The 72,089-nt window shown below is 49.2% G+C and overlaps 2 protein-coding genes across 2 annotated transcripts; both read left to right on the top strand.

Moving 5' to 3' along the window:
• Positions 1 to 32,431: 32,431 nt before the first annotated feature.
• On the top strand, positions 32,432 to 49,139 carry LOC129693740 (uncharacterized). The gene is made up of 9 exons (XM_055630512.1): positions 32,432 to 32,495; positions 35,076 to 35,099; positions 36,977 to 37,000; positions 39,820 to 39,852; positions 40,244 to 40,282; positions 41,159 to 41,241; positions 45,165 to 45,336; positions 46,481 to 46,597; positions 48,856 to 49,139. Exons 1-9 carry the CDS (start codon positions 32,465 to 32,467, stop codon positions 49,137 to 49,139), a joined length of 807 nt encoding a protein of 268 aa, XP_055486487.1. The 5' UTR covers positions 32,432 to 32,464.
• A 735-nt stretch (positions 49,140 to 49,874) lies between these two features.
• On the top strand, positions 49,875 to 59,972 carry LOC129693741 (putative adhesion G protein-coupled receptor E4P). Its single transcript, XM_055630513.1, has 5 exons — positions 49,875 to 50,025; positions 52,319 to 52,513; positions 53,909 to 54,144; positions 54,815 to 54,881; positions 59,709 to 59,972. Exons 1-5 carry the CDS (start codon positions 49,912 to 49,914, stop codon positions 59,856 to 59,858), a joined length of 762 nt encoding a protein of 253 aa, XP_055486488.1. The 5' UTR covers positions 49,875 to 49,911; the 3' UTR covers positions 59,859 to 59,972.
• Positions 59,973 to 72,089: the final 12,117 nt, after the last annotated feature.

Raw genomic sequence — 72,089 nt, 5'->3', positions numbered from 1 at the left:
AGGTGGATAGTAGCTCAGGACTCTAGTTGGCGGTTGGATGGTTCAATTGCCTGATAACAGCTGGGAAGAAACGGTCCCTGAATCTGGAGGTGTGCGTTTTCACACTTCTGTACCCAGACTCAATGGGGAACTGGTCCTGGAGTCTGGATGAGTTGATGGTAGTCGGGGGAGAGGCGAGGATCGGCGGAGTCAATGGTCGTGGCCCGTGGGCAGCGGTGTTGGCGGGCACGGTGTGGAAGTGGCCGGGGAGGCGGTGAGGGCCGGCGGCGGTGTCACGAACCGGGGCGGTGTAGGTAGCCGGTAGATCAGTCTGCTATAACCAAAACCCGTTATATAGAAGGCGGTTACAATGAGGGCTTATAACCATATAACCATATAACAATTACAGCACGGAAACAGGCCATCTCGGCTCTACAAGGCCGTGCCGAACTACTTTTTTTCCCTTAGTCCCACCTGCCTGCACTCATACCATAACCCTCCATTCCCTTCTCATCCATATGCCTATCCAATTTATTTTTAAATGATACCAACGAACCTGCCGACACCACTTCCACTGGAAGCTCATTCCACACCGCTACCACTCTCTGAGTAAAGAAGTTCCCCCTCATGTTACCCCTAAACTTCTGTCCATTAATTCTGAAGTCATGTCCTCTTGTTTGAATCTTCCCTATTCTCAAAGGGAAAAGCTTGTCCACATCAACTCTGTCTATCCCTCTCATAATTTTAAAGACCTCTATCAAGTCCCCCCTTAACCATCTGCGCTCCAGAGAATAAAGACCAAACTTATTCAACCTTTCTCTGTAACTTAGTTGTTGAAACCCAGGCAACATTCTAGTAAATCTCCTCTGTACTCTCTCTCTATTTTGTTGACATCCTTCCTATAATTGGGCGACCAAAATTGTACACCATACTCCAGATTTGGTCTCACCAATGCCTTGTACAATTTTTAACATTACATCCCAGCTTCTATACTCAATGCTCTGATTTATAAAGGCTAGCATACCAAAAGCTTTATTTACCACCCTATCTATATGAGATTCCACCTTCAAGGAACTATGCACGGTTATACCCAGATCCCTCTGTTCAACTGTATTCTTCAATTCCCTACCATTTACCATGTACGTCCTATTTTGATTTGTCCTGCCAAGGTGTAGCACCTCACATTTATCAGCATTAAACTCCATCTGCCATCTTTCAGCCCATTTTTCCAAATGGCCTAAATCACTCTGTAGACTTTGGAAATCCTCTTCATTATCCACAACACCCCCTATCTAGTATAGTGGTTGGGCTGGCATAGTGACAGTGGTAGGGGTGGATCAGTGGTAGGGGTGGCGCAGTGATCCAGTGGCAGGGTGGGCGTGACTGCCAGTGTTCGGAACCAGCTGTGCCACAGTGCTGCCCCTAAAGTTTGAAATTCCGGTGTTAGACCAACCTCCCTTTGGATATCAGGATCGAGCGCGGCACGGTGGCGCAGCGCTAGAGTTGCTGCCTCACAGCACCAGAGACCCGGGTTCCATCCAGACTACATGTGCTGTCTGTACGGAGTTTGCACATTCTCCATGTGACCAGCGTGGGTTTTCTCCGGGAGCTCTGGTTTCCTCCCACACTCCAAAGACGTGCAGGTATGTGGGTTAATTGGCTTGGTATAATTGTAAATTGTCGCTAGTGTGTGTAGGATAGTGTTAGTGTGCGGGGATAGCTGGTCGGCGCAATGTAGCTGTGGTAAAATTGGTGTAGGATTGTGCTAGTGTATGAGTGATTGCTGGTCAGTGGGGACTCGATGGGCTGAAGGGCCCGTTTCCATGCTGTATCTCCACACCCTGGTGGTTGGGAGGGGGGGGGGGGGGGTGGGGAGCACAGTAGTAGCCGGGGCACATTTGTCCCGGAGGTTACGCATCATACTCACCAGGAGGGGATACGGCTGTGAGGTTTAGATTTGTTTCAAGAGGGTCTGCATGGACAGTTAACATAGTGCGGCAACAGTATATTCCCTCGTCCTTCTTCTCCAGGTCCTTTATGGTCAGGGACACATCGCCATTCCGTAAATCTCCACGCAGTTCATATTTGGAGCTTAATTCAGGAGGGATCGTGCTTGTCGCCTCAAATTGGAAAAGCTCGTTGGAACAGTTTCGCGCGTTGGAGCATTTCCCTCGAATCCAGCAGGTTGTGTACAGTTGACGACTCTTGTACGTGCAGGGGAGAGTGACTGTAGACCCCAGTACTCTCCTGATCTGTAACTGCTCTGTAAAACAGAAGCGACAGACGTTCCATTCAGTTCAGTTAGAATCACAGGGTCATTACATTACATTGACTTCTCCAATTTCAGGTAGTCCTTGTTTTCTCCCTCCTTCCCCTCCCCTTCCCAGCTCTCCCACAGCCCACTGTCTCTGCCTCCCTGCCTCCCTGCCTCCCTGCCCCCCACCACATCAGTCTGAAGAAGGGTCTCGACCCAAAACGTCACCTATTCCTTCGCTCCACAGATGCTGCCTCACCCGCTGAGTTTCTCCAGCATTTTTGTCTACATTACATTAAGTGGTTTTCACAGCAATCGAGGTTGTGGGGTGCCATCTGCATTGTGTAGTTTTACTCAAGGGCAAGCTGGGTGGATGAGCAGGTCCTCTCCCAGCAAGAAAGAAAGAACACAATACACAATAGAAATTAAACATAACACACAGAACATCCACCACAGTGAGACCAGCACTTCCTGCTGTGATGGAAGGCACAAACATTCAGTCAGTCAGTCTTCCTTATTCTGTGGACCCGTGGTCGGGGCCCTGAACCCTCCGCAGTCACCACTACGCACGGCCCAATGTACAGGCCCTCTCGCTGGGACGATGGAAACTCCGACGTTGGGACGGATCGGGAACACCCCGCAGCTCGGAATTCCCGAATCGGCCGTATCCCACCGGAGACGGCGGCTTCTCGATGCCACGTCCACAGGCCCAGCGATCGGGGCACCTCTTCAGGTGATCCTCGGCGAAGGCCGCAGGCAGCTCCACGATGGTAAAGTCCGTGCCGAGATGGCTCAGGTATGATGTGAAGATAATTGAGATGTGTTTTTCATCAATTTATCTAATGTACAGTAAACCCTTGTTATAATGAACCATGTTTGATTGTCCGCTATTGCCGCTTGTCCGCTATAACAGAGTAAGGGATTACAGAGTGTAGGAAGGAACTGCAGGCGCTGGTTTAAACCGAAGACAGACAAAAAAAGCTGGAGTAACTCAGCGGGACAGGCAGCATCTCTGGAGAGAAGGAATGGGTGACGTTTCGGGTCGAGACCCTTCTTCAGATTACTATAAGTAGTAGCAACAAACCACTGCCATTGCTGGTTAATGCACTAAATGACACAAAGTACTGGAGCAACTCAGCGGGTCAGGCAGCATTACTGGAGAAGATGGATAGGTGTCATTTCGGGTCGAGATACTTCTCAGTTTAGTCTAGTTTATTGTCACGTGTACCGAGGTACAGTGAAAAGATTTAGTTGCGTGCTAACCAGTCAGCGGGAAGACCATGCATGATAACAATCGAGCCATTTACAGTGTACAGATACATGATAAGGGAATAACATTTAGTGCAGGGTAAAGCCAGTAAAGGCTAATCAGAACCAGGGGCCACAGTTTAAGAAAAAGGGGTTGGCCATTTAAAACAGAGATGAGGAAAAACATTTTCCACCCAGAGAGTTGTGAATCTGTGGAATTCTCTGCCGTGGAGACCAATTCTCTGGATGCTTTTAAGATAGAGTTAGTTGGACTCTTAAGGATAGCTGAGTCAGGGATATGGTGAGAGGGCAGGTACGGGGTACTGAAAGTGGATGATCAGCCATGATCACAATGAATGACGCTGCTGGCTCGAAGGGCCGAATGGCCTACTCCTGCACCTATTGTCTATTGTCAAAGATAGTCGGAGGGACACCAATGAGGTGGATAGTAGCTCAGGACTCTAGTTGGCGGTTAGATGGTTCAATTGCCTGATAACAGCTGGGAAGAAACGGTCCCTGAATCTGGAGGTGTGCGTTTTCACACTTCTGTACCCAGACTCAATGGGGAACTGGTCCTGGAGTCTGGATGAGTTGATGGTAGTCGGGGGAGAGGCGAGGATCGGCGGAGTCGATGGTCGTGGCCCGTGGGCAGCGGTGTTGGCGGGCACGGTGTGGAAGTGGCCGGGGAGGCGGTGAGGGCCGGCGGCGGTGTCACGAACCGGGGCGGTGTAGGTAGCCGGTAGATCAGTCTGCTGTAACCAAAACCCGTTATATAGAAGGCGGTTACAATGAGGGCTTGCTGTATTTGTGAGGAAGGACTGTTATGTTAAAATGATTTAATACAATCCCAGAATGTTCACCATAGTTTGGCATCGAGGAAGGTTAGCACAGATGTTGGAACAATCATTCAACTCACCAGATTGAAGAATGTGTTCAATCCAAATGATCAAATAGAAAATAGCTGGAAAAATAAATTGATAGTTTAGATTCAACCTGAACGGTTCACAAACGATAGATTTAAATTATTTTTATATTAAATCTAACAATAGAAGACACACAAGGGCGGCCCAATGGCGCAGCGGTAGAGTTGCTGCCTTACAGCGCCAGAGACCCTGGTTCGATCCTGACTATGGGTGCTGTCTGTACGGAGTTTGTACATTCTCACTGTGACTGCACGTGTTTTCTCCAAGATCTTCGGTTTCCTCCCACTGTTTGGTATAAATGTAAAATTGTCCCTAGTGTGTGTAAGATAGTGCTTGTATACGGGGATCGCTGGTCGGTGTGGACTCGGTGGGCCGAAGAGCCTTTTTCCACACTCTATCTCTAAACTAAACTAACAGCCTAACCAACAAGATCTAGGCCAAAGATTCAGTCATTTTAGACTTTGGAGGCACAGCACGGAAACAGGCCCTTCGGCCCACCGCCAACCAGCGATCCTCACATACTAGCACTATCCGACATATACTAGGAACAATTATAATTTTTTACCAAAGCCAATTAACCTACAAACCCGCACATCTTTCGAGTGTGGGAGGAAACCGGAGCACCCGGGGAAAACCCACACAGTCACAGGGAGGAAGGTGCAAACTTCGAACAGACAGCACCCATAGTCAGGATGGAACCCGGGTCTCTGGCGCTGTGAGGCAGCAACTCTACCGCTGTGCCACCGTGCTGCTTGTAGTTGGTGAGCAATAAGGTAGAGGTAGATAGAGAGATACAGCACTGAAACAGGCCCTTCTGTACACTGAATCCATGCTGACTGACCCAAAGGAGCGTCCTTTAATTCTGAGGCTGTGACCTCTAGTCCTAGACTCTCCCTCTAGTGGAAACATCCTCTCCACATCCACTCTATCCAGGCCTTTCACTATTTGGTACATTTCAACGAGGTCTCCCGTCACCCTTCGAAACTCCAGTGATCCTCCTAAACTAAGTTCCTTCCTATCCGTCCTAAAGAGGTGCGTTAAAACGAGGATTCACTGCGTTTTCTCACTGAGGCTATTTCGCAACCGTCACCATGTTTCCATCTCACAACACTTCAAAGATTGCATCAAAGGAGGAGATCAACACAGCGCTTGTTGCAACATTATCGTGTGAACAAGACACTGAGCAAAATGAGCTGTCCAGTCATGCTTGCTCGATGCACCACAAAGCCTATCTATCATACCTTGCCTTTGCAGAATGATTCTCTTCACGAGAGAAAATATTTTTGAGGAAACAATGCTCAAATTAGATTAGTGTATTGTGTAAGTTGTTACTGCAATGAAATTCATCAGAATGTTACAACACATAGAACATAGCAATTATGTGCAGGAGTAGGCCATGCGGCACTTCAATGTGATCATGGCTGATCATCCAAAATCAGTACCCCGTTCCTGCCTTTCCCCCCATATTCCTTGATTCCGAGAGCTCTCTCATGAAAACATCCAATGAATTAGCCTCCACTGCCTTCTGTGGCAGAGAATTCCACAGATTCACAACTGTCTGGGTGAAAAAGTTTATCCTCATCTCAGTCCTAAATGGCCGACCTCTTATTCTTAAACTGTGTGGCCCCTGGTTCTGGACTCCCCCAACATGGGGAACATTTCTCCTGTATCTAGCCCATCCAATCCTTAAGAATTTTAAATGTTTCTATAAGATTCCCTCTCATCCTAAATTCCAGTGAATACAAGCCCAGTTATCTACCTCACTGGTGACCCTCGGACTATCTTTGATCGGACTTTGCTGGCTTTACCTTGCACTAAACGTTGTTCCCTTATCATGTATCTGTGCACTGTAAATGGCTCGATTGTAATCATGTTTTGTCTTTCTGCTGAATGGTTAGCACGCAACAAAATGCTTTTCACTTCACCTCGGGACACGTTACAATAAACTAGTGAACACTGGAAAGGCCCTTCGGCCCACAATGTGTGTGCTGAACATAGCTTCAGAACCAACTCTTATCTAACTGCACCTGATCCACATCCCTTGATTCCCTGTACATCCATAGTCTTTTAATCACCTTATCATATCTGTCCACACCACCCCTCCTCCCCCCCCCAACACCTCCCACATTGAGCAGGTTTCAGGCGGCAGTAGAGTTGCTACCTCACAGCACCCAGAGACCCGGGTTCCATCCTGACCGTGGGTGCTGTCTGTACGGAGTCTGCACGTTCTCCCCGTGACCTGCGTGGGATTTTTCTGGGAGCTCCGGTTTCCTCCCACATTCCAAAGACGTGCGGGTTTCTAGATGAATAGGCTTCTGTAAATCGTAAGTTGGCGCTAGTGTGTGTGGGGTAGCGCTAGTGTGTGTGGGGTAGCACTAGTGTGTGTGGGGTAGCGCTGGTGTACGGGGCGATCGCTGGGAGTGGGTGTGGGTGGCGGTGGGATGGAGGTGGAGGTGGGGGGGGGTGGGGAGTGGGGGGTGGAGGTGTGTAGGTGGGCCAAGAGTGGTGATAACAGGCTTCGGGAAACCTGGAGAACTGTTTCTCCGGGACTATTTTGCGATGGGGCAGGGATATGCGGATGGTACCGTGCATTGAGGGGTGGGTGGGGAAGCAGCTGACTCACCGTGAAGCAGGCGTCCACTGTCCCTCCGCATCCTCCCCGGCGGCTCTGGCTCCGGCTCTGGATCACCGCGGACCTGCTGGTGGTTGAGAAGAATTTCAGCAAATCCCATCCCACGGCGATGCCCAGCGCCGACACAGCAAAGGTCACGGGATGGGGGGGGGGCGGCGTGGATGGTGACCGGTAAATTCCACCACGTGACTCGATTGTTAAATTTTCATCTGGGACAGTCTTGTTGGCGGAAGATACGTGCACTTGGTGAGAGGATGAGATACAACACCGATGAAAGTTTTCAGCTTAAAATTAAGTGTTTTTTGCGCTTTAGCATTTTTTACCAATTGAAGACGTTGTCAATGTATTTGAAGATTTGTCTGACGGATGAAGACATCAATTCTGAGTTTATCACTTATTTTGAGACTACGTACATTGGGATTGTAAGGGGAGACTCAACAACAACAAAAAAGACCTATCAAATAATTGATGCACGACTGAAGAAGCTAGTTCAAGATTATCAAAATGAAAACCTTCTGCAATTTTTAAGAAGTATTGCATGCAATTTGTCTTAAGAGAATTTTCTTTAAATAAATTGAACTTTTTTTTTCAGAACTGCTTTTTTAATGTACTCGCTGTTATTTTTTATCCTAATGTCAGAATAAAATGTGAGCTAAAATTTATTATTTTTCTTGCTTTATCCCAAATTATATTATATTAAAACTTTTGCGGTGGGAGTTCCTTTTTTTAATTTACCTGGTGGAATTCACCGTGGTGGAATTCACCGTGGTGGAATTTACCGTGATGGAATTCACCGTGGTGGAATTCACCGTGGTGGAATTTACCTAGAATCCATCCCAAAGACGTGGTTCTAGTTAAATAGCCGCTGTGCCACCGTGCCGTGCAGTCACGGGAGAGCCACCACAGTGTAGCCTGGCCACATTGAAGGCCGTGTCCACGCCGGTTCTAGGTAAAGAACCGGCGTGGACACTGGCCACAGACCCGGGTTCAGTCCCCACCTCAGGTGACCGCGTGGGCTTTCTCCGGTTTCCTCCCACATCCCAAAGACGTACAAGTAAACTGTACCCTCGTGTGTCGGGGATGGATGAGAAAGTGGGATTATATGGATTTAGTGTGAACGGGTGATCGATGGTCGGCGCGGACTCGGTGGTGTATCTTTCCGTGCTGTATCACTAAACTAAACTAAGCTATCTTTCTACCTCAACCCCATTCTCCTGCCTTCTCCCCATAACCTTTGATACCTGTACTAATCAACAACCTATCAATCTCCACTTTAAAAATACCCAATGTCTTGGCCTCCACAGCCGTCTGTGGCAAAGAATTCCACATATTCACCACCGTCTGACTAAAGAAATTCCTCCTCATCTCTTTCCTAAAGGAACGTCCTTTAATTCTGAGGCTGAGACCTCTAGTCCTAGAATCTCCCACTAGTGGAAACATCCTCTCACACATCCACTCTATCCAGGCCTTTCATTATTCGGTAAGTTTCAAGCGGTCCACCCTCGTCCTTCTAATGTCTTGACCGGCGCTATGTAAATGCAAGTTCAGTATCAGTGAATCTCTATCAGAATCGTATGTTGTGCTTTCACCCAAAGCCTGCAGTGCAAACTGACACACACAGGGATGTAATGCTGAGGCTCTATAAGGTGTTGGCAAGGTTGCATTTGGAGTATTGGGAGCAATTGTGAGACCCATATCTGAGGAAGGATATGCTGGCTCTGGAGAGGGCCCAGAGGAGGTTTACAAGAATGATCCCAGGAATGAGTAGGTTAACCTATGATGAGCATCTGACGCCACTGGGCCTGTACTCGCTGGAGTTTAGAAGAATGTGGGGGGGACCTCATTGAAACCGAATAGTGAAAGGCTTAGATAGTGTGGATGTGGAGAGGATGTTTCCACTAGTGGGAGAGTCTAGGACTAGAGGTCACAGCCTCAGAATTAAAGGACGTTCCTTTAGGAAGGAGATGAGGAGGAATTTCTTTAGTCAAAGGTTTCAAAGGTCGTTTATTGTCACGTGTACCAATAAAAGTACATTGATATGCAAATTACCATACAGCCATATGGGGAAAAAAAGCACCAAGACACACAACTACATAAAAGTTAACATAAACATCCACCACAGCAGATACCACACATTCCCCACTGTGATGGAAGGCAATAAAATGTCATCTTCTTTCTCATTATTCTTCTGACCTGTCCCGTTGAGTTACTCCAGCATTTTTCTCAATTTCCACTCCAACAATCCAGCATTCAGGACATTCTTTTGGTAATGAGATGAGGAGGAATTTCTTTAGTCAGAGGGTGGTGAATCTGTGGAATTAATTGCCATAAAAGGCTGTGGAGGCCAAGAGTGGTTATGTTTAAGGCAGAGATAGATAGATTCTTGATCAGTATGGGTTTCAGAGGTTATGGAGAGAAGGCAGGAGAATGGGGTTGGGAGGGAGAGATAGATCAGCCATTGTTGAATGGCGGAGTAGACTTGATGGGCCGAATGGCCTAATTCTGCCCTCCAGCCCTTGTCATTTCCACCCTGGGGAGAAAGCTTTTCCGTACTCTATCTCTAAACTAAACTAACAGCGTAACCAACAAGATCCAGGCCAAAGATTAAATAATTTTAGACTTTGGAGGCACAGCACGGAAACAGGCCATTCGGCCCACCGAGTCTGTGCCGACCAGCGATCCTCACATACTAGCACTATCCGACATATACTAGGAACATTTATAATTTTTTACCAAAGCCAATTAACCTACAAACCCGCACATCTTTGGAGTGTAGGAGGAAACCGGAGCACCCGGGGAAAACCCACACAGTCACAGGGAGGAAGGTGCAAACTTCGAACAGACAGCACCCATAGTCAGGATGGAACCCGGGTCTCTGGCGCTGTGAGGCAGCAACTCTACTGCTGCGCCACCGTGCTGCTCGTAGTTGGTGAGCAATAATAGATAGAGAGATACAGCACTGAAACAGGCCCTTCGGTACACTGAGTCCATGCTGACTGACCTAAAGGCGCGTCCTTTAATTCTGAGGCTGTGACCTCTAGTCCTAGACTCTCCCACTGGTGGAAACATCCTCTCCACATCCACTCTATCCAAGCCTTTCACTATTTGGTACATTTCAACGAGGTCTCCCCTCACCCTTTGAAACTCCAGTGATCCTCCTAAACTAAGTTCCTTCCTCTCCGTCCTAAAGAGGTGCGTTAAAACGAGGATGTACTGCGTTTTCTCACGGAGGCTATTTCGCAACCGTCACCATGTTTCCATCTGAGAACACTTCAAAGATTGCGTCAAAGGAGGAGATCAACACAGCGCTTGTTGCAACATTATCGTGTGAACAACACACTGAGCAAAATGAGCTGACCAGTCACGATCGCTCGATGCAACACAAAGCCTATCTATCATACCTCAGGTGACCGTGTGGGCTTTCTCCGGTTTCCTCCCACATCCCAAAGACGTACAAGTAAACTGTATCCTCGTGTGTCGGGGGTGGATGAGAAAGTGGGATTATATGGAATTAGTATGAGCGGGTGATCGATGGTCGGCGCGGACTCGGTGGTGTATCTTTCCGTGCTGTATCTCTAAACTAAACTAAACTATCTTTCTACCTCAACCCCATTCTCCTCCCTTCTCCCCATAACCTTTGATACCTGTACCAATCAACAACCTATCAATCTCCAGTTTAAAAATAACCAATGTAAAAATAACTGTTTTAGGACTGGACGAGGGTTGGTCAAGATTATAAATAATGATCTCCTTTTCTTTTTAATTTTATTTTCTTTTCTCTATTTTCTCTCTCAACTTTCTTCATTTACTCGTTATCTTTCTTCACACACTATATATTTCACATCTTTCTATCCTTTACTATCTAACTTCTTTTTCTTATTCGAATCTTTTTTCAATGTAACAAAAAAAAAAAAAGTTGTACATAAAATGTATTATGAAAATATATATTAGGCACTTTGGTGCCATATGACTGTACTTACTTCTAATAAAATAAAATATTTAAAACAAATAAAAATACCCAATGTCTTGGCCTCCACAGTCGTCTGTGGCAAAGAATTCCACAGATTCGCCACCCTCTGACTAAAGAAATTCCTCCTCATCTCCTTCCTAAAGGAACGTCCTTTAATTCTGAGGCTGTGACCTCTAGTCCTAGACTCTCCCACTAGTGGAAACATCCTCTCCACATCCACTCTATCCAGGCCTTTCATTATTCGGTAAGTTTCAAGCGGTCCACCCTCGTCCTTCTAAAGTCTTGACCGGCGCTATGTTAATGCAAGTTCAGTATCAGTGAATCTCTATCAGAATCATAAGTGGTGCTTTCACCCAAAGCCTGCAGTGCAAACTGACACACACAGGGATGTAATGCTGAGGCTCTATAAGGTGCTTGCAAGGCGGCGTTTGGAGTATTGGGAGCAATTGTGAGACCCATATCTGAGGAAGGATGTGCTGGCTCTGGAGAGGGCCCAGAGGAGGTTTACAAGAATGATCCCAGGAATGAGTAGGTTACCCTATGATGAGCATTTGACGCCACTGGAGTTTAGAAGAATGTGGGGAGGACCTCATTGAAACCGAATAGTGAAAGGCTTAGATAGTGTGGATGTGGAGAGGATGTTTCCACTAGTGGGAGAGTCTAGGACTAGCGGTCACAGCCTCAGAATTAAAGGACGTTCCTTTAGGAAGGAGATGAGGAGGAATTTCTTTAGTCAGAGGTTTCAAAGGTCGTTTATTGTCACATGTACCAATTAAGGTACAGTGATATGCAAATGACCATACAGCCATATGGGGAAAAAAGCAACAAGACACACAACTACATAAAAGTTAACATAAACATCCACCACAGCAGATACCACACATTCCCCACTGTGATGGAAGGCAATAAAATTTAATCTTCTTTCTCTTTATTCTCCTGACCTGTCCCATTGAGTTACTCCAGCATTTTTCTCAGTTTCCACTCCAGCAATCCAGCATTCAGGACATTCTTTTGGTAATGAGATGAGAAGACATTTCTTTAGTCAGAGGGTGGTGAATCTGTGGAATTCATTGCCATAAAAGGCTGTGGAGGCCAAGTCAGTGGATATGTTTAAGGCAGAGATAGATAGATTCTTGATTAGTACGGGTTTCAGAGGTTATGGGGAGAAGGCAGGAGAATGGGGTTGGGAGGGAGAGATAGATCAGCCATGATTGAATGGCAGAGTAGACTTGATGGGCCGAATGGCCTAATTCTGCTCCTATCATTTATGACATTATGGGACAATTTTCACATCTCTAAACTGTGCCCCTCTCATCGTAAAGCTCTGCCCTCCAACCCTTGTCATTTCCACCTTGGGGAGAAAGGTTCTGACTGTCTACCCTATCTATGTGTAGGAAGGAACTGCAGATGCTGGTTTAAATTGAAGTTAGACACATACACTGCACATACGGTCGCCAACTTTCTCACTCGCAAACAAGGGACAAAAGGTCAAAATATGGGACAAATTCCCGACGGCCATTCGTTGACCGACTCGGCCGTGGCTGGGTGAATGATGAGTTGGCCCCGGGTGCTGGACTGTACACAAAGCCCAGCCGGTGGGTCAGCTGAGGAGTTTTGGCCCGGGCTGTGCAAAGTCCGGCGCCCCGTCCAACTCATGAACCGATGATCGGCCGTGAGAAGGTGGTGGTGTCGGTGGTAAGCGAAGGTCCGATGGTCGGACAGCTGGCCGGGCTGCCGACCGACGGGGCCACGGGCGAGGTGCTGCTGCTGCACTCCATGGGCTGCACTACGTCGGGACGGGTGAGGCGGGGCCGGACGCAACGCTCCGACCCGACAGTCCCCTCGACCCGAGTAGTAGCGGTCAAATACGGGACAAGGGCGGTCTCATACGGGACAAACCAATTTAGTCCAATATACGGGATGTCCCGGCTAATACGGGACAGTTAGCAACACGAACACTATCCTACATACTCGGGACAATTTACAATGATACCAAGCCATTTTAACCTACAAACCTGTACATTTTTGGGGTGGACTGAAGTTGTTGATATAATTATGACTTTCACAAGACATTTAGACAGATATACTTATAGTTCAACACAAAGAAACATATTCTGATCCTATTTTAATAGACTAAAGTGACCTGCTGAGTTACTCCAGCACTTTGTGTCTATCTAAACCAAACTATATTACAGTATCTATGTTTCCAGTTCTGCAAAACTGGATTGTGTCACTGCATTCCGTCATTATGTGGGAAATAAGAATGGCCCAGGTCGGCAACAGTTAACAAAGCAAGTTTGCTGGATGTAGAAACCCCCAACATCAGTCTGAAGAAGTGTCTCGACCCGAAACGTCACCCATTCCTTCTCTCCAGAGATGCTGCCTCACCGCTGAATTACTCCGGCAATTTTGTCTACCTTCGATTTTTCCAGCATCTGCAGTTCTTTCTTAAACAAGGAACTGAAAATACTGGTTTATACCAAAGATAGACACAAAGTGCTGGAGTAGCTCATCGGGTCAGGCAGCATCTCTGGAGAACGTGGGTAGGTGACGTTTCGGGTCTTCAGACTGATCCCAATAATTCAAACCAAAACATTTACTTGTCAGTCTCACCCCATCAAAGATATTCCCTTCATTCCTCTCACCCCTCTGCCCGATTTCTTGGCGACTAACTTAGTTTCCGCCACTCCCCAGCCCTGAAACTTGAAGTGTGTAGGAAGGAACTGCAGATGCTGGTTTACACCAATGATAGGTACAAAATGCTGGAGTAACTCAGCGGGACAGGCAGAATTTCTGGAGAAAAGGAACGGGTGATGTTTCTGGTCGAGACCCACCTTCAGACCCTGAGGCATGATCTTTGTTTCTCTCTGCATGGAGTCTGCCTGAGCTGCTGTGTGTTTTCACCATGTCATAGAGTCATAGTGATACATCGTGGAAACAGGCCCTTCGGCCCAACTTGCCCGTACTGACCAACATGCCCCATCTACGCTAGTCCCACTTGCATGCGCTTGGTCCATATCCCTCCAAACCCGTCTTATCCATGTACCTGTCTAAATGTTTCTTATACTTCCAGTGAAGGTGGTGGAGGCAGGTTCGTTTTTATCATTTAAAAATAAATTGGATAGTTATATGGACGGGAAGGGAATGGAAGGTTATGGGCTGAGCGCAGGTATATGGGACTAGGGGAGAATATGTGTTCGGCACGGACTAGAAGGGTCGAGATGGCCTGTTTCCGTGCTGTAATTGTTATATGGTTATATGGTTATACATTATGATAGTCCCAGCCTCAACTACTTCCTCTGGCAGCTTGTACACACACCACCCTTTGTGTGAAAAAGTTAACCCCTCAGGTTCCTATTAAATCTTTTCCCCCCTCACCTTGAACCCATGTCCTCTGGTCCTCGATTCCCCTACTCTGGGCAAGAGACTCTGTGCATCTACCCAATCTATTCCTCTCATGATTTTATACACCTCTGTAAGATCACCCCTCATCCTCCTGCGCTCCAAGGAATAGAGTCCCAGCCTGCTCAACCTCTCCCTATAGCTCACACCCTCTAGTCCTGGCAACATCCTCGTTTAATCTTCTCTGCACCATTTCCAGCTTGACAGCATCGTTCCTGTAACACGGTGCCCAGAACTGAACACAGCATTCTAAATGCGGCCTCACCAATGTCTTGTACAACTGCAACACGACCTCCCAACTTCCATGCTCAATGCCCTGATGGACAAAGGCCATTGAACCAAAAGGCTTTTTGACCACCCTATTTATTGTGACGCCACTTTCAAGGAACTATGTACCAGTAGCACGCCTGTCAAACAGTCTGAAGACGGGTCTCGACCTGAAACGTCACCCATCCGTCTCTCGAGATGCTGTCTGTCCCGCTGAGTTACTCCAGCATTTTGTGTCTACCTGTACTACCAGTCCCCCCTGCTCGACACCCTCCCCAGAGCCCTACCGTTCACTGTGCAGCTTCTGCCCATGTTAGTGCTCTGGGTTTATGCTGGAATTTAGTTTTTAACTGTGGTCAGATCAAGAACTTCAACATCACCGGTCGAACAAAACATTGTCACTTATTGAGCGAGTTACCTCAGTGATAACAACTTGAAGCTTTATGGATGGGACACACTCCAACGAAAGAGGCGACGGGTGCTTTCAGCTTCCAGAAGCTTCCGACGACGACGTCTTCTCGTTACTTCTGCGGTGGGGTGGGAGTGCAGCTTCTAGATGCTTCTAGAATGATCGAGAAGCGGCACATAGTGTGATGGGACGATATCTCTAGAGCAAGGCTGCTCTGCTGTGGAATGGTTGGAGATTCGTTCAGGTCTTGCTAGCAAAGCAGAAGTGGGCGAGAACGTTAATCTGACTAATGCATCAAGCGATAAAGGAAATGGTGATGCTCTACAAACAACACTCCAATAGGTAGGAGCTGACATACAGGTTTGTTGAACTGGAAAGCAGAAATCATGTGCTTCAAGTCTCATGTCAGCCTTGAGCCACCTCTACATCTGCAGAACTGGAGTGGAATAGAGTTATTTTAGTTTTGTTTAGTTACATTCAGAGATACAGAGTGGAAACAGGCCCTTCGGCCCACTGAGTCCATGCTGACCAGCGATCCCCGCATACTAGTTTAGTTTGCAGATACAGCGTGGAAACAGACCCTTCGGCCCATCTAGTCCACACCGACCATCGACCAACTTGTGCACTAATTCTATCCTACACGCTTGGGTAATTTACAGAAGTCAATTAACCTACAACCCTGAACGTCTTTAGAAACTGGAGCACATGGAGAAAACCTACGCGGTCATAGGGCGATCGTGCAAACTCCATACAGACAGCATCCTGAGTCAGGATCGAACCCAGGTCTCTGGCGCTGTGAGGTAGCAACTCTACGTTGAGCCACTGTGCCGCCAATATCTCCAATTATATCCAATCCCGAGGGAACATGAGAGCAACAGAGAGTCATGTTGCTCTCATGTAACTCAGCGGGTCCGGCAGCACCTCTGGAGAGAAGGAACAGGTGACGTTTCAGGACCGGAGCCCTCTTCAGACTGAAGTAGGGTTCCAGCTGATATGTGTCTACCTTCGGTATAAGCCAGCATCTGCAGTTCCTTCCCACACAAGGGGTAGAGTCGGTCTGGGTGGAGTCAAGGCATCAGGGGATGACGGACGTTGTTTGAGATGCCCTCGGGTCCCAAAACAGGGGAGCACAAGTCGTCAAGTCAAGTTTATTTGTCACATACACATACGAGATGTGCAGTGAAATGAAAGTGGCAATGCTCGCGGACTTTTGTGCAAAAGACAAACAACAAAACAACCAAACAAATTATAAACACAATCATAACACACATATTCTTTTACATAATAAATAATGGAAGGAAAAACGTTCAGTAGAGTTAGTCTCTGGTGAGATAAGCGTTTACAGTCCGAATTGCCTCTGGGAAGAAACTCCTTCTCAACCTCTCCGTTCTCACCGCATGGCAACGGAGGCGTTTGCCTGACCGTAGCAGCTGGAACAGTCCGTTGCAGGGGTGGAAGGGCTCCCATGATTTTATTTGCTCTGGAGTTGCACCTCCTGTTGTATAGTTCCTGCAGGGGGGTGAGTGAAGTTCAATACAGCAAGATTCTTACCCTGGCTCTAGTTGTGCAGGGGAAATGACCAGAGGATATTCAACACAGATAAGCTGAGCAGAAGTGTGATCCTAATCTGATTTACGAAGAAAAGAGAAGTGAGTCTGAAGAAGTGGCTTGGTCACATTAATGCTACCAATGCTGGAGCAACTCAGCGGGACAGGCAGCATCTCTGGTGAGAAGGAATGGGTAGCGTTTCTTCTTTGGACTCGACCCCAAAGATCACCCATTCCTTCTCTGCAGAGATGCTGCCTGTCCCGCTGAGTTACTCCAGCATTTTGTGTCTATCTTAGGTGTAAACCAGCATCTGGATACTGGATACTGGACTTTCTAACCAACAGACCCCAGTCTGTTAGGTTAGACAAGCACACCTCTTCAACCCTCACCCTGAACACCGGCGTTCCACAGGGCTGTGTGCTGAGCCCCCTCCTCTACTCCCTCTTCACCTATGACTGCACACCTGTACATGGTACTAACACCATCATCAAGTATGCAGATGATACAACGGTGATTGGCCTCATCAGCAACAACGATGAGCTGGCCTACAGGGAGGAGGTCCAGCACTTAGCAGCATGGTGCGCTGACAACAACCTGGCCCTTAACTCCAAGAAGACCAAGGAGCTCATTGTAGACTTCAGGAAGTCCAGAGGCGGCACGCACACCCCCATCCACATTAACGGGACGGAGGTGGAACGTGTTTCTAGCTTCAGGTTCCTGGGAGCCAACATCTCCGATGACCTCTCTTGGACCCACAATACCTCTACTTTGATCAAGAAGGCTCACCAGCGTCTCTTCTTCCTGAGGAGACTGAAGAAGGTCCATCTGTCTCCTCAGATCCTGGTGAACTTCTACCACTGCACCATCGAGAGCATCCTTACCAACTGCATCACAGTATGGTATGGCAACTGCTCTGTCTCCGACCGGAAGGCATTGCAGAGGGTGGTGAAAATTGCCCAACGCATCACCGGTTCCTCGCTCCCCTCCATTGAGTCTGTCCAAAGCAAGCGCTGTCTGCGGAGGGCGCTCAGCATCGCCAAGGACTGCTCTCACCCCAACCATGGACTGTTTACCCTCCTACCATCCGGGAGGCGCTACAGGTCTCTCCGTTGCCGAACCAGCAGGTCGAGGAACAGCTTCTTTCCAGCGGCTGTCACTCTACTCAACAACGTACCTCGGTGACTGCCAATCACCACCCCCCCCCCCCCGGACACTTATTATTATTTATTCAAATCGTTTGCTATGTCGCTCTTCCAGGGAGATGCTAAATGCATTTCGTTGTCTCTGTACTGTACACTGACAATGACAATTAAAATTGAATCTGAATCTGAATCTGCAGTTCCTTCCTCCACTGCCCCATGCTTGGCCCTGATGGACCTTCCTTCCTGTGAGGGCATCTGCATGGATTTCACTCTAGAATCCCACTGACACTGTAGACTCTGATGCAGTAATGGAACTATCAAGATAGTTCTAGTGTACGGGGACCACTGATCCATGCGGTTTTCTGAGCTAAACTAACTAAACTAAATTCCCATCACCTCTTGGTTTTGTCACCATGGTGATGAGATCAGAATCACCAATCCTTGTTCTCCAGAGATGCTGCCTGACCCATTGAGTTACTCCAGCACTTACAGTCTTTTTATTTGTACAACCAGTACCTGTAATTCCTTGTGTGGGAAGGAACTGCAGACGCTGGTTTACACTGAAGATAGACACAAAATGCTGGAGTAACTCGGCGGGACAGGCAGCATCTGTGGAGAGAAGGAATGGGTGACGTTTCTGGTCCTTCTACCTGTAGAGGGCCTGTCCCACTTGGGCGTCATTTGCGCATCATTTACGTCATCCTAAAAATTGGTTGGCGCGTGGTGATGCGCTCATGCCACGTGGTGATGTGCGCGTGGTGAGGCGTTAGTGGCGTATACAGTGACGCGCGGCGCCCCAGGATTTTGCAGTGCTCAAAATCCTCGCGCCCCACCTACATGACGTATCCCTTGCGCACGCTGACGTACTGATGACGTACGTGTAGCGCATGGCGACGCATGGTTACGCACGCTGACGCACAAACATTGCCTATGCTAATTTATTATGCTTCACCGTGCACCGTGACCATGCGCTGCCCGTATACTATCAGCGCTTCATTTGAGCGCCGTACCACGTGACCACCCGCGCCGAGTTTTGAAATTTTTTCACTTGGAAGATCCTTGCCACGGAGATCGGACTAAGTACGAACGACATCGCAAATGGCTCCCGAAAGAAGCAGGGCCCGCAAGAACACTTGGCGCCCGACTGTCGTACTGCTATTTTCATGCGACTGTCGTGTGTCAGTCACTCCCGGCCTGTCGCATAAATGACGCCTATGTGGGACAGGCCCTGAATTCCTTGCTTCGACCTCTGAACCTTTCCCAACCATGCAGGTGGGGGCGAACGGAATCAAGGGATTATGGGGAGAAGGCAGGCACGGGTTACTGATTGTGGATGATCAGCCATGATCACAATGAATGGCAGTGCTGGCTCAAAGGGCCGAATGGCCTCGCCCTGCATCTACTTTCTATATTTCTAAATGTTGTTACTGTATCTGCCTTAACCACTGTATCTCCTCTGGCAGTTTGTTCCACCCACTACACTTTAACTTGCTCAATTGTAATCACGTCTTGTCTTTCCACTGACTGGATAGCAACGTAACAAAAGCTTTTCACTGTACCTCGGTACACGTGACACTAAACTAAACTGAAACTGGGAACGTGTAGTAAGGAACTGCAGATGCTGGTGTAAACCGAAGATAGACACAAAACGTTGGAGTCAACCAGTGGGACAGGCAGTGTCTCTGCAATAATGGCTTGTTTCCTTTATCATGGTTACTTTTTTGGCAAATCTTTCATTCATTTGATCAATATCTCTCTACATCACCGTCTATATCTCTCGTTTCCCTCTCCCCTGCCTCTCGGTCTGAAGAAGGGTCTTCACCTGATCCCATCCCCTCATGATTTTATACACCTCTATAAGATCACCGCTCATCCTCCTGCGCTCCAAGGAATAGATTCCCAGCCTGCTCAACCTCTCCACGTAGCTCAGACCCTCGAGTCCTGGCAACTGAGCTATAGGGAGAGGTTGAGTAGACTGGGTCTCTATTCCTTGGAGCACAGGAAGATCTTATAGAGGTGAATAAAATCATGAGAGGAATAGATCGGGTAGATGCACAGTCTCTTGCCCAGAGTAGGGGAATCAGGGACCAGAGGACATGGGTTTAAGGTGAAGGGGAAAAGAATTAATAGGAATCTGAGGGGTAACTTTTTCACACAGAGGGTGGTGGGTGTATGGAACGAGCTGACAGAGGAGGTAGTTGAGGCTGGGACTATCCCAGTGTTTAAGAAACAGTTAGACAGGTACATGGATAGGACAGGTTTGGAGGGATATGGACCAAGCGCGAGCAGGTGGGACAAGTGTGGGTGGGACATGTTGGCCGGTGTGGGCAAGTTGGGCCAAAGGGCCTGTTTCCACACTGTATCACTCTATGACTCGGTGACATCCTCGTAAATCTTCTCGGCTCTCTTTTCACCCTAAAGCAAGTTTAGTCCATCGATCTCCGTCCTGTACTCTGACTCAGGGAATTACCTGCAATTTGTCCATCAATAGTGGTGTCGTCAGCGAATTTAAAGATGACGTTGGAACTGAGTCCGGCTGCAAGGTCTTGGGTAAAGAGTGAATAGAGCAGGGGCGTGTAGGAAGGAACTGGAGATCCCGGTTTACACTGAAGATAGACCGAAAATCATAGGATCATTAGTGAAGGTTTCGATCAGCCCTGACCCAGGGTCAGTTCGCCCGGCGCGGGGGAGCTGAGATTCCCCCCCGATGTGGGAGTTTGATCGCCCCGACAAGGTGGGCCTGACCGCCGGCTACGAGAGCCAAGATCGTCCCGTCAGCGTAAGGCTCGAGGCTCCCGACCGCGGGAGAACAAAGAAGGGAAGAGATTGAAATTTTTTTCGCCTTCCATCACAGTGAGGAATGTGGAGGGGTCACTGTGGTGGATGTTTATGTTAAAATGTATTTTGTGTGTTCTGTTGCTTTTTATTGATATGACTGTATGGCAAATGAAATTCCTCGTATGTTGCAAAACATACTTGGCTAATAAAGTATGAATATGATAGGAGCAGAATTAGGCCATTCGGCCCATCAAGTCTACTCTGCCATTCAATCATAGCTCATATATCTCTCCCTCCCAACCCCATTCTCCTGCCTTCTCCCCATAACTGACACCCGTACTAATCAAGAATCTATCTATCTGTTTTAAATATATCCATTGACTTGGCCTCCACAGCCGTCTGTGGCAATGAATCCCACAGATTCTCCACTCTCTTGACTAAAGAAATTCCTCCTCATCTCCTTCCTAAAGGTTTGTGCTTTTATTCTGAGGCTGTGCCCTCTGGTCTTGGACTCTCCCACTAGTGGAAACATCCTCTCCACATCCACTCTATCCAAGCCTTTCATACTATGTTGTTCAGCTAGAAAGGGCTGAGAAGAGATTTACAAGGATGTTGCTAGGACTCGAGGGTCTGTAGTCAGAGTGAGGCCAAATGCAAATTGGGGGACCAACACTTCATATTTTGCTTGGGCAGCTTGCACCCCAGCAGTATGAATCTAGATTTCTCTAACTTCAAGTAACCTTTGCCCTCCCTCTCTCTGTCCCTCCCCCACCCTAGTCATCCTGCTAGTTTCACTGTTCGTATCCCTTCGTAATCACCTCTTCCACCGCCAACAATGGACCATTGTGGGCTCCACCTTCCCTTGGCCATCGGTGCTGGCTCCAATTTGTTCTTTGTATCTTTTCATTCCTCTAGTCTCCCTCTCCCCTGACTCTCAGTCTGAAGAAGAGTTTCGACCTAAAACATCACCCATTCCTTCTCTCCAGAGATGCTGCTTGTCCCGCTGAGTTACTCCAGCATTTTGTGTCTATCTTTGGTGTAAACCAGCATCTGCAGTTCCTTCCTGTACATGATACTCAGCGGGTCCTCTAATTCTGAGGCTATGTCCTCTAGTCCTAGACTCTCCCACTAGTGGAAACATCCTCTCCACATCCACTGTATCCGGGCCTTTCACTATTCTGTACATTTCAATGAGGTCCCCCCGCATTCTTCTAAACTCCAGCGAGTACAGGCCCAGTGCCGACAAACACTCATCATAGGTTAACCCACTCATTCCTGGGATCATTCTTGTAAACCTCCTCTGAGCGGAGCTCAGGCCACTGGAGATAGGGGGCGAGGAGGTGGAGCGGGTGCCTAGTTTTAAATTTCTGGGGATCAACATCAGTGAGGATCTTAAATGGTCTGTGAACTCTGCTGTAGTTGTAAAAAAGGCACAACAGAGACGTTACGTCCTCAGAACACTGAGGAAGGACCATCTGTCTGCTAAACTGCTGGAGTCTTGTCTACCGCTGTTCGGTAGAAAGCATACTGACTTACTGCATAACTGCCTGGTTTGGGAACTGTTCAGCAGCTGACATGGCAGCTCTCCAGAGGGTGATAAAAACTGCCCAGGGTATCATTGGACTCCCCCTGCCCCCTCTGGAGGACATTTACCACTCCAGATGCCGCAGCAGGACCTGGAATATCGTGAAAGACATTACACATCCTTGTCACCACCTTTTCACACTGCTGCCCTCAGGAAACAGGTACAGGTCGCTAAAGTCACTGCCAGACTCAAGAACAGCTTTTACCCATCAGCAATCTTGGAACTGAACTCTGTCTCGGGAGTTATGGGGTTATGGGGGAAGGAGGGGGGGGGGGGGGGGGGGGGGGGGGGGGGGGGGGGGTGGGAGTTAATTTATGTAAATGTGAATCCATGGGTGGGTTTGGGGAGGGGGGGAGTATAAAAAGTATGAGTATGTGAATGTTTGAAGTTCTTTTAAATGGAGAGACACCGTAATCTCGTTGTATGTGACACATGCAATGACAATAAAGCATTCTGATTCTGATCCTGATTCTGATCCTGATCCTGATTCTGATTCTGATCCTGATTCTGATCCTGATCCTGATTCTGATTCTGATTCTGATTCTGATTCTGATTCTGATCTTCTCCAGAGCCAGCACATCCTTCCTCAGATATGGGGCCCAAAATTGCTCACAAAATTCCAAGTGCGGCCATACCAGTACCTTATAGAGCCTCAACATTACATCCCCGTTTTTGTATACAAGCCCTCTTGAAATACATGAGTTTGCTTTCTTTACTACAGATTCGACCTGCAGATTAACATTTTGGGGTTCCTGCACCAGCAATCCCAAGTCCCTTTGCACCTCCGATTTCTGGATTCTCTCCCCACTTAGAAAATAGTCTCCGCCTTTATTCCTACGACCAAAATGCATGACTCCACACTTTGCTCCACTATATTCCATCTGTCCAGTCTCCCAACCTGTCCAAGTCCTTCTGCAGAGTCCCTGCTTTCTCTACACTACCAGCCCCTCCACCTATTTTCGTATCATCTGCAAACTTTGTCACACATCCTTTAATCTCCTCGTCCATATCATTAATATTCAAGAGACCTGGGTTTGATCCCGATTACGGGTGCTGTCTGTACGGAGTTTGCACGTTCTCCCCGTGACCTGCGTGGGTTTTCTCCGAGATCTACGGCTTCCTTGCTGCAGCAGGCAGTAAAGAAAGCGAATGGTATGTTGGCTTTCATTGCAAAAGGATTTGAGTCTAGGAGCAGGGAGGTTCTACTGCAGTTGTACAGGGTCTTGGTGAGACCACACCTGGAGTATTGCGTCCAGTTTTGGTCTCCAAATCTGAGGAAGGACATTATTGCCATAGAGGGAGTGCAGAGAAGGTTCACCAGACTGATTCCTGGGATGTCAGGACTGTCTTATGAAGAAAGACTGGATAGACTCGGTTTATACTCTCTAGAATTTAGGAGATTGAGAGGGGATCTTATAGAAACTTACAAAATTCTTAAGGGGTTGGACAGGCTAGATGCAGGAAGATTGTTCCCGATGTTAGGGAAGTCCAGGACAAGGGGTCACAGCTTAAGGATAAGGGGGAAATCCTTTAAAACCGAGATGAGAAGAACCTTTTTCACACTGAGAGTGGTGAATCTCTGGAACTCTCTGCCGCAGAGGGTAGTCGAGGCCAGTTCATTGGCTATATTTAAGAGGGAGTTAGATGTGGCCCTTGTGGCTAAGGGGATCAGAGGGCATGGAGAGAAGGCAGGTACAGGATACTGAGTTGGATGATCAGCCATGATCATATTGAATGGCGGCGCAGGCTCGAAGGGCCGAATGGCCTACTCCTGCACCTAATTTCTATGTTTCTATGTTTCCTCCCACACTCCAAAGACGTGCAGGTTTGTAGGTTAATCGGCTTGGCAAATGTAAACATTGTCCCTACTGTGTGTTAGTGTGCGGGGATCGCTGGTCGGTGCAGACTCGGTGGGTCGAAGGGCCAGTTTCCGCGCTGGATCTCCAAACTAAACATCCTTCCTGTAATGTGGGTGACCACAACTACACACAAGGTCGATGCTGTTGTTAATCCTTTCGTACAGAGCTGCAGTTTATCACTGCGTCAGTAACACTACAGACCATTCTGTAGCTACATTTATACTGGCCCATAGATATTAATTACTGAAACTTCATATCTATGGTATTAAGATATTAACGTATCTTCACCCAAACTATCAGTGGGGGGGTTATGGATTCTGGATGATGGTTATTGCTGATGGAATTTTAATATTGAGCAACAAACATCAGTGTAGAAATGAGGAACTGCAGATGCTGGTTTACAAAAGAAACCACAAAGGACTGGCTCAGTGGTTGTGGCTGTGTGTGTGAGTGAGGCTGTGAACATCACTCACTCAGTACCACTCACGCATCCGGAGTGAAGCCACTGTCCGTTTAGTTCAGTTTGGTGTAGATATACCGCGCGGAAACAGGCCCTTCGGCCCACCGAGTCCGCGCCGTCCAGCGATCTCCGCACACTAACACTAACCTAGGGACAATCTACATCTATACCAAGACTATTAACCTACAAACCTGCACGTCTTTGGAGTGTGGGAGACCGGAGCACCCGGAGAAAACCGGCGCAGGGCACGGGGAGAACGTGCAAACTCCACACAGACAGCATCTGTAGTCAGGATTGAACCCGGTCCCTGGCGCTGTAAGGCAGCGACTCTACCGCTGTACCACCGCAGAAATGGCGTTGCCTAGTGGCTAGGAGAAGGGGAACTCTCTCTCTCTGTCTCTATCTTTAGTACGGGTGTCAGGGGTTATGGGGAGAAGGCAGGAAAATGGGGTTAGGAGGGAGAGATAGATCAGCCATGATTGAATGGCGGAGTAGACTTGATGGGCTGAATGGCCTAATTCTGCTCCAATCACTTATGAACAGGACAAGTTTGGACGTCCAGGGTTGTGAAGCTTGTGGGAGTTCTCTAAAGTCTGTGGACTGGGGGATACCAGCGGTGGTACAACGGGGACATGGATCTTCAGGTGTTGGACACGTTGACTCCACTCATGAACCCGTAGAGAACCAGGCGGGAAGTCTCCCTCTCACGAGTCTCTCCCCGCGGTGACCCTGAGATCACCACTGATCGCCACCTCCATGTGATCACACCAGGGGCGAGGACCAGACCCAGAGCACCAGAGCTGAGCACTCTCTCTCCCTCTCTTGTCTCTCTCCCTCTATCTCTCTTCCCCTCTCTCTGTCTCTCTCTCTCTTCTCCTCTCTCCCTCTCCCCCCCTCTCTCTCTCTCTCTCTCTCTCCCTCTCTCGTCTCCCTCTATCTCTCTTCCCCCTCTCTGTGTCTGTGTCTCTCTCTCTCTCTCTCTCTCTCTCTCTCTCTCTCTCTCTCTCTCTCTCTCTCCCTCTCTCTCTCTCTCTCTCTCTATCTCTCTCTCTCTCTCTCTCTCTCTCTCTCTCTCTCTGTCTCTCTCTCTCTCCCTCTATCTCTCTCCCCCCTCTCTTTCTCTCTCTATCTCTCCCCCCCCCTCTCTCTCTCTCGCTCTCTGTGTCTCTCTCTCCTCTCTCCCTCTATCTCTCTTCTCCCTCTCTCTGCATCTCTCTCAGTGTGTCTCTCTCTTCTCCCTCTATCTCTCTCCCCCTCTCTTTCTCTCTCTCTGTGTGTCTCTCTCTCTGTCTCTCCCTCTCTCTCTCCCTCTATCTCTCTCCTCCCCTCTCTTTCTCTCTCCCCCCCTCTATCTCTCTCTCTCTCTCTCTGTCTCTCTCTCTCTCTCTCTCTCTCTCTCCCTCTCTCTCTCCCTCTATCTCTCTCTCTCCCCTCTCTCTCTCTCTCTCTCACACGGCTGGCATGGATGTCGAGAAGCACCAGGCATTGTGGCCTCTCAGCGTTTCTGGAGCAATCTCCCCCCAACACCAAGAATAGCCTCAACACTGGGACTGACCGCAGACTGTCCGGGAAATAGCAAGCGGCCTCGGTCATCGTTTGCGGTGAGCTGACAGTGAGGTCAATGTTTAGTTCCACTTCCCGAAAGCCGGCGACTTTGTGTCATAAACACACGGACAAACAGTGTCAAAAATAGAACCTAGAACTCAACACACGTGTGTCGGCACGGTGGCGCAGCGGTAGAGTTGCTGCCTCACAGCGCCAGAGACCCGGGATCCATCCTGACTATGGGTGCTGTCTGTACGGAGTTTGCACGTTCTCCCCGTGACCTGCATAGGTTTTCTCCCAGTTCTTCGGTTTCCTCCCACACTCCAAATATGTGTAGATTTGTAGGATACTTGGCTTCTATATATAGTTATAGTCAGTGATACAGTGTGGACACAGGCCCTTCAGCCCAACTTGCCCACACCGGCCAACATGCCCCAGCTACACTAGTCCCACCTGCCCACGTTTGGCCCATATCCCGCCAAACCTGTCCTATCCATGTACCCGTCTAACTTTTGCTTAAATGTTGCGATAGTCCCAGCCTCAACTACCTCCTCCGGCAGCTTGTTCCATACACCCACCACCCTTTGTGTGAAAATGTTACCCCTCAGATTCCTATTAAATCTTTTCCCCTTCACCTTGAACCCATGTCCTCTGGTCCTCGATTCACCTACTCTGGGCAAGAGATTCTGTGCATCTACCCAATCTATTCCTCTCGTGAACTTATACACGTCTATAAGATCACCCCTCACCTTCCTGCGCTCCAAGGAATAGTCACAGCCTATTCAACCTCTCCCTATAGCTCACACCCTCTTGCCGTGGTAAAAGCTAGCTTCTTTCAGCTTCGGACGATAGCTAAAATAAAAAGATTTTGATGACCTGGAAAAGATCATCCACACATTCATCTCCTCCCACCTAGATTACTGCAACTCCCTTTACACTGGCATCAGCCAATCTTCCCTGTCCCGCCTGCAACTGGTCCAGAACGCCGCAGCGAGACTCCTGACGGGCACCCGAAAAAGGGACCACATCACCCCGATCCTGGCCTCTCTCCACTGGCTCCCTGTGCGGTTCCGTATAAACTTCAAGATCCTCCTCCATGTCTACAAAGCCCTCAATGGGCTTGCCCCAACCTACATAAAAAGTCTTCTCACCCACCACTCCACCTCCAGGGCCCTCAGATCGGCCGACTTGGGGCTGCTGAATATCCCGCGGTCTAGGCATAAGCTCAGGGGCGACCGTGCCTTTGTGGTTGCAGCTCCTAGACTGTGGAACAGCAGCATCCCCCTTCCCATCAGAACTGCCCCCTCCATCGACTCTTTTAAGTCAAGACTAAAGACTTATCTATACTCCCAAGCCTTTCCTGACGTCCTCTGAGTGAGGGCTACATGTATATATGTATGTAGTCTGTTTTGTTGTGTTATTCTTATAACAAATGTAAAGCACTTTGGCCAACGAGAGTTGTTTTTTAAATGTGCTATATAAATAAATGTGACTTGACTTGACTTGACTCTAATCCTGACAACATCCTCGTAAATCTTCTCTGAACCCTTTCCAGCTTGACAATATCTTTCCTGTAACATGGTGCCCAGAACTGAACCCAATATTCTAAATGCGGTCTCACCAACGTCTTAGACAACTGCAACATGACCTCCCAAGTTCTATACTCAATACTCTGACTGATGAAGGCCAAAGTGCCAAAAGCCTTTTTGACCACCTTATCTACCTGCGACTCGACCTTCAAGGAACTATGCACCTGTACCCCTAGATCCCTCTGCTCTACAACTCCCCAGAGGCCTACCATTTACTGTGTAGGTCCTGCCCTTGTTCGATGTCCCAAAATGCAACACCTCACTCTTCTCTGTATTAAATTCCATCAACCATTTCTCCGCCCACCTGGCCAATCGATCCTGATCCTGCCGCAATCGTTCACAACCATCTTCAAAACCACCCACTGTTGTATCATCAGCAAACTTGCTAATCTTGCCCTGTATGTTCTCATCCAAATCATTGATGTAGATGACAAACAGTAACGGGCCCAGCAGTGAACCCTGAGACACACCGCTAGTCGCAGGCATCAAGTCCGAGAAGCAACCTTCCACCATCACCCTCTGCTTCCTACCATGGAGCCAATTTGCTATCCATTCAGCTATCTCTCCTTGGATCCCATGCGATCTAACCTTCCGGAGCAGCCTACCATGTGGAACGTCACAACTATAGGGTGGCACGGTGGCACAGTTGTAGAGTTGTTCCACACAGTACCAGAGACCCGGGTTCAATCTTGACCTCGGGTGCTGTCTGGATGGATTTTGTACGTTGTCCCTGTGACCACGTGGGTTTCTCCTGGTGCTCCGGTTTCCTCCCACATCCCAAAGACGTACAGGCTTGTAGTTTAATTGTCCCCCTGTAAATTACCCCCCCCCTTTGTGTGTCGGGAGTGGATGAGAAAGTGTGATAACATTGCACTGGTGTGAATGGGTCGGCATGGACTCGGTGGGCCGAAGGGCCTGGTTCCCCACTGTATCCCTAAACTAAACATAGAACTAGTGTGATGGACACATGGATGGATGATGTATCAGGTTGGGACCTTTGACACCAGGTTGGTAAGCTATCCATAGTCTCCAGAGATGCTGCCTGACCCGCTGAGTTACTCCAGCTCCCTGTGTCTATCTCCCGTATATATGAGGTATGTACGGATGTCAAGGATTTATGGGGAGAAGGCAGGAGAATGGGTTTGAGAGGGAAAGATAGAACAGCCATGATTGAATGGCGGAGTAGACTTGATGGGCCGAATGGTCAGGTTTATAGGTTAATTGGCTTCTGTAGGATAGAAATTAATATGCAGGGATCGCTGGTCGGCTAGGTGGGCCAAAGGGCCCGTTTCCACGTTGTATCTCTAAAATAAAAACTAAAATAATCTGACTGACTCTGGGGGTTTTTTTGCTACAAACTTTGGTTGCAGGAGGGCTGTGATTGGAAACTAAATATTCCAGGATTTCGTTGCTTCAGGTGTGATAGAATTGGAGGGGCAAGAGGTGGAGGTGTTGCATTGCTAGTCAGGGAAGATATTACAGCAGTGCTTTGGCAGGATAGATTGGAGGGCTCATCTAGGGAGGCTATTTGGGTGGAATTGAGAAGTGGGAAAGGTGTAGCAACACTTATAGGGGTGTATTATAGACCGCCAAATGGGGAACGAGAATTGGAAGAGCAAATATGTAAGGAGATAGCAGATATTAGTAGTAAGCACAAGGTAGTGATTGTGGGAGATTTCAACTTTCCACACATAGACTGGGAAACACATTCTGTAAATGGGCTGGATGGGTTGGAGTTTGTAAAATGTGTGCAGGATAGTTTTTTGCAGCAATACATAGAGGTACCTACTAGAGGAGGGGCAGTGCTGGACCTCCTGTTAGGAAATGAGACGGGACAGGTGGCGGAGGTATGCGTTGGGGAGCACTTCGGGTCCAGTGATCACAATACCATTAGTTTCAATATAATTATGGAGAGGGTCAGAACTGGACCTAGGGTTGAGATTTTTGATTGGAGAAAGGCTAACTTTGATGAGATGCCAGATGATTTAAAAGGAGTGAACTGGGACATTTTGTTTTATGGGAAAGATGTAGAAGAGAAATGGAGGACATTTAAAGGGGAAATTTTAAGAGTACAGAATCTTTATGTTCCTGTTCGGTTGAAAGGAAACAGTAAAAATTGGAAAGAGCCCTGGTTTTCAAGGGAAATTGGACATCTTGTTCGGAAAAAGAGGGAGTTCTACAATAATTATAGGCAGCATGAAGTAAATGAGGTGCTTGAGGAGTATAAGGAATGTAAAAAGAATCTTAAGAAATAAATTAGAAAAGCTAAAAGAAGATATGAGGTTGCTTTGGCAAGTAAGGTGAAAGTAAATCCAAAGGGTTTCTACAGCTATATTAATAGCAAAAGGATAACGAGGGATAAAATTGGTCCATTGGAGAGACAGAGTGGACAGTTATCTGCAGAGCCAAAAGAGATGGGGGAGATATTGAATAATGTTTTTTTCTTCGGTATTCACCAAGGAGAAGGATATTGAATTATGTGAGGTAAGGGAAACTAGTAGAGTAGCTATGGATACTATGAGGTTCAAAGTAAAAGAAGTACTGACACTTTTGAAAAATATAAAAGTGGATAAGTCTCCAGGTCCTGACAGGATATTCCCTAGGACATTGAGGGAAGTTAGTGTAGAAATAGCCGGGGCTATGACAGAAATATTTCAAATGTCATTAGAAACGGGAATAGTCCCCGAGGATTGGCGTACTGCACATGTTGTTCCATTGTTTTAAAAATAGTTCTAAGAGTAAACCTAGCAATTATAGACCTGTTAGTTTGACTTCAGTGGTGGGCAAATTAATGGAAAAAGATACTTAGAGATAATATATATATAAGCATCTAGATAAACAGGGTCTGATTAGGAACAGTCAACATGGATTTGTGCCTGGAAGGTCATGTTTGACTAATCTTCTTGAATTTTTTGAAGAGGTTACTAGGGAAATTGATGAGGGTAAGGCAGTGGATGTTGTCTATATGGACTTTCGTAAGGCCTTTGACAAGGTTCCTCATGGAAGGTTGGTTAAGAAGGTTCAACTGTTGGGTATAAACGCAGGAATAGCAAGATGGATTCAACAGTGGCTGAATGGGAGAAGCCAGAGGGTAATGGTGGATGGCTGTTTATCGGGTTGGAGGCAGGTGACTAGTGGGGTGCCTCAGGGATCTGTGTTGGGTCCTTTGTTGTTTGTCATGTACATCAATGATCTGGATGAAGGTGTGGCAAATTGGATTAGTAAGTATGCAGATGATACTAAGATAGGGGGTGTTGTGGATAATGAAGAGGATTTCCAAAGTCTACAGAGTGATTTAGGCCATTTGGAAAAATGGGCTGAAAGATGGCAGATGGAGTTTAATGCTGATAAATGTGAGGTGCTACACCTTGGCAGGACAAATCAAAATAGGACGTACATGGTAAATGGTAGGGAATTGAAGAATACAGTTGAACAGAGGGATCTGGGTATAACCGTGCATAGTTCCTTGAAGGTGGAATCTCATATAGATAGGGTGGTAAAGAAAGCTTTTGGTATGCTAGCCTTTATAAATCAGAGCATTGAGTATAGAAGCTGGGATGTAATGTTAAAATTGTACAAGGCATTGGTGAGACCAAATCTGGAGTATGGTGTACATTTTTGGTTGCCCAATTATAGGAAGGATGTCAACAAAATAGAGAGAGTACAGAGGAGATTTACTAGAATGTTGCCTGGGTTTCAACAACTAAGTTACAGAGATAGGTTGAATAAGTTAGGTCTTTATTCTCTGGAGCGCAGAAGGTTAAGGGGGGACTTGATAGAGGTCTTTAAAATGATGAGAGGGATAGACAGAGTTGATGTGGACAAGCTTTTCCCTTTGAGAATAGGGAAGATTCAAACAAGAGGACATGACTTCAGAATTAAGGGACAGAAGTTTAGGGGGTAATATGAGGGGGAACTTCTTTACTCAGAGAGTGGTAGCGGTGTGGAATGAGCTTCCAGTGGAAGTGGTGGAGGCAGGTTCATTGGTATCATTTAAAAATAAATTGGATAGGCATATGGATGAGAAGGGAATGGAGGGTTATGGTATGAGAGCAGGCAGGTGGGACTAAGGGGAAAAAAAATTTGTTCTGCACGGACTTGTAGGGCCGAGATGGCCTGTTTCCGTGCTGTAATTGTTATATGGTTATATGGTTACACTTTGATTGCAAAGAATGCGTTTAAGAAGAAATGGAACCACTGGAACTATTTAAAGGAATGAGCAACTCGTTCCTCTTTCTTAGTTCTCAATTTCACTGACAGAAATGCAAACGTAGGCAGAATGTGACTGGAAAAAGATTTGAACTCAATGTGACAGACATCAATCATGTGGTCATCAAAGACGGGCAAGATTACTTCACATGAATGTAGAGCAATCGTGCAGACTGGAGACTCAGAGAGGCTGGGAGAGAGACGGGGAGACTGAGAGAGACGGGGAGATTGAGAGAGACTGAGAGAGACGGAGAGACGGAGAGACTGAGAGAGACGGGGAGACTGGAGGGACTGAGAGAGACGGAGAGAGACTGAGAGAGACGGAGAGAGACGGAGAGACGGAGAGACTGAGAGAGACGGGGAGACTGGAGGGACTGAGAGAGACGGAGAGAGACTGAGAGAGACGGAGAGACTGAGAGAGACGGAGAGAGACGGAGGAGACGAGGAGACTGAGAGAGACGGGGAGACTGGAGAGATTGAGAGAGATTGAGAGAGATTGAGAGAGACGGAGAGAGACGGAGAGAGACGGAGAGAGACGGAGAGACTGAGAGGGACGGAGTGAGAGAGACAGAGAGACTGAGAGAGACAGAGAGAGATTGGCACCCTGAGAGACTTTGAGTGAGTGGGACGGGGAGAGAGACTGAGAGGGACGGAGTGATTTTGGAATGAAGTGCGTTTACTGGCTTCATCTCCTCGGTAAGTCTACTCTGCTCAACGTTAATAATTGCTCGATCGTCTTTGTGAAAAATTCTAACGATAAAATATGGCTCTGCAGGAGAATATTCACCCGGCTGATCTTTTCCAGACACAAGGAACTGCAGAAACTGGTTTGCAAGTTCGATGCTGACCTGAGGTGCTGTCTGTATGTGGACTTTGCAGGTTCTCCCAGTGACCACGTGGGTTTCCTCCAGGTGCTCTGGTTTCCTTCTACACCCTAAAGACATGTGGGTCCATAGGTTAATTGGCCCTGTGTAGACAACCTCTAGCGTGTAGGGAGTGGGTGAGAAAGAGAGATAATATAATTCTAGTGTGAACTGGAGATCGATGGACAGTGAGTAATCGGTGGCCAGAGGAGCCAGTTAGCATCATGTGCCAAAATGGCATTTATTTTTAAACTGAGATATTTGAAAGATGATATCCAGTGTTTGATATCTAAAGTATTGTGTACCGTTTTTGTCTATTGTGTGCAGTTTTGGTCTCCAAATTTGAGGAAGGACATTCTTGCGATTGACGGAGTGCAGCGTAGGTTTACAAGGTTAATTCCCGGGATGGCGGGACTGTCATATGCTGAGAGAATGGAGCGGCTGGGCTTGTACACTCTGGGGTTTAGAAGGATGAGAGGGAATCTTATTGAAACATGTAAGATTATTGAGGGTTTGGACACGCTAGAGGCAGGAAACATGTTCCCGATGTTGGGGGAGTCCAGAACCAGGGGCCACAGTTTAAGAATAAGGAGTAAGCCATTTAGAACGGAGACGAGGAAACACTTTTTCACACAGAGTTGTGAATCTGTGGAATTCTCTACCTCAGAGGGCGGTGGAGGCAGGTTCTCTGGATACTTTCATGAGGGAGCTAGATGGGGCTCTTGAAGATAGCCCCAGGGGATATGGGGAGAAGGCAGGAACGGGGTACTGATTGGGGATGATCAGCCATGATCACATTGAACGGCGGTGCTGGCTTGAAGGGATGAATGGCCAACTCCTGCACCTATTGTCTATTGTCTATTGTTTCATATCATTAAGGGTGGGCGGCGTGACTCACATCGCAGCGGCCTCTGTAGTCCGTCTGTTTTTTAAGTTTTTTGTCTCGTTTAAATGTAGTTTAAAGTGCTTTTTTTACCTGGGTATGTAAAACTGAGCACAATAGTCCGGTGCGGGCTCACCAACACTTTGTACAACCATATCGTAATGTCCCAACTTCTGCCCTCAGTCTCCTGATAGATTCTTGATTAGTGCGGGTGTCAGGGGTTATGGGGAGAAGGCAGGAGAATGGGGTTAGGAGGGAGAGATAGATCAGCCATGATTGAATCGGAGAGTAGGCTTGACGGGCCGAATGGCCTAATTCTGCTCCTATCACTTATGAACTTTTTCAGTTAGGTTCAATATTCCCACATGCTCCTCGGGTCACCTTGCAATGGGGAGATGTGTTGTCCCGTAGAGATCACTGGTGTGAAAACCACACCCAGAAATGCCCAAACTTCCAAAAGTTTGTACACTCTGGAGTTTAGAAGGATGAGAGGATATTTTATTGAAACATGTAAGATTATTAAGGGTTTGGACACGCTAGAGGCAGGAAACATGTTCCCGATGTTGGGGGAGTCCAGAACCAGGGGCCACAGTTTAAGAATAAGGAGTAAGCCATTTAGAACGGAGACGAGGAAACACTTTTTCACACAGAGAGTGGTGAGTCTGTGGAATTCTCTGCCTCAGAGGGTGGCGGAGGCAGGTTCTCTGGATACTTTCAAGAGAGAGCTAGATAGGGGTCTTAAAGATAGCGGAGTCAGGGGATATGGGGAGAAGGCAGGAACGGGGTACTGATTGGGGATGATCAGCCATGATCACATTGAACGGCGGTGCTGGCTTGAAGGGCCGAATGGCCTCCTCCTGCACCTATTGTCTATTGTCTATTGTTTCATATCATTAAGGGTGGGCGGCGTGACTCACGTCGCAGCGGCCTCTGCAGTCCGTCTGTTTTTTAAGTTTTTTGTTTCGTTTAAATGTAGTTTAAAGTGCTTTTTTTACCTGGGTATGTGTGTGGGGGCGGGACTTTTAAAATCTTTTCCCTGTAAGGAGAACCCGACCTTTTCTCTGTCGGGTCTCCGTTGTCGTTGGTGCCGAGCACCGTGGAGCGGCCTCCAGCCGGAACGACCTGGGGGCTCCAGTCACGGAGCTGCAGACCTACCCACCGTGAAACCGGAGCACCCGGAGAAAACCCACGCAGGTCACGGGGAGAACGTACAAACTCCGTACAGACAGCGCCCGTAGTCAGGATCGAACCCGGGTCTCTGGCGCGGTGAGGCAGCAACTCTACCGCTGTGCCACCGTGTTATTTAATAGTAATTTAATATTCAGAATATTTGATATTTAAGAATATTTGTTCTAAATTGTGGTGGTGGGTTGATTGGTGTTTTGTATTGTACGTATTATCTCAGTAAATGATTTATTAAATTTATATTTGGTAAACAAAAATGATCTACATCGGGGCCGGTGGGCTTGCATCTTACGTCCACCTTGTGCTTGAACCTGTGAAGATTAACCTGTGACTGTTCACTTACAGCGTGGAGTGCAGTCACCACCGGAGGTGAGCCGTCTCTCTCTCTTGGGGTCGAGTATTGGGGGGGAGGGGGGGGGACACATCGGGTTGTCCGTCACGTCCCGTGTGCAATGTGTAGGGCCACTGCCTCACCACGACAGAGTCCCGGCATCGACCCCCACCTCTGTGTGTGGTGTTTGCTCAACCTCCCCGTGACCTGCGTGGGTTTTTTCTCCGGGTGCTCCGGTTTCCTCCCGCACTCCAAAGATGTGCGGGTTTGTAGGTTAATTGGCTTTGCTAAAATTGTAAATTGCCCCCAGTGTGTGTGGGATAGTGTTGGTGTGCTGGGGTGGCTGGTCAGTGCGGGCTCGGTGGGCCGAAGGGCCTGTTTCAGCGCTGTTTCTCTAAAGTAAAATAACCCAAAGACTTGTCAGTAAAGTGAACCCTTGTTATAACGGATGGGATGGGGGGGGGGGGGGGGTGGAGATGAGGGGGGGTAGATGGGGGGGGGGGGAGATGGGGGGGAATTATGTCCGTTCTTGGCGATTGTCCACTATAACAGAGTAAAGGGTTATCATTGTATAAACAGTAGAAACAAACTACTGCAGATGCTGGTTAATGCACAAAAGGGCACAGAGTGCTGGAGTAACTCAGCGGGTCAGGCAGCATCTTTGGCGGAGAAGGAACAGGTGACGTTTCGGATCGGGGACCATTCTTCAGACTGATTGCGGGGGGGGGGGGGGGGGGGGAGTTGGAAAAGAACGCTTGAAAAGGGGGTGGGAGGACAGGACAAAGTATGGCAGGTAGGTATAGATGGATCAGGGGGCAAGTCAGGCTAGAAGGGCCGAGTGGCCTATTCTGACCCTGATTTGCCTGTCCATGCATTGCTGGGTTTCAGGAAGTGAGAGCTCTCATCTCTGAGGGGGGATCTTATAGAAACTTACAAAGTTCTTAAGGGGTTGGACAGGCTAGATGCAGGAAGATTATTCACGATGTTGGGGAAGTCCAGGACAAGGGGTCACAGTTTAAGGATAAGGGGGAATTCTTTAAGACCGAGATGAGAAAAACATTTTTTCACACAGAGAGTGGTGAATCTCTGGAATTCTCTGCCACAGAAGGTAGTTGAGGCCAGTTCATTGGCTATTTTTAAGAGGGAGTTAGATGTGGCCCTTGTGGCTAAAGGAATCAGGGGGTACGGAGAGAAGGCAGGTACTGGATACTGAGTTGGATGATCAGCAATGATCATATTGAATGGCGGTGCAGGCTCGAAGGGCCGAATGGCCTACTCCTGCACCTATTTTCTATGTATCTATGTATCTATGCATCTCCGCAACGACAGCTCTCTGGAAACTATGACTGATGCCATTTGATCATTTTCAGTGAGTTTAGTTTAGTTTAGTTTAGAGATACAGTGCGGAAACAGGCCCTTCGGCTCATCGAGTCTGCACCAACCAGCGATCCCTGTACACCAACACTATCCTACACACTCTAGGGACTATTTACAATTTTAATGAAGCAAATTAAACTACAAACCTGCACGTTTTTGGAGTGTGGGAGGAAACCGGAGCACCCGGAGAAAACCCACGCAGGTCACGGGGAGAACGTACAAACTCCGTACAGACAGCACCCGTAGTCAGGATCGAACCCGGGTCTCTGGCGCTGTGAGGCAGCAACTCTACCCCTGCATCACCGTGTTATTTAATAGTAATTTAATATTCAGAATATTTGATATTTAAGAATATTTGTTCTAAATTGTGGTGGTGGGTTGATTGGTGTTTTGTATTGTACGTATTATCTCAGTAAATGATTTATTACATTTATATTTGGTAAACAAAAATGATCTACATCGGGGCTGGTGGGCTTGCATCTTACGTCCACCTTGTGTTTGAACCTGTGAAGATTAACCTGTGACTGTTCACTTACAGCGTGGAGTGCAGTCACCACCGGAGGTGAGTCGTCTCTCTCTATCTCTCTCTCTCGGGGTCGAGTATGGTGGGGGGGGGACACATCGGGTTGTCCGTCACGTCCCGTGTGCAACATTAGAGCTGTGCCTCACAATGCCAGATCCCCACCGATCCCCACCTCTGTGTGGTGTTTGCACGACCTCCCCGTGACCTGCGTGGGTTTTCTCCGGGTGCTCTGGTTTCCTTCCACACTCCACAGAGGTGCAGGTTTGTAGGATGTGTCCTGGATGGAACTGAGACATTCTTACTTGTAGCATCACAACAGAATATGTAAACATGGTACATTATATAGTACATAGTATTATAAACGAGAAACAGTCAGTGTCTGTGTATATATATATATACAATACAATACACAATACAACAATACAATGTATTTGTCACTTGAACCTCATAGAGGCTCAAGTGAAATGTTGTTTCTGCAGTCATACACACAAGAAAAATGTATATCTATATAAATATAGATATAAATCATACATGCATGTGTGTGTGTGAGTGTTTCCATGTTGTGTCTGTATATACACACACACCAACACACACACACACCAACACACACACACACACACACACACACACACACACACACACACACACACTCACTCACACCCACACACACACACACACACTCACACACACACACACACACACACACACTCCCACACACACACCCACCCACACACACACTCACACACTAACACACACACCCACACACCCACACACACACCCACACACCCACACCCACACACACACAACCAACACACTCACACACTCACACACACTCACACACACCACACCAACACACACACCACCACACACACACACACACACACACACACACACACACACACACACACACACACACAAACACCCACCACAACTCCACACCACACCAACAACAACACCCAAAAAGCCCACAACCCACAAACACCCCAAACCGACCACACCAACCCCCGCACACCACCCACCACAAAACCACACACACACACACAACACACCACACCAACACACACACACACACACACACATGTAGGGCGCGCTGTCCTGTGCACGGCTACCCAGCCAGCAGTTGTCTGTCTTTTCATCTTTTTATTTTTTATTTTAGTTAGTTAAGTGTTTTGTTTGGAGGTCTAGACTTTTTTTATGTGGGGGGTGGAAGGGGGGGGGGAGGGGGAACCTACCTTTCAGGGTCCCTACCTGGTCGGAGAGGCAGCTTTTCTCCGGGCTGCAGCTTCGACCCGTCCTTGTGGTCTACCAGGGGGCCTGGAACGGCGTTTCCTGTCGGGGACCGCCCAGAACCTCAGCTTCAGCGGCGGCACAGCGCTGGAGCGCTATCGCGGAGCGGAGCGGGCGATGCCTTGCCCAGGTCGCCACGCTGGAGCTCCGGTGAGCTGAGGATCGCTGAGGAAAACATCGCGGAGCTGCGGGACTGTGGAGTGACCAGCTGCGGGCGGCGGCGCTGAACTTTACACCGGGAGCCTGGGATCTCGCGATGAGATCACCAGTTATGGAGCTCCATCCAGCGCGGACTTGTTGGCTTTGGAAGCCGCGGCCTCCAGTACGGAAGCGGCCGTTCCAGGTGTCCCAAGCCGCTGGGAGGATTCTCCTGACGCCGGAGCAACATCACCCGGCGAGAACGGCCTGGAACATCGGGCCTCCGTAGAGCGACTATGGAGGCCTCAATGGGCCCGACTATGGGTGAACTGGGGTTGGGGACTGGACTTTGTGCCTTCCCTCACAGGGGGGACCATTGTGGGGGGATGTTCTTTATGTTTAAAACTCTTATTAATGTTATGTCTATATTCCTTCTTTATGCACGCCACACTTTTCAGTTTTTTATTTGTAAAAAAATTTGAAAACCATGTAAACCATTTCCTTCCACTTCACAATTATGCACCACTTTGTGTTGGTCTATCACATCAAATCCCAATAAAATACATTTACGTTTGTGGTTGTAACGTGGCAAAATGTGGAAAAGTTCAAGGGGTATGAATACTTTTGCAAGCCACTGTATATCTAAATGTGTATATATATACACGCACACATATACACACACTCACACACACTAATATATATATATACACACACATGCATATATAAACACATGCATATATACCCACATATACACACACTCACACACACTCATATATACATGCAAATACACCCACGCACTCATATACACACACACACACTCATATATATATATATACATATACACACACGCATATACACACACACACACACACACACACTCACACACACATACACATAGACTCACATACACTCACTCACACACACACACACACACACAGACTCACACACACACACACAGACACACACACACACACTCAATCACACATGCACACAAACACACACACCCGCGCACACATACATACAGCACCCACACTCATTCACGCACACATACACACGCACACGCACACGCACGCATGCACACGCACATACACTCACACTCACACAGCACCCACACACATGCACACTCACACACATACACACACTACTCACACACACACACCCACACCCTCAACACATACACACACACACTCACTCACACACACACGCTCACACACACGCACTCACGCACTCACACACACACACACACACATGCACACTCACACACACACACAAAACAAACAATAATAGTGCAAGAATCTAAAACTAAAACTCCAAACTAAAGTTGTGAAGATGATATTAATGAGTATAAACCTTGCCCTGCATGTGCCTGCCTGTTTGTGACTGTGTTCTCCTCTGCCCAGTATTAATCCATATTCTCTTCACATCTATTACAGGAGACTTCTATGACTATCTGGCTGTGGGTGATGGTGAGTGAGGCTCCATGGAGGGGGTGGGAGTGAGGAAGATGGATAACGTTTAGTGCAAGGTAACGCCAGCAAAGCCCAAGCATGGATAGTGTGAGGGTCACCAATGAGGTAGATAGTAGTTCAGCACTGCCCTCTGGTTGTTGTAGGATGGCTCAGTTGCCTGATAATCATCCATAGTCTTTCCGCTGACTGGTTGACACGCTGACATGCAACAACCTCGGGACACGTGACAATAAACTAAACTGAACTGAACTGCAGTCCACATCTTCCTTGGAGTTTGGTGGACTCCCACATCTGTACATCCCCCTCGCCTTGTTTCATGTAAAGTGACATCAAGTTGTACAAGACCTTGCCCTGACCTTAACTCATGTTCTTCTCCCCCCCATTGTAGATGGAGAGAGTGGATCAGGCCACATTCCTGGTTCCCAGGGTAAGTGGGGGCGCTGGTTGGTTTTGGCTCTCCCCGCCCCGCGATATCGTTACCCCGTGCCTGCGTTAGTCATATCTCCCAGCTGGGAACATTGAAGCCTGGCACAGACTTCTCCCTCAACTAAAACACAAAGTGACTCAGGAGGCATCTGTGGAGGGAAGGGTGGGTGATGATCCGGATCGGGACCCTTCTTCACACTGATGTCCATCTCAAGACTTCCAGTCTGAACGAGGGGCCCAACCCAAAACGTCGTCAGTCCATTCCCTCCACAGATGCTGCCTGACCCACTGAGTTCCTCCAGCACTTTGTGTTTTGCTCTAGATTCCAGCATCTACTTATATATATATATATATATACACACACAGATATATATACGCGCACACACATATATATACACACACATACATGTACACACATACACGTACTCTCACACACACAGTTACAGACACACCCACACACATGTACACATGCACACTCACGTACCTACACATATACACACACTCATATATACACACATATATACACACACACATATACACACACACACATATACACACACACACACATACACACACACACACATACACACACACACACACACACACATATACACACACACACACACACACACACACATACACATACACACACACACATACACACACACACACACACACACACACACACACACACACACACACACATACACAATCCACACACACACACACACACACACACACACACACACACACACACACACACACACACACACACACACACACACACACACACACACACACACACAAATATACACACACACACACACACACACACACACACACACACATACTAATCTGTGGCGTGTTTCAAACACAGGGGATCAGCTGGAAATCTCCACGTTGACAAACCTCAGCATCTTTTTAATGGAATTCAGCCGCCTGAAGAGGTTTCCCGTGGCGGTGAGTTACAACGGTCCCTGCCCAGGGGTGGGGAGAAAGGTGGAGGAGGGGGAGGATGGAGGATGAGAGGGTGGGTGGGGGGGAGGGAGAGTGTGTGAAGGAAGAGGATGGCATCAGGCCCTAACAGAGGGAGGGGGGGGGAGGGGGCAACAAGTGCCATTGGCCTGGACCTTTGGCCTGACCTTACGCATGTCTGCTTCAAAGGGATCTTGATTTGGGGGGGGGGGGGGGGGGGGGGCTCTAAAATAGAAATTGGCCTGGGCCTCAGTTCATCTATGAGAGGGCCTTGGTGGGAGAGAGGGTATGAGGGGGAGGGTGGGGGGGGGGGGGGAGGGGGGGTGAGGGGAGGTGAGGGGTGCGAGAGATGGGGGGGCGCGGGGGGGAGGGGTGAGAGGTGAAGAGCTGCAGATAGGGGTAGATGGTGGGAGGGAGAGAGAGAGAGTGGTGAGGTGATTAGCAGTGAGGGGAGGGGGAGAGATGAACAGGAGGGAGAGGTTTGAGGGGGAAGGGGCAGGGGAATGGAGAGGGGGAGAGATGATCGCACAAAATCTGTGGTAACTTCGGTGCTGAGGTAGAGCTAAGGTCAGTTCTGTGCAGTGTTCGAGAGCCTGATGCATGCAGGAAAGAAGATTGTTTCCTTTTTAATAATAATAATAATAATATATTTTTATTGTCATTGCCCGTCAGTGCAACGAGATTTATTACGCAGCTTCCAACCGATGTAAAAGAAAAGTATAATAAATAAATAAGCTGTGTGTTGTGACCATCCGAGGGAGACAGTCCAGGGGGGATGGGGGGCACTCAGCAGGGCCGGTTCAGAGCCGCTATAGCTCATCGAATGAAGCTGTTTCTGAGTCTGGAGGTTCGGGTGTAGAAGGCCTTGTAACGTCTGCCGGAGGGAAGGAGTTCGAACAGTCTGTTACAGGGGTGTGATGAGTTTTGATGGATGCTGACGGCCTTCCTGAGGCACCGTGTGTGGTAGATGCCCTCCACGTCTGGTAGCGGTGTCCCAATAATCCTCTGCGCTCTGTGGACGACGCGCTGAAGAGCTCTCCTCTCCGCCTCCGTGCAGTTGAGATACCACACACAGAGCTGCCATACGTTAATATGCTCTCTGTGGTGCAGAGGTAGAACGTTGTCAGCAGCTGTTGGGGCAGACCAGTCTTTGTTAATGTCCTCAGGAAGAACAGTCGTTGCTGTGCCTTCTTGACCAGCGCAGCGGTGTTGGTGGACCATGTGGGGTCCTCTGAAATGTGAGTGCCCAGAAACTTAAAGCTGGACACTCTCTCCACACTTTCCCCGTAGATGGAGATTGGGGCGTATTCTCCATTATGGGACCTCCTGAAGTCAATAATTAGCTCCTTGGTCTTGGAGGTGTTTAGTGACAAGTTGTTACGTGTGCACCAGTCCGCCAGGTTCTGCACCTCCGCTCTGTATTTTGTTTCATCACCGTTGGTGATCAGCCCAATCACTGTTGTGTCGTCTGCAAACTTCACGATGGTGTTGGTGTCGAATGCAGGAACACAGTCGTGAGTGAAGAGGGAATAGAGCATGGGGCTTAGTACACAGCCCTGTGGTGTGCCGGTGCTCAGGGTGATAGTGGAGGACAGGTGCGGGCCCAGTCTCACTGCCTGCGGTCGCTCCGTCAGAAAGTTCAGGATCCAATCGCATATCGGCGAGCTGAGGCCTAGCTGGTGGAGTTTGGTGGTGAGCTTGGTGGGGATGACCGTATTGAATGCAGAGCTATAGTCAATGAAGAGTATCCTCACGTACATGCCAGGTGAGTCAGGACAGTGTGAAGAGCCTGAGAGATGGCATCCTCTGTCGATCTATTTGCCCTGTATGCAAATTGATGAGAGTCCAGTGAGGCAGGGATGCTGGATTTGATGTGGGAGAGGACCAGCCTTTTGAAGCACTTCATTGGGATTAGAGTTAGGGCAACCGGGCGGTAGTCATTCAGGTTGGTTTAGTTTAGTTTAGAGATACAGCGTGGAAAACCTGGCCCTTTGGCCAGCCGAGTCAACATCGACCAGCGATCCCTGCACACTAACACCATCCAACACTACACCAGGGATCATTACAATTTTACCCAAGCCAATTTAGCTGCAAACCTGCACGTCTTTAGAGTGTGGGAGGAAACCGGGCCCCGTATCTGAGGAAGGATGTGCTGGCTCTGGTTAGGGTTCAGAGGAAGTTTACAAGAATGATTCCAGAATGAGTGGGTTAACCTATGATGAGCGTTTGACGGCACTGGGCCTGTACTCACTGGAGTTTAGAAGGTTGAGGGGGGACTTCATTGAAACGTACCGAATAGTGAAAGGCCTGGATAGAGTGGATGTGGAGAGGATGTTTCCACTGGTGGGAGAGTCTAGGACTAGAGGTCACAGCCTCAGAATAAAAGGTCGTACCTTTAGAAAGGAAATGAAGAGGAATTTCTTTAGTCAGAGGGTGGTGAATCTGTGGAATTCTTTGCCACAGACGGCTGTGGAGGCCAAGTCAGTGGATATTTTTAAGAAAGAGATAGATAGATTCTTGATTAGTGTGGGTGTCAGGGGTTATGGGGAGAAGGCAGGAGAATGGGGTTAGAAGGGAGAGATAGATCAGCCATGATTGAATGGCGGAGTAGGTTTAACGGGCCAAATGGTCTAATTCTGCTCTTATCACTTATGACCTTATGCTGGGCCTAGATCAGATTGCCAGAGATGTTTTATGCCAGGTGCTTGTCTCTCTCCACCGCCATCCTGTAGATGAGGACAGGTCTGTGCAGGTAGGAACTGCAGGTAGGCACAAAATGCTGGAGTAACTCAGCGGCACAGGCAGCGTCTCTGGAGAGATGGAATGGGTGATGTTTCGGCTCGAGACCCTTCTTCAGAGCTCCGGTTTCCTCCCACACTCGTGAAGACGTGCAGGTTTGCAGGTTAATGTGCTTCTGTAAAATGTCCCTAGTGTGTAAGATAGTGCTAGTGTGTACGATAATACTAGTGTGTAAGATTGTGCTAGTGTGTAAGATCGTGCTAGTGTGTAAGATTGTGCAGTGTGTTAGATCATGCTAGTGTGTACGATCATACTAGTGTGTAAGATTGTGCTAGTGTGTAAGATTGTGCTCGTGTGTACGATCATACTAGTGTGTAAGATTGTGCTAGTGTGTAAGATTGTGCAGTGTGTTAGATCATGCTAGTGTGTAAGATCATGCTAGTGTGTAAGATAGTGCTTGTGTGCAGGATAGTGCTACTGTGTCAGAATGTGCGAGTGTGTAAGATCATGCCAGTGCATAAGATAGTGCTACTGTGTAAGATCATGCTAGTGTGTAAGATCGTGCTAGTGTGTAAGATCATGCTAGTGTGTAAGATCATGCTAGTGTGTAAGATCATGCTAGTGTGTGAGATCATGCTAGTGTGTAAGATTGTGCTAGTGTGTAAGATCATACTAGTGTGAAAGATCGTGCTAGTGTGTAAGATCAGGCTAGTGTGTAAGATCGTGCTAGTGTGTAAGATCATGCTAGTGTGTAAGATCATGCTGGTGTGTAAGATCATACTAGTGTGTGAGATCATGCTAGTGTGTAAGATTGTGCTAGTGTGTAAGATCATACTAGTGTGTAAGATTGTGCTAGTGTGTAAGATCATATTAGTGTGTAAGATCGTGCTAGTGTGTAAGATCAGGCTAGTGTGTAAGATCGTGCTAGTGTGTAAGATCATGCTAGTGTGTAAGATCGTGTTAGTGTGCATGATCGTGCTAGTATGCAGAATAATGCTAGCGTGTAAGATCGTGCTCGTGTGCAGGATAGTGCAAGTGTACAAGTGATCGCTGGTTGGTGCGGACATGATGGGCTGAAGGGCCTGTTTCCACGCTGTATCTCTGAACTGAGCCTGAGCGGTGATGTCTATGTTCTCCCCTGCCCCTCACATGTGCCCCCCTCTCAACAGGTCATCGCTAACAAGATAGACGGGGCGCTGGGCGGCATGGACTGGGGCACTGTGGAGAAGGGCACCAGGCTCACGGCAGCCTCTACTCTGCTGCACACGGTGGCCCTGGCACTGATGGCCTCACGTACTGCCAGTGCCGTGGCTCCACTGTCAATCTCCACCCACAACCTGGGTAAATAGACCCACACACAACGCCGGGTGGCACGCTGGCACAGAATGGCTGCCCACAGCGCCAGGCACCCGGGATACTCATCTGTTAATCTACTACGGCCCTTCCACACCCTTCCCTCTTCCTCCCTCCCTCTCTCTCTTTTCCCTCCCTCTTTCCCTTTCAACCTACATCCCCCTCTCTCTCCCACCCTCCCCCCATCGCTCTCTCTCTCTCTCCCTTTCCCTCTCTCTCTCTCTCTCTCTGTCTCTCCCCTTCCCTCCCTTCTTCCCTCTCTCCCTTTCTCTCTATCGTTTGATCTCCCTCCCTCTCTCTCCCTCCTCTCTCTCTCTCTCTCTCTCACTCTCTCCTACCCTCCTTTCCTCCCTCTCTCCCTCCCTCCCTCTTTCTCAGCAGCAGGGAATCCCTCGTAACATTGGGGACTTGCTCTCACAGCAGGGATTCCCCCTCACACTGGGTAATCCCTCTCATCAAGGGGACCCCCCCCCCCAAACACCAGGGAATCCCTCCTCATACTGGGGATTCCCCCTCACACTGGGGGATTCCCCCTCACACTGGGGATACCCCTCACATTGGGGGATTCCCCCTCACACATTGGGGGATTCCCCCTCACACTGGGGATTCCCCGTCACACTGGGGATAACCCTCACATTGGGGATGCCCCTCACACTGGTGGATTCCCCTTTACACTGGAGGATCCCCCCTTACACGGGGGATTCCCCCTTACACTGGGGGATTCCCCCTTATACTGGGGATTCCCCCTCACCCTGGGGGATTCCCCTTCACACTGGGGGATTCCCCCTCACATTGAGGATTCCCCCTCACATTGGGGATTCACCCTCACACTGGGGTTTCTCCCTCACACTGGGGGATCCCCCCTTACACTGGGGATTCTCCCTCACATTGGGGGATTCCCCCTCACCCTGGGGGATTCCCTCACCACAGCCGTCCTACTAGAAGGTGCAGCAGCTTGGCAGCGAGCACATGGCCAGACTCAGGAGCAGCGATGTCCTGTCCGTGACAAACCTCTCGCGGGTCTCCTGTGGGTGGGGGGGGGGGGGGTGTGAGGAGGTGCGGAGGGGCGGAGGGGAGGGGGGTGTTGGAGAGTGCTGTCGGAGCACATGTTTGATTCCGTTCATTTCCATAGACGTTGAAATCCGTTCCCACCGAGGTAATGCCACGGCAGACGAGCGGCTGGTCCTGAACGTGGCCGGCAACAAGATGGAGCTGTACTGGTCGGCCATCCCCACAGACAACCACACAGGTAACACTACCTCCATCCCTATTGCTCTCACTCCATCCTTATCTCTCTCCCTCCCTCTCTCTCTCTCTCCATCTCTCTCCAACCAAGCGTAGACTCGCCCACCGTTTCGCCGAACACCTGCGCTCAGTCCGCCATGACCTGCTGGATCTCCTGGCTACTCACCACCTTATCTCCCCCTCCCATTCCCACACGGACCTTTCTGTCCTGGGCCTCCTCCATTGCCAGAGTGAGGCCACACACACACAAACTGGAGACACAGCACAGGTTGGCGCAGTTGCTGCCTTACAGCGCCAGAGACCCGGGTTCAATCCTGACCACGGTAGCTGTCTATGTGGAGTCTGTACGTTCTTCCCGTGACCTGAGTATTTATTTTCCGGGTGCTCCAGTTTCCTCCTACACTCCAAAGGTGTGCACGTTAGTAGCTTAATTGGCTTCTGTAATCTTGTAGATTATCCCTAGTGTGTGGGATAGTGCTAGTGTAGGGGGGGGAGGGCCTGTTTCCGTGCTGTATCTCTAAAGTCTAAAGTAAAGTGTGAAGAAATTCCACATCACATCGAGCAACTGGGAGCACATTGCACTGGACAGGTGCTGGAGTGGGGGAAATCCGTGCAGGAAGGAGCTGCACGTCACGAAACAAAACTACACCGTGTCGCAGAGACAAAGGGACAGCACCGTAAGGAGAGAGAGAAGGGGGCTCGACCACAGCCAACCACCGCCAGTCTCCACTGCCCACGTTGCACCAAGATGTGTGGATCGAGGATCAGCCTCTACAGACACCTGCAGACCCACCCTATGGAGAGGAGAGGACACCTCATATTCCACTTGGGTAGCTTACAATCCAAAGGTATAATCATTGAATTCTCCAAAGGACACAGAGTGCTGGAGTAACTCAGCGGGTCAGGCAGCATCTGTAGAGAACATGGATAGGTGACGTTTCACAGAGTGCTGGAGTAACTCAGCGGGTCAGGCAGCATCTGTAGAGAACATGGATAGGTGACGTTTCACAGAGTGCTGGAGTAACTCAGCGGGTCAGGCAGCATCTGTAGAGAACATGGATAGGTGACGTTTCACAGAGTGCTGGAGTAACTCAGCGGGTCAGGCAGCATCTGTAGAGAACATGGATAGGTGACGATTCGGGTCGGGACCCTTCTTCAGCGTTTTGTCATTCCTCAGAATCACAAAATGTTCTCCAGAGATGCTGCCTGACTCTCTGAGTCACTCCAACACTTTGTGTCCTTTTGTGTATAAACCAGCTAGTGCAGTTCCTTGTTTCCACATTGAGTTCTCCAATTGTAGAGAACGATTCTACACACAGCAAGCCCAAGCCCACTCCCCCACACGTTATTCGCTCTCCCTGGGCCCCACTTGGACTCATGCCCATTCCTCCCTGCCCCCTTCCACCTCTATTCCTTCCTCTGGCTTCACAATTCGCTCCTCTTCTAATCTTTCGTTTCATCTCTGACCTCTCTGTCCATACATCTGCCTCTCAACCCCCTCCCCCCCTCACCTGTATCAACCTATCACTCACCGGCTTTACCTGTTGTTTGGGGTCAGGGGCCACACTGGGGTCAACATACACTGAGGTCAGGGATCACACTGGGGCCAGGGGTTGCATTGGGGTTAGGGGTCACACTAGGGTTGGGGGTTAGACTGGGGTCAGGGGTCAAAGGGGTGCAGGGTTATACTGGGGTCAGGGGTCAAAAGGCATTGGGTTCATACTGGGGTCAGGGGTCACACTGGGTTCAGGAGTCGAGGGTCAAAGGGGTCAACAGGCACAGGTCAGGGGTTGCACAGGGGTCAAAGTACATGGGGTTCAGGTTTTCACTGGGGTCAAGGGTTACACGGGGTCAGGGGTCACACTGGGGTCGGATGCCCAGACCCTTTTGTTTAACCAAAAATAATTTATTCAATTATTTATAATAATATGTAGAATAGTCAATGATTCAAAACAAAACCCACCACCATAGTATAAGGCAAACAAATATTCTTAAACAACTAGATTGCCATCGTTATTAAGGACACATTCCACCCCCCGCGGTGCCCAGCAGTTCCCGGAAATCCCCCAGGGTGCCCGTGGACAGCGTGTAGTCCCTCTCTAACCCACCCGGGCACGGACGTAACCCCGGTAAAGGGGCGGGTAGCCGGCACGGGCAGAGCCCTCTTCTGCCTGGTGCTGTGGCTCGTGGATGGCCAGCTTGGCCAGGCCCAGACCCTGGCCTTCCCATTCACTGAGCTCTCTCTCTCTCTCTCTCCCTCAGGCCCCACCAGGGTGGGATTCATCAACTACCACAACCTGGGCTTGGCCCTGGAGGGAGTGGGGGCCGGAGAGGGGGCCAGAGAGGGGGCCGGAGAGGGGGCCAGAGAGGGTCCCGGTCCGGAGCCGGCCGACTTCCGTCTGATCTCCAGCGTGGTGACGGTGGCGGTGGGCCAGGGGTCCGGCTCATCGCTGAGGGAGCCCCTCAACCTCACCCTCCTGCACTCTGAGGTGAGGCATCGACTGACCCACGGTGTGGTCACTTGTGGCCCCAGGACATGTGTATAGGTGGCAGGACAAAGCTGACATGACCAGCAATGGATCTAGTTAAAGGCAGTCAGTCGGGAATGCCCAGGAATGGTTTGGTTTAGCTGGGAATGTCAGGGAATGGCAAGGAATAGCCAGTAGTGGCCCGGATCTGTCAGGAATGGTCACATTTAAAGGATGTGTGTAGGCTTTGGAGAGGGTATAGAAGGGGTTTACCAGAATGATGCCTGCATTAAGGGGGGGATGGGGACAGTGTGGGGGGAGGGGTGGTGTGGGTGTGTGGGGGGAGGGGGTGGTGTGGGTGTGTGGGGGGAGGGGGTGGTGTGGGTGTGGGTGTGGGTGTGTGAGGGGTGGTGTGGTGTGGGGGGTGTGGGGTGTGTGGGGGGGAGGGGGTGGTGTGGGTGTGGGTGTGGGTGTGTGGGGGGAGGGGGTGGTGTGGGGTGTGGGTGTGTGGGTGTGGGGGGAGGGGGTGGTGGGTGTGGGTGTGGGTGTGTGGGGGGAGGGGGTGGTGTGAGTGGTGAGTGGGGGAGGGGTGGTGTGGGTGGGCAGAGGGGGAGGGGAGGGGACAGTGTGGTGTGGGTGTGGGTAGGGAAAGGGCGGTATGGGTGGGGGGATGGGGACAGTGTGTGGGGGGGGTGGGGAGGAGGGAGGTGGTGTGGGTGTGGGTGGGGGAGGGGTGAGGGTGTGGGTGTGTGGGTGTGTGTGTGTCACTGACATCCCTGTGTGTGGGTGTGGCAGGGAGTGGGGCAGTGGGATCGTGCAGTGCGTCAGCTTGCCGCTGGGTGAGGAGGGGATGGACTGGAGCCGGCGGGGGTGTGAGGTGGTCACCGCGGGCAGGGACCGCACCACCTGCCGGTGCCAATACCTGGCCAGCTTCGCCATCCTGGCATCACCAGCCCCTGTACAGGTGAGGAACATGGGGGTTGGTGGGGGGAGGAGGGAGGGAGTTCATGGCACATGTCAGTCCACAAACTCTCCTCTCCCTAGAGGTCACGCACCCCTCCCTAGAGGTCACGCTCCTCTCCCTAGAGGTCACGCTCCCCTCCCTAGAGGTCACGCCGCTCTCCCTAGAGGTCATGCACCCCTCCCTAGAGGTCACGCACCCCTCCCTAGAGGTCACGCCGCTCTCCCTAGAGGTCACGCCGCTCTCCACAGGGCCGGTCCCCGCACCCAACCCCTTCCCCGCATTCATAGATAGATCCATTATTGTCACTATTGTGGAGTGGACCTGATGGGGCCGAATGGCCTAATTCTACTTCTATCACCGATGGACCGTGTAGATAGGCGGATATTCTTTGTGTAAGAAGGAACTGCAGATGCTGGTTTACACTGAAGATAGACACAAAGAGATGGAGTAACTCAGCGGGACAGGCAGCATCTCTAGATGCTGGTGTTTCGGGGTGATGTTCTTTTCTTTTCTCTCCAGAGATGCTGCCTGTCCCGCTGAGTTACTCCAGCATTTCATGTCTATCTTCGGTGGAAACCATCCATCTATATATGTTTAGATTACCTCTTAGTTCAGTTTAGTTTATTGTCACGTGTATCGAGATACAGTGAAAAGCTTCTGTTGCGTGCTAACCAGTCAGCGGAAAGACAATACATGATTACAGTCGAGCCGTCCACAGTGTACAGATACATGATAAGGGAATAACGTAAATAATGATTAGTGCAAGATAAGGCCAGAATAATTAGTCCAAGAGTCTCCAATGAGGTTGATGGGAGTTCAGGACCGCTCTCTGGTTGTGGTAGGATGGTTCATTTGCCTAATAACAGCTGGGAAGAAACTGTCCCTGAATCTGGAGGTGTGCGTTCGTTTTCACACTTCTGTACCTCTTGCCTGATGGGAGAGGGGAGAAGAGGGAGTGACCGGGGTGAGACTGGTCCTTGATTATGCTGCTGGCCTTGCCGAGGCAGCGTGAGGTGTAGATGGAGTCAATGGAAGGGAGGTTGGTTTGTGTGATGGTCTGAGCTGCGTCTACAACTCTCTGCAATTGCTTGTGGTCTTGTCTCTTGACTCTGCCCATGCCAAGGTCTGGCTGCCCAGTGAAGCCACACTCACCCCTGGCACATCCTAGCAGACAGTGGGGTGGGAATGTGGGCGGCATCAGCTCCAGGGAAGTTCAGTGGGAGATGAGACTGCTGTGTGTGTGGCAGGGTCTCAAGGGACCACATTGACCTCCAGTATCAAGAGTCAAGTGGGTTTGCTTGTCAAAAAAAGACACAAAGTGCTGGAGTAACTCAGCAGGTCAGGCAGCATCTCTGGAGAAGGTGATGTTTCAGGTTGGGATTTATCAACCTTCTTCAGGCTGATAAATCGCAACTCGAAACATCCCCTATCCATGTTCTCCAGCGATGCTGCTTGTCCCGATGAGCTACTCCAGCACTATGGTCCATGTTGGACGACAGTCTGAGGAAGCATCTCGACCTGAAACCTCACCCATTCCTTCTCTCCAGAGATGCTGCCCGTCCCGCTGAGTTACTCCAGCTTTTTATGTCTATCTTCGGTGTAAACCAGCATCTGCAGTTCCTTCTTACACGTATAGTCTATCATGTATAGTCTTTCCGCTGACTGGATAGCACGCAACAAAACGTTTTTTAACTGTACCTCCATGACAGTTATAAACTAAACTAAACTAATCTAAACTAAACTAATCTAAACTAAACTAATTGAAACTAATCTAAACCAAACTAAACTAATCAAAACTAAACTAATCTAAACTAAACTAATCTAAACTAAACTAATCTAAACTAAATTAATCGAAACTAATCAAAACTAATCTAAACCAAACTAAACTAATCAAAACTAAACTAATCTAAAGTAATCTAAACTAAATTAAACTAAACTGATCTAAACTAAACTAAACTAATCTAAACTAAACTAATCTAATCTAACTAATCTAATCTAAACTAAACTAAACTAAACTAATCTAAACTAAACTAATCTAAACTAATCTAATCTAAACTAAACTAATATAAACTAATACGATATGAAACGATACAATAAAACTTTATTTACCCTCGGAGGGAAGTTGGTAATCTAAACTAAACTAATCTAAACTAAACTAAACTAAATGAAACTAAGCTAAATAGAGTTCAGTTAAGCGAAGCAAAGCTAAACTAAGGTAACGGAAGATAAGCTAGGATAAAGTGAAGCCGTGTGTGGGCTACGGTCAGTTTGTGTGTGTGTGTGTGTGTTCCAGGACCACGTTGCTCTCCACATTATCACGGTGGTCGGGGTGAGTGTGTCGCTCGTGGGGCTGGCAATGGCCATCGCCACCTTCGCCCTGTGCCGCTCGGTGCCACGGGAGACCCGGGTCATGCACGCCAACCTCTGCCTCAGCCTCTTCCTGGCACAGCTCCTCTTTGTCACCGGCATCAACAGCACGTCCCATCAGGTGAGGCAGCACAGCACATCTGCAGCCTCACCACCAGAGGGATACTGGCCACTGCACTGAGCCCAGGGGCAGGGGCTGTCTGGGGAGGTGGTGTCTAGACTGGGGGTCTGGGAAGGAAATGGCTGCGGAGTTGTGTCAGGACAGGGCGTGTCTAGACTGGGGGTGTCTAGATGGGGAGACTATGAGCATGGGGTGTCTAGACAGAGGACTCTGGGGAGGGGGTGCCCAGACAGTTGTGTGTCTAGACAAGGACTGTCTGTATAAGGACTGTCAAGACAAGGGGTGTCTGGGTATCTAGACCCCCTGCTGTCTGGACACCCACTGTCTGGAGAAGGGCTGTCTGGTCAGGGGGTGTCTAGACAGGAGCTGTATGGATGTGTGGTATCTGGACAGCTGTCAAGAGGAGAACTGTTTAGACAGGGGGTGTCTAGACAAGGGCTGTCTGGGCACAGGGAGGGGGGGATCTACAGAAGGGGTGAGATCGGAGTGGAACAGCATCTGCATCTAAACTAGACTCATCTAAATCTCAGACATGGGTGTCAAAGGGTATATTGTTGGCACAAAGCAATGGTTCGATGTTGATGGGAGGGTGTGGGGAGAGAATAGAAACATAGACAATAGGTGCAGGAGGAGGCCATTCAGCCCTTCGAGCCAGCACCGCCATTCAATATGATCATGGCTGATCATCCAAAATCAGTACCCCATTCCTGCTTTTTCCCCATACCCATTGAATCCGTTAGCCCCAAGAGCTAAATCTAACTCTCTCTTGAAAACATCCAGTGAATTGGCCCCCAGAGAATTCCACAGATTCACAACTCTCTGGGTGAAGAGAGTTTGTACGATCTCCCCGTGACCTGCGTGGGTTTTCTCCGGATGCTCCGGTTTCCTCCCACACTCCAAAGACGTACAGGTTTGTAGGTTAATTGGCTTGGTATAAAAATGTGAAATTGTCCCTAGTGTGTGTAGGATAGTGTTAGTGTGCGGGGATCGCTGGTCGGCACGGACTCAATGGGCCGAAGGGCCTGTTTCTGCGCTGTATCTCTAAACACAACTGATGTAAAAAGAGTTGGAGGAAGGAACTGCAGACGTTGGTTCACACCGAAGATAGAGTCAAAATGCTGGAGTAACTCAGCGGGACAGGCAGCAACTCTGGAGAGAAGGGATGGGTGACGTTGCGGGTTGAGACCCTTCTTCTCACTCAATTCTGTCGTCTTCGGTCTGAAGAAGGGTTCTGGCCCGAAACGTCACCCTTTCCTTCTCTCCAGAGATGCTGCCTGTCCCGTGGAGTTGCTCCAGCGTTTTGTGTCTGTCAAAGAGAGGTGGGGGCAGGACAGAGGGGGGTGAGTGATGGGTGGATACAGTGGCTGACCCTGGTTCCCGTTCTCTGTTGCCCAGGTTGTGTGTGCGCTGATTGCTGCCTCCCTACACTACCTCTTCCTGGCTGCCTTTGCCTGGATGTTCCTGGAGGGGCTGCAGCTCTTCCTGGTCACCAGGGAGCTGGGCAGGTTGAAGGTGCCAGGCGCGGGCACCCTGGGCATCGGACGCCTCTACCTGCTGGGGTATCTGCCGCCGGCACTGGTGGTGGGTATCAGTGCTGCGGTACACCACCGTGGCTACGGATCACCACGACAGTGAGTGGGGGAGGGGCGACCAAACGGCACGACACTCATCCTGGGGATCGGGGGGGGGGGGGGGGTATAGGGGAGGGGGAGGGGGTATAGAGTAGAGAGGGGGGGGAAGACAGGAGGGGTGGGATAGTGACGGGGAAGGGAAGAGGGGGAGAAGGGGGAATAGAGTGGGGAAGGAGGGGTGGAGCCAGCACCGCCATTCAATGTGATCATGGCTGATCATCCCCAATCAGTACCCCGTTCCTGCCTTCTCCCCATATCCTCTGACTCCGCTACTTTTAAGAGCCCTATCTGGCTCTCTCTTGAAAGCATCCAGAGAACCGGCCTCCATCGCCCTCTGAGGCAGAGAATTCCACAGACTCACCACTCTCTGTGAGAAAAAGTGTTTCCTCGTCTCCGTACTAAATGGCTCACTCCTTATTCTTAAACTGTGTGGCCCCTGGTTCTGGACTCCCCCAACATCGGGAACATGTTTCCTGCCTCTAGCGTGTCCAAGCCCTTAACAATCTTGTATGTTTCAATGAGACACCCTCTCATCCTTCTAAACTCCAGAGTGTACAAGCCCAGCTGCTCCATTCTCTCAGCATATGACAGTCCCGCCATATGTCGATCTTCAGTGTGTTTCCAGTTGCTTCCTTCACATATCTAACCCTGGTTCCTTTTGCCCACTCAGCTGCTGGCTGCAACTGGAGGGAGGATTCATCTGGAGTTTCCTGGGACCCGTCTGCATCATAATCCTGGTAACTCATCTCCTGTTTACTCCATTCAGTTCTGTTTTTTTGCCTACCCTTTGCCTGATGGGAGAGGGGACAAGAGGGAGTGGCCGGGGTGCGACTGGTCCTTGATTATGTAGCAATGTTACAACATTTTGAGATTAAAAAAATCAAGTCTGCAATTTATCCCATCTGATAAAGCATAAAAAGAAGTTTAATTTGACACCTAATTCACTTTCATATCTTCAGTATTAAAAAAGTTATGGCAATTTTCATACTCGGAAATTAGCATCTTGTTCCCTATTGCTTTTCCATTGACTTAACTCAAAAGCTGTGATCGAGGACAGTCTAAAGCCCATATCCTCATCTCCTTCCTGAATAATTTTTTTTTTAATTCTGAGGCTATAACCTCTAGTCCTGGACTCTCCCACTAGTGGAAACACCCTCTCCACATTCCAGGTTAGCCGGGAAGTAGTGTTGGGTAAATTGAATGGATTAAAGGCCGATAAATCCCCAGGGCCAGATAGGCTGCATCCCAGAGTACTTAAGGAAGTAGCTCCAGAAATAGTGGATGCATTAGTAATAATCTTTCAAAACTCTTTAGATTCTGGAGCAGTTCCTGAAGATTGGCGGGTAGCAAACGTAACCCCACTTTTTAAGAAGGGAGGGAGAGAGAAAATGGGGAATTACAGACCAGTTAGTCTAACATCGGTAGTGGGGAAACTGCTAGAGTCAGTTATTAAAGATGGGATAGCAGCACATTTGGAAAGTGGTGAAATCATTGGACAAAGTCAGCATGGATTTATGAAAGGTAAATCATGTCTGACGAATCTTATAGAATTTTTCGAGGATGTAACTAGTAGCGTTGATAGGGGAGAACCAGTGGATGTGGTGTATCTGGACTTCCAGAAGGCTTTTGACAAGGTCCCACATAAGAGATTAGTATACAAACTTAAAGCACACGGCATTGGGGGTTCAGTATTGATGTGGATAGAGAACTGGCTGGCAAACAGGAAGCAAAGAGTAGGAGTAAACGTGTCCTTTTCACAATGGCAGGCAGTGACTAGTGGGGTACCGCAAGGCTCAGTGCTGGGACCCCAGCTATTTACAATATATATTAATGATCTGGATGAGGGAATTGAAGGCAATATCTCCAAGTTTGCGGATGACACTAAGCTGGGGGGCAGTGTTAGCTGTGAGGAGGATGCTAGGAGACTGCAAGGTGACTTGGATAGGCTGGGTGAGTGGGCAAATGTTTGGCAGATGCAGGATAATGTGGATAAATGTGAGGTTATCCATTTTGGTGGCAAAAACGGGAAAGCAGACTATTATCTAAATGGTGGCCGATTGGGAAAGGGGGAGATGCAGTGAGACCTGGGTGTCATGGTACACCAGTCATTGAAGGTAGGCATGCAGGTGCAGCAGGCAGTAAAGAAAGCAAATGGTATGTTAGCTTTCATTGCAAAAGGATTTGAGTATAGGAGCAGGGAGGTTCTACTGCAGTTGTACAGGGTCTTGGTGAGACCACACCTGGAGTATTGCGTACAGTTTTGGTCTCCAAATCTGAGGAAGGACATTATTGCCATAGAGGGAGTGCAGAGAAGGTTCACCAGACTAATTCCTGGGATGTCAGGACTGTCTTATGAAGAAAGACTGGATAGACTTGGTTTATACTCTCTAGAATTTAGGAGATTGAGAGGGGATCTTATAGAAACTTACAAAATTCTTAAGGGGTTGGACAGGCTAGATGCAGGAAGATTGTTCCCGATGTTGGGGATGTCCAGGACAAGGGGTCACAGCCTAAGGATAAGGGGGAAATCCTTTAAAACCGAGATGAGAAGAACTTTTTTCACACAGAGAGTGGTGAATCTCTGGAACTCTCTGCCACAGAGGGTAGTTGAGGCCAGTTCATTGGCTATATTTAAGAGGGAGTTTGATGTGGCCCTTGTGGCTAAGGGGATCAGGGGCGTATGGAGAGAAGGCAGGTACGGGATACTGAATTGGATGATCAGCCATGATCATATTGAATGGCGGTGCAGGCTCGAAGGGCCGAATGGCCTACTCCTGCACCTAATTTCTATGTTTCTATGTTTCTATTCACTCGATCCATATCCTTCCATATACCTGAGGGCTAGGATGGTAGAATGGCACAGCGCCAGAGACCCCAGTTCGATCCCGTCCTCGGGTGCTGTCTGTATGTGGAGTTTGCAGGTTCTTCCTGTGGGAAACAGAATGGGTTTCCTCCGGGCGCTCTGGTTTCCTCCCGCATCCCAAAGACGTGCAGGTTTGTAGGTTAATTGACCCCGTGTAAATTTCCCCCTAGTGTGCAGGGAGTGGATGAGCAAGTGGGATAGCATAGAACTAGTGTGATCGATGGTCGGCGTGGACTCGGTGGGCCGAAGGGCCTGTTTCCGTGCTGTATCTCTAAACTAATTATTCACAGGGCCAAAGCACTGGATGGATTTAAGAGAGAGTTAGATAGAGCTCTAGGGGCTAGTGGAGTCAGGGGATATGGGGGGAAGGCAGGCACGGGTTATTGATTGGGGACGATCAGCCATGATCACAATGAATGGCGGTGCTGGCTCGAAGGGCCGAATGGCCTCCTCCACCTATTTTCTATGTTTCTATGTAAACTAAACTTAAACTAAACTAAACTAAATCAAACTATACTAAACCAAGTAAAAGCTGTGACAGTGATCCAGAGAACCCATCTCATAGATCGTAGCACACTACAGCACAGGAACAGGCCCTTTGGCCCACAATGTCCATGCTAAACATGATGCCAAATTAGACTAATCTCTGCCTGCACGTGATCCATATCCCTCCCTCTCCCCATGAGAGGACCAATCCATCCTCAGTTACGTCCAAATCATTTATAAATACTGGCACCTGATGTTTTACACATGTTTGATTATTGCGTGTTTGAAATAATGTGTTTGGTTAATTAATACCAGAATAATTGAGTAAAAGGCTTTAAACCCCAGTCCCACGGTACGAGTTCATTCCAAGAGCTCTCCCGGGTTTGCCCTGGTTCAAACTCGGAGATTTACGGTAATGGCCACTCGTCGGTACTCGGGGCTCTCGTGGACATTTTTCATCATATTGCAAAATCTTCATGAGTCTTCCCGTGTGCTTACCTGCCGTTAGCGTTACGAGCCGCTAAGAGACGTCCCCGAGCTCCAACGTACCCGCTACGTTCATTCTCCGTGCTTACCACGAGTTTGATTTTTTTTTTAACTCGGGAGAGCTCTTTAAATCAACTCGTACCGTTTTGGGGGGTTTTTCCGGAAAGGTTTTTTTATTAGATTTTTAAACAAATGTACAATTTACTCAACACACTTAAGAAAATTCCATGAACAGTACCCAAACAAAGACAAACAAACTGTGAAAATAACTTTGGCTCAATGTCTCCAGTACGTAATTTGCACTTTTTCTATATTGCACCTTTCACTGTTGCACCCTTTTTAAAATACCTCAAAGTTTTTTCTACATTTTGGCACACTATGAATATTTTAATATTTTAAATAATGTAATGTATATTGTCTATTTTTATTGGTATGTTGTCTGTCTGTGTTTTTAATATTACTTGCACATTTGGAGTATGGGGCATAACTACTGTTGCATAATTGAATTGGCAATAAAGTTTACTTTGAACTTTGAACTTTGAACTACAAGGGAAGGTCGAAAGCTCAAACAATTTAGAAAACACTTAAACAAAATTATCAAATTAAAATATTAACATTTGTATCTATAATATATTCAACCTCCCGTGGTGACCAGCGTTCACAGAAGGCCTCTACTGTCCCCATGGACACTGCGTGTGTGTTCCCTCTCTAGGGACACCCGGGCACGGACATAACCCCGGATAAGGGGCAGGCAGCCGACCGCTGTGCGGCCATCGACTGCCCGCTGCCTGGACCCGCGAATGGCCATCTTTGGCCGGGCCCAGGACCAGACCAACAGGGAGACCCACTTCTCCCTCCCGTACCTCTGTACCGGATGCCCATAAATTAATAGCGTTGGACTAAAATGTAGCCAAAACTTGAGGAGCAGCCCCTTCAGATGAACTCGTACCGTGGGACAGGGCTTTAAGTCATTGGGTATTTTTAAAGCGGAGATTGATAGATTCTTGATTAGTGCGGGTGTCAGGGGTTATGGGGCGAAGGCAGGAGAATGGGGTTGGGAGGGAGAGATAGATCAGCCATGATTGAATGGCGGAGTAGACTCGATGGCTCCAATTACGTATGAACATGATACCACAACCTAATTTACATGGTGTCTTTTTCAAATTACGTGCTCAGATTTAAACGGTTGCGTGTGTGTTTAATTTCCGTGTTATTGAATTAATTGCTGGTTATCAGGATGTTAATCACTTTAAATCGCGAGGTGCCTGTGTATCGCAGACAGCAGAGGTTCCCAGAGCTAATCCCCGCGGGACTATGCTGGTCACAGACCCCAGAGTCAGGTCACCCCCTGGCTCTCTGGTTAAACTCTGGGGGTTAAACTCTGGATAAACTCTGGGGGTTAAACTCTGGGTTAAACTCTGGGTTAAACTCTGGATAAATAAACTGGTTAAACTCTGGATAAACTGGTTAAACTCTGGTTGAACTCTGAGTTAAACTCTGGGATAAACTCTGGATAAACTGGTTAAACTCTGGTTAAACTGGTTAAACTGGGTTCAACTCTGGGTTCAACTCTGGGTTCAACTCTGGGTTCAACTCAGGACAAACTGGGTTAAACTCTGGGTTAAACTCTGGATAAACTGGGTTAAACACTGGGTTAAACTGGTTAAACTCTGGTTAAACTCTGGATAAACTCTGGGTTAAACTCTGGTTAATCTCTCTGTGTCGACAGATTAACCTCTACTTCTTCGTAGCCACGCTCTGGGCTCTGCAGAAACAGCTGGCCACCCTGAATGCAGATGTGTCCATGATCAAGAACAGATGGTCAGTCACACTCATTGCATCTCTCCTCCTGCTGGCTACAATGCTCCTTCTTCTGTAAGATGTGTCTTCTGACAACTTCTTCCCAATTCCCTGTCCTTTCCCCCTTGCCTGGGACAACTCTGATGGTCCCAGATACTACCTGGGGCTTTGCTCTCCTCACTAGCCAGATGTTCATCACTGGGCAGATGTTCCACACCAGACAGATGTTCCTAACTGGCAGATGTTTACTAGGCCGATGTTCCATCATTGGGCAGATGTCCAACAGTGGACAGTTGTTCATCCTCACTAGCCAGATGTTCCATCACTGGGCAGATGTTCAACACTGGACAGTTGTTCATCCTCACTAGCCAGATGTTCCATCACTGGGCAGATGTTCAACACTGGACAGTTGTTCATCCTCACTAGCCAGATGTTCCATAATTGGGCAGAGGTTCCTTGCAGGATAAAGGGACAAGAGGGGATAGGGCAAGAAGTCCAGTAACGTTGGATTAAAGATAGTCCGGGGGTCTCCATGAGGTAGCTAGTAGTGTTTAAGAGAAAACTGCAGATGCTGGTAAAATCGAAGGTAGACACAAAATGCTGGAGTAACTCAGCGGGTGAGGCAGCATCTATGGAGAAAAGGAATTGGTGACATTTCGGGTCTGAAGAAGGGTCTCGTCCCGAAACGTCGCCAATTCCTTCTCTCTATAGATGCTGCCTCACCCGCTGAGGTAGATAGTAAGTCAGGACCGCTCTCTAGTGGGTGAGAGGATGGTTCAGTTGCCTGATAACAGCTGGGAAGAAACAGTCCTTGAATCTGGAGGTGTGCGTTTTCACACTTCTACACCTCTTGCCCAATGGGAGAGGGGAGAAGAGGGGGTGAGACTAGTCAGTGGTGATGCTGCTGGCCTTGCCGAGGCAGCGTGAGGTGTAGATGGAGTCAATGGAAGGGAGGTTGGTTTGTGTGATGGTCTGGGCTGCGTCCACAACTCTGCAATTCCTTGTTGTCTTGGATGGAGCTATAGATGGAGCTGATAGAAGGCAGGGGCCGGACAGACAATGTTTCAGGTCGGGACACCAGCAGATAGTTTGTTGCTGCACATTCCGTCGTCTAAGGTCTCCCGTGAATGCTTGGTGTTGTGGGAAAACTTTCCCCTGGGCAGGTTGGTGATGCTTAGCTACAGGGAGAGGTAGAGTCTAAGCTACAGGGAGAGGTTGAGTAGACTGGGACTCTATGAGGATGAGAAGGTGTTTCTTCCCAGTGGCCATTAGGACTGTAAACTCCTCTCTCCAGGGACTAACTTTACTGAACCATTCTTTGTTGTGTGGTGTCTTGTTAAAATTGTTTTTTTCCTTTTTCTTCCCGCCCTCCCACAAATATGTAATATATGAATATGTGATTCTGTTCCGTTCTGTTTGTAGTTTGTTTGTTTTTTTTGCACAATCCGTGAGCATTGCCACTTTTCATTTCACTGCACATCTCGTATGTGTATGTGGCGAATAAACTTGACTTGACTTGACTATTCCTTGGAGCACAGGAGGATGAGAGGTGATCTAACACAAGTGTACTAGGGGTGGAAGGTTGCAACCTTCACGTGGTCCGCCCTGTTTCGACTAATGCAATCAACTCGACGTGCACAAACGGAAGATCAAATAGAACAAGTTGTCCAACTTTAGGCTGTGCACGCCACACAAAAGTAGAAGAAGTGTACTAAATCACGAGAGGAATAGATCAGGTACACGCACAGTCTCTTGCCCAGACTAGGGGAATCAAGGACCAGAGGACATGGGTTCAAAGTGAAGGGGAAAAGATTTCATAGGAATCTGAGGGGTAACCTTTTCACATAAGGGGTGGTGGGTGTATGGAACAAGTTGCCAGAGGAAGTAGTTGAGGCCGGGACTATCCCAACGTTTAAGAAACAGTTAGACAGGTACATGGATAGGACAGATTTGGAGGGATATGGACCAGGCAGTAGGGGTGAGATGCTGACCTCTGTCTCTCTCTGTGTCTCTCTCTCTGTCTCTCTCTCTGTGTCTCTCTCTATGTGTTGTGTAGGGGTGTGGTGCTGACCTCTCTCTGTGTCTCTCTCTGTGTGTTGTGTAGGGGTGTGGTGCTGACCTCTCTCTGTGTCTCTCTATGTGTTGTGTAGGGGTGTGGTGCTGCGGGCTACGGCTCGGCTCTTTGTACTGGGCATCACCTGGGCCCTGGGCCTGTTCCAGGTGGGTGGTGGGTCGCTGGTGATGGCCTACCTGTTCACCATCGTCAACAGCTTCCAGGGGACCTTCATCTTCATCATCCTGTGTCTGCTCAGCAAGCAGGTACCCGTCAGACACGGTGCCCGGTCTCACCCTGCCCGCGGACACACGCGTGTGCACCGTCACACCACACGGAGACGGTCACGGTACATGCGTCACGGAGACCGTCACGGGGCCACATGACATGGGGACCGTCACGCAACATGGAACTAGTCACGGTACCGGGCCAAGCAACAGGTCACCGTACAGGACCACGCAACACGGACACACCTCCAGTAGCGTGTCACACATACATATCTCACACCGTCCTGCATGTCCACTGGTCACCACATGGAGCTCACAGGACCACGCCAACACGTGCAGGTGACACCACCAGTCGACACCGCACTGTGTCCTTCTGGTTGGAGTCAAACGTCACCGGTACCAGCCCCACCCTGGTGAGTATACACCCCACACACTCTCACCGTCCCCCCCCACCCCCATCCCCCTCACTCTCACCCCCCCATCCCCCTATCTCCCCACAACGTCCTGCATGTCCTCCCTGGATCTCACTCCCACCCCCCCCACACACACTCTCCCCCCCCCCCCCCCCCTCACTCTCACCCCCCCCCACATCCCCCTCACTCTCACCCCCCCCCCCCCCCCCTCCCCCCCCCCCATCCCCCTCCCTCCCACCCCCCCCCCACTCACTCCCCCACCCCCCCCCCCCCCTCCCCCCCCCCCCCATCCCCCCTCACTCACACCCCCCTTCCCTCACCCCCACCTGTGGCAGACTAACCCCCGCCCCCCCTGTCTGTGTCCGTGCCCCCCCATCCCCCTCACCCTCATCTCCCCCCCCATCCCCCCGCTCCTGCTTCAGTCGACAGCGCACAGTGTCCTTCACCTGGTTGGAGTCCATCTCCCTCACGTCACCCTCACTCTCACCCCCCCCATCCCCCTCACTCTCCCCCCCCCACCCTCCCCCTCACCTCTGGTGAGTATACACCCCCCACCCCCCATCCCCCTCCTCTCTCACACTCTCACCCCCCCCCCCATCCCCCTCCACCCCCCCCCCCCTCACCCCACCCACCCCATCCCCCTCACTCTCCCCCCCCCCCCCCATCCCCCTCCACTCACTCTCACCCACCCACCCCCCCCACCCTACCCCCCTCACTCTCACCCACCCTCTCCACTCCCCCCCCCCATCCCCCTCCCCCCCCCCCCCCCACCACCACCTCACGAGAGATTTAGAACAAATGAATGAAAGATCTGCAAAAAAGTAACGATGATCAAGGAAACAGGCCATTGGTAGCTGTGGCTAGGTGAAAACGAGTTGCAGACAACGAGACTGAACAAGACGACTTTGAAGCTGGTGCGACGGTTGGGGGAGGGATTGAGAGGGGAGGGGATTCAGGGCTTACTTCAAGTTAGAGAATTAAATACATTCATACCAATAAATAGATAGACAGACAGTTTAGAGATACCGCGTGGAAACAGGCCCTTCAGCCCACCGAGTCCACACTGACCAGTGATCCCCGCACACTGCACTACCCTACACACACTAGGGACATTTTTTACATTTACCAAACCTGTACGTCTTTGGAGTGTGGGAGGAAACCGAAGATCTTGTAAAAACCCACACAGGTCACGGGGAGAACGTACAAACTCCGTACAGACAGCATCTGTAGTCAGGATCAAACTCGGGTCTCCGGCGCTGTATTTGCTGTAAGGCAGCAACTCTACCGCTGCGCCACTGTGACCGCATAGATAGACAGATAGATAAATATATTCATACCACTGCCTAAGCAATATTCATACGTAAACTGCCCATGCAAAATATGAACTATGGAATATCTTGTATTGGATGTACAGGTTTGTAGGTTAATTGGCTTCTGTAAAAATTGGAAATTGTCCCTAGTATGCGGAGTGATCAGACTGTTGCCGCGCTGTATCTCTAAAGTAACGTCCAGACAAGAAAGCACACCAAGGCCTCTACTCCTTAGAACACTTAGGAAGTTCCGCATGGCCCCTTCAACTCTCACCAACTTCTACAGATGCACCACAGGAAGCATTTTATCGCAATGCATCACAGCATGGTTAGAGAACAGTGCTGAACTACTATCCACCTCATTGGTGACCCTTGGACTCTTTGATCAGACTTTACTGGCTTTACCTTGCACTAAACGTTATTCCATTATCATGTATCTGTACATTACAAATGGCTCGATTATAATCATGCATTGTCTTTCCGCTGACTGGTTAACACGCAACAAAATGCTTTTCACTGTACCTCAGTACACGTGACAATAAACTTAACTGAACTGAAGTAATCTAAACTAAAATTACTTAAACTAAACTGAAGTAAACTCAACTAAACTCTGAAGAAGGATCTCGACCTGAAACATCGCCCGTTTCTTCTCTCCAGAGATGCTGCCTGTCCCGCTGAGTTACTCCAGCTGATTGTGTCTATCTTCAACTAAACTAAATTAATCTAAACTAAAGTAAAGATAACAATAAACTTGAAGATAGACATAAATTGCTAGAGTAACTCAACGGGACAGGCAGCATCTCTGGAGAGAAGGAATGGGTGACGTTTCAGGTCGAGACCCATTCCTTCTCTCCAGAGATGCTGCCTGTCCCGCTGAGTTACTCCAACATTTTGCATCTATCTTCGATTTAAACCAGCATCTGCAGTTAGTTCCTCTTTATACATTTTGACAATAAACTTGGCTTGACTAGACCATGGGCCAGAATTCACCACACTCCTCTTTGCTGATGGATAGTTTGCGTGGTGGTCTTGGTCTTGGCTGTGTGGGTAGCTAATGCTTTGCTCTTGTGTTGCAGGTGGAGATGAGCAGGCTGGAGAGCAGGCCTGGGGCCTGATGGAGGCTGGAGGGGGCGGTGGGGACAGTCGGCAGTGGCGAGAGCAGGAGGGGCCGCTGCGCGCATTGTTGCAGAGGTCGGTGGAGGCTTCGACACCAAGCGGGACGTTCGATATTAACGCCACCATCTCCAGCAGTGCTCAATGGACAGACTTGGCCCAGGGGTGGAGAAGGGTCTCGACCCGAAACGTCACCCATTCCTTCTCTCCAGAGATGCTACCTGTCCCGCTGAGTTACTCCAGCTTTTTGTGTCTATCTTCGATTTAAACCAGCACCTGCAGTTCCTTCCTAGAATTCCTCGCTAGAATTTAGAAAAATTTAGAAGATTGAGGGGGGATCTTATAGAAACTTACAAAATTCTTAAGGGGTTGGACAGGCTAGATGCAGGAATATTGTTCCCGATGTTGGGGAAGTCTAGAACAAGGGGTCACAGTTTAAGGATAAGGGGGAAGTCTTTTAGGACCGAGATGAGAAAAAAAAATTTCACACAGAGAGTGGTGAATCTGTGGAATTCTCTGCCACAGAAGGTAGTTGAGGCCAGTTCATTGGCTATATTTAAGAAGGGGTTAGATGAGGCCCTTGTGGCTAAAGGGATCAGGGGGTATGGAGAGAAGGCAGGTACAGGATACTGAGTTGGATGATCAGCCATGATCATATTGAATGGCGGTGCAGGCTCGAAGGGCCGAATGGCCTCTACTCCTGCACCTATTTTCTATGTTTCTACACAGACTAGGCCTATGCCAGTCACTGACCATTCATACCATAGAACTTTATTTATCCGAGGAATTATAAAACACGACACACATGAAACATTAAAATTAAAATGACAAGTGGTAAGTCCAGGATTGGGGAGGTGCAAAGATTAGGGAGGGGAGGGGGGGTAAGGGAGTCAGTCTACCCCACGACAGAAGGGGGAGGAGTTGTACAGTTTGATAGCCACAGGGAAGAAGGATCTCCTGTGGCGTTCTGTGCTGCATCTTGGTGGAACCGGTCTGTTGCTGAAGGTGCTCCTCAGGTTGACCAGTGTGTCATGGAGGGGGTGAGCTGTATTGTCCAGGATGCTCCGCAGTTTGAGGAACCTCCTCCCCTCCAAGACCAACCTCCCGTGAACCCAACTCCAACTCCAACTCTGCCCCCAGGATGGAGCCGGCCTTCCTGATGAGTTTGTTGATCCTAAAGGGACATTCTGAAGCGAAAGAGGCCTCAGGAGAAGATTTGGTCGGTCAGTAAATGAGCTGTACCTCACGCAGTGTGTTAGATTTTCACAGCGTGGAAACAGGCCCTTCAGCCCCACTTGCCCACACCGCCTACCATCCACACTATCCTACACACTAGGGACAATTTACAATTTTACCGAAGCCAATTAACCTACAAACCTGTATGTGAGGGAGGAAATGTGAGCACCCGGAGAGAACCCACGCAGGTCACGGGGTGAACGTACAAACTCCGTACAGATGGCACCTGTGGTCAGGATCGAACCCGGGTCTCTGGCGCTGTGAGGCAGCAACTCTACCGCTGCACCCCCGTGACACACTAGGACAGATAGGGTCCATGGAGGGCAATGGACAGCCAATGTTTTGGGTCAGGAGCCTTCTTTCGACTCGTGAAGACTGTTAACCATATAACAATTACAGCACGGAAACAGGCCATCTCGGCCCTACAAGTCCGTGCCAAACAAATTTTTTTCCCTTAGTCCCACCTGCCTGCATTCATACCATAACCCTCCATTCCCTTCTCATCCATATGCCTATCCAATTTATTTTTAAATGATACAAACGAACCTGCCTCCACCACTTCCACTGGAAGCTCATTCCACACCGCTACCACTCTCTGAGTAAAGAAGTTCCCCCTCATATTACCCCTAAACTTCTGCCCCTTAATTCTGAAGTCATGTCCTCTTGTTTGAATCTTCCCTATTCTCAAAGGGAAAAGCTTGTCCACATCAACTCTGTCTATCCCTCTCATCATTTTAAAGACCTCTATCAAGTCCCCCCTTAACCTTCTGCGCTCCAGAGAATAAAGACCTAGAATAAAGACCTATTCCCCCACCATACACTGGCACTATCCTTTCACAGAGAGTGGTGAGTCTGTGGAATTCTCTGCCCCAGAGGGTGGTGGAGGCAGGTTCTCTGGATACTTTCAAGAGAGAGCTAGATAGGGCTCTCAAAGATAACGGAGCCAGGGGATATGGGGAGAAGGCAGGAACGGGGTACAGATTGTGGATAATCAGCCATGATCACATTGAATGGCGGTGCTGGCTCGAAGGGCCGAATGGCCACCTCCTGCACCTATTGTCTATTGACATTTTACAGAAGCCAATTCACGTACAAACTCCGTACATACAGCACCCGTAGTCGGGATGGAACCCTGGCCTCTGGTGATGTGAGGCAGCAAATCTACTGTGGCTGCCAGTGCCTTTGGCCACAGTGGGGTCAGAACGAGGAGCGTTGCACCCTGCTCAGACATCGCCCCAACCGCCCTGAGCCCAAACTGAGAGGAGCCAACAGCCTGCCTCAGAGGCCCTGACACCTACATCCCTGTACTGGGCCCTGGGGGAATGTGCAGGAAGGAACTACAGATGCTGGTTTAAACCAAAGATAGGTGAATCGAGGACCAGGGGACATAGGTTTAAGGTGAAGTGGAAAAGATGGCTGATCATCCAATTTGGTATCCCGTACCTGCCTTCTCTCCATACCCTCTGATCCCCTTGGCCACAAGGGCCACATCTAACTCCCTCTTAAATATAGCCAATGAACTGGCCTCAACTACCTTCTGTGGCAGATTCACCACTCTCTGTGTGAAAAAAGTTCTCCTCATCTCGGTTTTAAAGGATTTTCCCCTTATCCTTAAGCTGTGACCCCTTGTCCTGGACTTCCCCAACATCGGGAACAATCTTCCTGCATCTAGCCTGTCCAACCCCTTAAGAATTTTGTAAGTTTCTATAAGATCCCCTCTCAATCTCCTAAATTCTAGAGAGTATAAACCAAGTCTATCCAGTCTTTCTTCATAAGACAGTCCTGACATCCCAGGAATCAGTCTGGTGAACCTTCTCTGCACTCCCTCTATGGCAATAATGTCCTTCCTCAGATTTGGAGACCAAAACTGTACGCAATACTCCAGGTGTGGTCTCTCACCAAGACCCTGTACAACTGCAGTAGAACCTCCCTGCTCCTATACTCAAATCCTTTTGCTATGAAAGCCAACATACCATTCGCTTTCTTTACTGCCTGCTGTACCTGCATGCCTACCTTCAATGACTGGTGTACCATGACACCCAGGTCTCGCTGCATCTCCCCCTTTCCCAATCGGCCACCATTTAGATAAAACGTTGCCTATTTCCTTCGCTCCGTAGATGCTGCTGCACCCGCTGAGTTTCTCCAGCATTTTTGTGTAGCTTCGATTTTCCAGCATCTGCAGTTCCTTCTTAAAAACTCTAGGGGGTGATGTTCAGTTCCTTCTGCACCAGCTCCATCCCAGTTAGCAGGGTGAGCTCCCCCACCACAGAGGACCCACATTTCCGCAGCTCGCACTCACTCTAGCCTCACGACCACAGCTTCCCCTCTTTCGTGCAAGAAAAAGGAAGTGCGGAGGCCGGTTTAGACCAAAGATGGTCACCAAGAGCCGGAGCAACTCACCGGGTCAGGCAGCATCTCCGGAGAACATGGATAGCTGTGTCTCTCGTTTCCCTCTCCCCTGACTCAGTCTGAAGAAGGGTCTCGGCCTCAAGTGTCACCTCCACCCCATTGTGGACATTGGACGTTGTCTGTGGAACTGATGCACTACAATGCTGAGAACTATATCCTGCACTGTAACTTCCCCTTTAGAACTACCTATAGAATGGCTCGATTGTATATATGTAGTTGAATCATGCATCGCTGTTTGGTTTAGGAACAACTCTGCTCAAGTCCTCAACAAATCGCAGAGAGCTGCAGATGTAGCCCAGTCCATCACACAGACCAGACTCCCCACCATTGACTCCATCTACACTTCACGCTGCCTCGGAAATGCAGTCAATATCATTCCTCCAGAGATGCTGCCTGACCCGCTGAGTTACTCCAGGTTTTTGTGTCTATGGATAGGTAGCTGGTTGCTTCACCAGTTGCACAGTTCACATCGATACACCCCAGACCATCACACACAAACCAACTTCCCTTCCACTGACTCCATCTACACCTCACGCTGCCTCGGCAAGGCCAGCAGCATCATCAAGGACCAGTCTCACCCCATCCACTCACTCTTCTCCCCTCAGGCAAGAGGTACAGAAGTGTGAAAACGCACACCTCCAGATTCAGGGACAGTTTCTTCCCAGCTGTTATCAGGCAACTGAACCATCCTACCACCAACTAGAGAGCGGTCCTGAGCTCCTATCTACCCCATTGAAAACCATCAGACTGTCTTTAATTGGACTTTTCCTTGCACTAAACGTTTTTCCCTTAACCTGTATCTGTACACTGTGGACGGCTCGATTGTAATCATGTATTGTCTTTGCACTGACTGGTTAGCACGCAACAAAAGCTTTTCACTGTACCTCGATACACGTGACAATAAACTAAACTCAACTAAACTCTTGGCACCACACCGTCCCATGTCAATACGTGAGCGACACGGTGGCGCAGCGGTAGAGTTGCTGCCTCACAGCGCCAGAGACCCGGGCTCCATCCTGACTACAGGCGCTGTCTGTATGGAGTTTGTACGTTCTCCCCGTGACCTGGGTGGGTTTTCCCTGAGATCTTCGGTTTCCTCCCACACTCCAAAGCCGTACAGGTTTGCAGATTAATTGGCTTGGTGTAAATGTACAATTGCCCCTAGTGTGTGTAGGGGAGTGTGAGTATGCGGGGATCGCTGGTCGGTGCAGATTTGGTGGGCTGGTGGGCCTGTTTCCATGCTGTATCTCCAAACTAAACTAAACAAAAGTAATTGGCCTATCAGGGAACCACCCAGGTTGAGGTAATCTGTTATAGGAGCAGAACTAGGCCATTCGGCCCATCAAGTCTACTCCACCTGATCTCTCTTTCCCATTCTCTTGCTTCCTCCCACAACCCTTGACGTCCTTACTAATCAAGAACCTGGCAATCTCTGCTTTTAAAAATATCCAAAGGTTTGTCCTCCACAGCCATCTGTGGTAATGAATTCCACAGATTTGAAGAACTCCACAACTGAAGAAGGTGTCTCGACCTGAAATGTCACCCATTCCTTCTCTCCAGAGATGCTGCCTGTCCATAAATTGGAGGAGCAGCACCTCATATTTCGCTTGGGTAGTTTACACCCCAGCGGTATGAACATTGACTTCTCCAATTTCAGGTAGTCCTTGCTTTCTCCCTCTTTCCCCTCCCCTTCCCAGCTCTCCCTCAGCCCACTGTCTCCGCCTCTTCCTTTCGCCTTCTCGCCCCCCCCCCACCCCAGACATCAGACTGAAGAAGGGTCTCGACCTGAAACGTCACCTATTCCTTCGCTCCATAGATGCTGCCTCACCCGCTGAGTTTCTTCAGCATTTTTGTCTACCTTCAAGAACCTTAATATCAACTTTGCGTTTATTGTGCAAAAAAAAACTATTTAATCTAACACAACCATTTAACACAATTTAACATAAGCATCCGTCACAGTTCCTCACAGTGATGATGACCCGATGTTCAGAACCTCTTGGTGGGTTGATCGAAACTCCGGCGTTGGGTTGCAACACAACAAGAAAAGTTTCAATAGACAATAGGTGCAGGAGTAGGCCATTCGGCCCTTCGAGCCCTCCAATCAATGTGATCATGGCTGATCATCCACAATCGGTACCCCGTTCCTGCCTTCTCCCCTTATCCCCTGACTCCACTATCTTTAAGAACCCTGTAAAGAAGTGTTATCAACACACTGTGACTTTACTTCTTTTATTCATACTGTGGCATTACAGAGAGCACTGGCTGTACATGGTCTGTCACGGAAACTAGAGAGCGATCTGTGGGTGGGGAGGTTGTAATTATACTTGTGATATGGGGAGTGGTTAGTAGTGATGAGGTCACTATATTAAGGGTCACATGCATATGTCATCTACATCCTTCCCCTTGGAAATGAAAGACAAACAAAGTAGTGACAGGGCGACCTCACGTCTCATGCGCTAGAAATGGTTAAACAAAATGGCCATCGCGGACAGGCGGCTTGACAACACGTCCCGTCCGGGTTTGCATCTCGCCATCACCCCTCCCTGCAGGAACAGGTGGAGACAGTACGGCAACAGGTGCAGGCGGCCCAACTGGAACAGGGGAGCAGGGAGGGGACGGAGAAGACAAGGGCAGAGGGGGATGCGGGGCTCGCAGTGGACTGCGCACGGGCAGGTGAGGGAGGGTGAACCGGAGGGGGATCGGGCGGAGATAGCAGGGAGGGTAGAGACCGTGGCATGCGAGGAGCGATGGGCCGAGCATCGCCTGGAGGCTGAAATTGCAGCGGGGGAGCAAAAGGATCTGCGAGTGGTGGTCGCGGCTCGTTGATGAGCCGCAGATGTTGGCGGGACCGGCGGTAGATGGTTCCTGCATGGTCGACAAGATAGGACCAAGGCGACCCAGCAATGGCGACTACGGTAGCAAGCCGGGAGTGACTGGTGGGGGACTGCATGCGGACAACCCGACCGGGGAAAAGGCGCGGCAGGAGGCGGCAGGACTTGTCATGGGAATGTTTCTGGACATCGCGCTGAAAGGCAATGTGCTCCTGAACAGCAGCGGGCTTGAGGACAGAGGGGACGAGTGAGCGCTGGGCCACCGGGATCGGAGGTATGGTAGTGCGAGACATGAGCCGCTGGGCAGGGGAGCCCATGGTAGGGTCACGGGATATGTTGCGAAGGTTGAGGAGGGCTAGAAAGAAGTCAGAGTTGGACAAACGACATTGTTCCAGTAAGTTCTTTGCACTGCGAACGGCGCGCTCGGCCAGACCGTTGCTCTGCGGGTACTCAGGGCTGCTGGTGTAGTGGCGGAAGTTCCAGCTGGTTGCGAAAGCCCTAAACACGGAGCTGGTGAATTGGCTGCCATTGTCCGACTGTAGGCTGGCCGGGGTGTCAAAGGTAGAGAAATGGGGGCACAGCTTATCGACAATGGCCGGAGAGGTGAGGGAGCGCAGCTGGTCAACCTCGAACCAGTTGGAGTAGGAGTCGACTAGTACCAGGAAGTGTTTGCCTTGCCACTCGAAAATGTCAGTGGCAACCGCCATCCAGGGCAGTT

This window comes from Leucoraja erinacea, unplaced genomic scaffold (assembly GCF_028641065.1).
Source record: "Leucoraja erinacea ecotype New England unplaced genomic scaffold, Leri_hhj_1 Leri_406S, whole genome shotgun sequence".
NCBI lineage: Eukaryota > Metazoa > Chordata > Chondrichthyes > Rajiformes > Rajidae > Leucoraja > Leucoraja erinaceus.
Note: the sequence above shows the minus strand (reverse complement) of the source record. Positions and strands in the feature narration are given on the sequence as shown.

What these genes read in the sequence shown, in the direction of transcription:
- LOC129693740 (XM_055630512.1), top strand. Translation starts at nt 32,465, where the DNA reads ATGAAGTGCGTTTACTGGCTTCATCTCCTCG. An exon ending in GAGTGCAGTCACCACCGGAG is followed by an intron (nt 37,001 to 39,819) that starts GTGAGTCGTCTC and finishes CATCTATTACAG; the next exon opens with GAGACTTCTATGACTATCTG. An exon ending in CCCCACAGACAACCACACAG is followed by an intron (nt 46,598 to 48,855) that starts GTAACACTACCT and finishes TCTCTCCCTCAG; the next exon opens with GCCCCACCAGGGTGGGATTC.
- LOC129693741 (XM_055630513.1), top strand. Translation starts at nt 49,912, where the DNA reads ATGGACTGGAGCCGGCGGGGGTGTGAGGTGGTCACCGCGGGCAGGGAC. An exon ending in TCAACAGCACGTCCCATCAG is followed by an intron (nt 52,514 to 53,908) that starts GTGAGGCAGCAC and finishes TCTGTTGCCCAG; the next exon opens with GTTGTGTGTGCGCTGATTGC. An exon ending in CCGTCTGCATCATAATCCTG is followed by an intron (nt 54,882 to 59,708) that starts GTAACTCATCTC and finishes CTGTGTCGACAG; the next exon opens with ATTAACCTCTACTTCTTCGT.